At 23.8% G+C, this 62,778-nt stretch overlaps 3 protein-coding genes and 1 non-coding gene across 5 annotated transcripts; 2 read left to right on the top strand and 2 right to left on the bottom strand.

Annotated features, from left to right (window-relative positions):
• Positions 1 to 2,191: 2,191 nt before the first annotated feature.
• Positions 2,192 to 9,661, top strand: LOC145835733 (serine/threonine-protein phosphatase CPPED1-like). 2 transcript variants are annotated; one of them, XM_082943439.1, is made up of 7 exons: positions 2,192 to 2,316; positions 4,314 to 4,406; positions 4,786 to 4,905; positions 6,607 to 6,742; positions 6,938 to 7,087; positions 7,818 to 8,037; positions 9,292 to 9,661. In XM_082943439.1, exons 1-7 carry the CDS (start codon positions 2,262 to 2,264, stop codon positions 9,406 to 9,408), a joined length of 891 nt encoding a protein of 296 aa, XP_082799565.1. In that variant the 5' UTR covers positions 2,192 to 2,261; the 3' UTR covers positions 9,409 to 9,661. The 2 variants fall into 2 exon arrangements, with proteins under 2 accessions (XP_082799565.1, XP_082799566.1); XM_082943440.1 differs by having other exon boundaries at positions 9,317 to 9,382.
• A 1,042-nt stretch (positions 9,662 to 10,703) lies between these two features.
• Positions 10,704 to 10,847, top strand: LOC145837312 (U4 spliceosomal RNA). Its single transcript, XR_014369950.1, has one exon. It is a non-coding gene; the product is annotated as a U4 spliceosomal RNA (small nuclear RNA).
• A 12,565-nt stretch (positions 10,848 to 23,412) lies between these two features.
• On the bottom strand, positions 23,413 to 30,246 carry LOC145836004 (glia maturation factor beta-like). The gene is made up of 5 exons (XM_082943781.1): positions 30,116 to 30,246; positions 26,296 to 26,389; positions 25,085 to 25,187; positions 24,304 to 24,460; positions 23,413 to 23,758 (listed from the first exon to the last, which is right to left on the bottom strand). The coding sequence occupies exons 1-5, from the start codon at positions 30,131 to 30,133 to the stop codon at positions 23,690 to 23,692; spliced, it is 441 nt and encodes a 146-aa protein (XP_082799907.1). The 5' UTR covers positions 30,134 to 30,246; the 3' UTR covers positions 23,413 to 23,689.
• Positions 30,247 to 51,178: 20,932 nt separating this feature from the next.
• LOC145836143 (uncharacterized) lies at positions 51,179 to 55,104 on the bottom strand. Its single transcript, XM_082943955.1, has 6 exons — positions 54,949 to 55,104; positions 54,637 to 54,732; positions 52,930 to 53,097; positions 52,552 to 52,709; positions 52,109 to 52,224; positions 51,179 to 51,942 (listed from the first exon to the last, which is right to left on the bottom strand). The coding sequence occupies exons 1-6, from the start codon at positions 54,994 to 54,996 to the stop codon at positions 51,680 to 51,682; spliced, it is 849 nt and encodes a 282-aa protein (XP_082800081.1). The 5' UTR covers positions 54,997 to 55,104; the 3' UTR covers positions 51,179 to 51,679.
• Between the last annotated feature and the right edge of the window lie 7,674 nt (positions 55,105 to 62,778).

The raw sequence follows: 62,778 nt of genomic DNA, 5'->3' as shown, positions 1-62,778 counted from the left end.
CTGTTAACTTTGGTGATCATTAACTTTAAGAACTACATAGGTGATTAACTTTATAGAGAACTCAAGTCTGAAGATGAGAATATGAAAAAACCAGATTTTGAAAAACAGCAAATAAAAGAAAATGATAATAGTTTGATGCATACTTTAGATTTAAATAAAAGCGTAGATTTAAAGTCACTTGCTAAAATTCAATAGGTGTTAATTCGTAAATTGTCTAGCATACAGAACCTAAAATACCTAAAAATCTAGGAGATACTCCGTGAAATTTTTCAAACAGTCTTAAATTTTACACAAGGTGTTTTAGTACTAATTGCTGCATGTAAAACATTTTCAAGTTTAATATCCAGCTAAAATTGAAAAAGACGCTCTATTACCCACTAAACTTAATTTCTAAGGTTATTTTACTAAACAGCTGATAAAAACATTTAGTCAACTTTTACTAATCCATTATTCTTTTTACCGTAAACCTTGTAAATCTGTTTTGTTCCTTATGTGCTTCGAAATGATTAAACTGGTTATAACTTTACTGGAATATAATTAATAGAAACTAGTTAAATAAGATAAACATGGTCAACTTAATGTTATTTCACTAAGCGGGCTAAAGTACCACAGCACTAAAGCGACCGTTTGTGGGTAAAATTGAAAAAGTTGACACAAATAAATCTCTTTTACAACAAAACTTTTGTATCTTAAATCATAAACTTATGTGAACTTAAATAACATTATTTTATTTATAAAATTTTTAAGAAATAGTGTAGTTTTTATTTATAATACAATGAGTATGCTTCTGTAGTTATATTGCAAGTATTGGAAATAGTTTTTTTTTTTTTTAGTTTTGTGAGTGCTTAAATTTATAAAATAAACTCAAAAGCTTTTAAGTGTTTTAACAATAAAAACATTAGTTTTTCTGTATTAACTTCATTAAAAAAATTATCATATGTTTTATAAGATATGTAGTTAAAAATAAATTTGTTTAAAATTTAAACTTTTTTAGTACATTCACAAAATATAATAAGGATCTTATTTTAATACAATTCGTGGCGTAACATTTGTCGTTGTAAAGTTCGAAACATTTCTGCTGACGAGGGGTTTGTTCAAGTTTGTAAACAGTTAGAGTTTTTTATTATTATACAATGTAAGAAACAGTTTATCATTCACAAAGTTTTTATTTGTTAAGCATATTCGCAATGATAACTTTATTGTACCTAACTACTATTTCATCTCATAGGACTCCAGTCCAGCTTCTATGGCCAACCTAAGCTTAAATAAAAGCTTTAAAAAGTAATAATGTATAAAACTTGGTCGATAAATGTGTTTTTATAATTAAATGCAAAAATTTGTTGCATAAGGCTAGAATTTTTAGCTTTTTTTGTTAACTTACATCTAAATTTATCTCTTAAGATTAATTTACTTTAGCTAATAAGCGACACCGACGTATAAGTATAAAATCTAAGTTGGAAATATTTTAGGTTTAAAAAATGTTATAAGCAAAAACGACATAATTTTAATAGTTGTATATCTAGCTTGTTAGTGGTTTGATTTCTTAAACTTTAACAAACATTCGTCTACAGTTGTCAAATTTAAAGCATGATTTTTGTCTTATAACCGCTAGATTCAAGCAGACTTTTTTTTATAATGACTCTATTTTGAAAACAAACTCGTAGCAATACAGTAGGAATTAAGGTTTTCGACTTGTTTTTCCAACAAAACAACTATGTTAGCTCTTATAAAGAAAACAACTAAAACTGTTTTATTCATAAGTTTATACAAAAAATAATTATAGAGTTTAATTATATTGTGATTCGAAATAAGGTTAAATACGGTTTTTTTATCAGCTATGCTCAAAAAATCATAAGGATCTTATTGCTGATAACATTCCACTAAACCTTAATTTATTTTGTTATTTAACTTGCTACTTAAGTTTATGCCAGATGCTACAAAACAAAACGATTATTTTAGGGGCAGTATTATCTATTAATATTCGAAAAAAAATATAATTAAGTCATTTAGTTTTTGAATTAGTTGTGTTCCGTAACTTTCAACTAATTTTGGGTGACAAAGCCTCTCTGGAAAACCTTGTTATAAACACTCGTTTGAAAACTAACCATAAAGTTTCTAAACAGGTGAATGTTTCTCATGGTTTATTTACAAGCCACAGGGTTCTAGTAAAAGTTTGATAAAGTATATTTTGCTCTCTTAAAAGTTTATATTCTACAGAAGTCAATTCAACTATTAAAATAATTAAAGACTTTTATTGTATCATGTCATCGAGTTTCATAAAAGCAGAAAATAATCAAGTTCAATTTTTTTCTAAAGGTAATAATTTATAAATTTTACCAAAACGTGTAAAAATAATAAAAGAAAATTATTTTGTTCTATGTTGTTCATTTAGGCTTTTAATAATTAAGTTATTTTACTAATCATTTAAAGTAAATGAACTTATGTAACTAAATTAGTGTAAAGCCTTAAATGTATATTTAAACGTGCATGATTATGGACTGTTTGAATTCCAAAAATTCAAATTTTTGGAAAACATTTTGAAAAATCAGATCTCAGAAAATAATATATATTAAAAAATAGTATCTGTAGCTTTCATAGATACCTTCTTACCTTTTTTTTGCAAAACTTAAAATATTTTAGTTAAAGGGTTAGAGTTTGACACTAATGTTTTTACCATAAAAAAATTGACGTATAAGGCTAAATATGCTTTAAATATGACGAGGCTGAAGTTTGATAGAAATTCATATTTACTAAATTCATACACTTTCTAATTTTTTTTAATTATAGACATCCTTTGTTGTCTACGCTATTGAAGTTGCCCTAATTATTATAAACCAATTAAACTCGTTTAAATACGGTATTTTTTCGTAAGTCTCTATTAATAATTTTTTTGAATTATCATGCTCTTATTAAGTAGACCTACAACCACTATTTATTCAATTTCTTCAAATACTGATATCTTTTTTTATTTGTGGTCCTTTAAAAAGTTTGAACTGTCTGAACTTGAATTTTAATGAAACAATTTGTAAAGAACTTTGATTATTTTCTAGATATAATACCTACTAAACTGCTTAAGTAAATTTTAAATTATTCAAAGTTAATTTCTTAAAAGTAAACAAAGTAAATAGAAAATTTAATTTAAAGTTGTATTTAAATTTAAGTTATGAATATAATAAGTTAAAAAATTATTCAAATGGCTACTCAGCAGGATTTCCATAGTGATTTATTTTAGTTACTAAATTAACTTAAATTTATAAAATATATATAAATTTGTTTTACTTTTTTTTTTTTAGATTTTTCTTTCATAGATATTTTAACAAGAACAGAATAGTGTTGTATAGTGACAAAAAATGATCATGCTCATTGTTCTTTTCTAAACATGCATATACACTTTGAACTTGTTTTTATATTTAGAGCTTTTTATCTTTTAACACTTTTAAAAAGATATGTGTAATTGTGTTCTATAAATATTAAGTGTGCAAGCATAATATGTTTTCAGTCAGTTTGAAAAAAAGTCTAATTAAAGTTAGAAGTCTCATGTATATATAAGTTCACAATTAATTTATATTATTTGTTATATTATATATTAATATAAAACTTTCTAGGTGTTTGATAAAATGAGTCAAGAAATGAGTTAGTAGTATTGTAAAAAAGTATTCAAATAGTCAAATTTAAATGTTACTTCAAATGATGACTATTTTAAAACTTAGTTTAAATATATTATTTCTTGTGTTAGTTTTTTGTGAAAATAATTAGTAATCTTCAAGTTTGAAATATTGATAAACAGTTTATAAAACTGTTTAAAATTTAAAAAATAAATATTAGTTAATAACTATATTACTAGATCAAAAATGGTAAGCATTGAAATTCTGACATGTAGTCTGATGGTTTAAAAAAATATATATCTAACAATAGTTCTAAAAGTAGTTAAATTTTTTTCGTAATAAACTGTTGCAAAATGGTTTAAACTTGAAGCTAATTGTTTTTAGTCCAACTTTAAAAGAATAACTTAAATGATTCATTCTAAAAAGCCTTTTTGTAAATTTTGCACCTTAAATTATACAACTAGAAGAAGTATTGTTCCTAAAAAGATGATAAAAGCACAGATCAACAAAATTATCAAAGCTACTGTATTTAAAAGTAATCAGTTATTAATTTTAGAATACTTTATTTTATTATTGTAATACTTGAAAATGGTACTGTAAATATTTAATAATGTAGTTTTTTTTACTAGTGTTTCAAAGACAGTCCAAATGATACACAATTACTTTAGATTATATTTATTGTTTATTTTATTTTAAACGTTAACGCAGGAGAGAACAAAAGATGGTCTGATGGATACAGTTTTATTTTTCTTGCGGATCCACAACCTGGATTGATAGATGTTATTGAAAATGAAGGAAAAGGTACCAAAAAGTATTGCATAATTTTTTTTGAGATTTATATTGATTTTATGATTAATAAAAAATGTAATGTTACAAACATCGATATTAAATTGTAACCACTTTAAAAAATTGTAAGAAATTATTCAGAAATCATTGCACAAATATTTTTATGTACCAAAAAACGAAATGATTGTTTTTATGTTTAAAAGTTATCATAATTTTTGTACCTAAACTAAATTAACAATTTGTTTAGTAATGATAACCAACTTGAACTACTGTATTATTTTAGATAATCACTAGATAGAAAGTTTAATTTTTTTTTACCATCTTATTAAGGTCTAGTTAAAGTAAAGTGTTTCTTCAACTAAAAGAAAGCTTTATTTAGACTTTCAAATTTTAGGTTCAGTTTGGGATAAAGAAATTGAATTAATGAACAAGGTTTGCAATGAAATAAACAAAATTAAACCTCAGCCTGAATTTGTTGTAATTGGAGGAGACATAATAAACGAATCACCAGGAAGTTAGTTTTTTATATTTTAAAAATATTTATACATAATTTTAAATATAACTACTTTTTTTAACAATTATTCAAAATTAAGCTAATACGAAATTTTTTTTTTAGATAAATACTTTTTAAGGTGTTACATTAATGTTTTGCAATTTGGTAACTTGGTGGTAGACAGTTGTAGTTAGTGATTTTTATTGAAGCTTTAAAAATGTAGGTATAATTGTTAACAGTTATGTTTTTTTAGTGTATTCAATAGTATAAATTTATCAAATTTATTTAAAATAAGTTTGTTTTAGAATTATTAAAATAGTATTCAATTCAAAAGTAGAATATTTTGTGAAATTATCTTTTTTCTTTTTAGACATACCATTTCCATAGCTTACTAAACACAAGTTTGTAAATTTATTTTTATTTCAAAAAATGTTCCAATTTATTAAGACCAAAAATGTTTTGTCATAAACTTTGCACATCTATATTATTATAATATTATATTAACTTCCAAGCGTTTGTATTAAACAGTAGCAAATAATTAGTTTTGAAAACATATGGTTTATGGTATATGATCAAAGTGCTTCGAATTAAAAAAAGCTATGTTTATAACCATATAATCTTATTTAGCTATTTATTTAAGATAGCTCTAACATTAGCTTTGTTTTTTCGACATAACATGTCACACATTATACAAAAAAGGGTTGATCATGCCAATTCGATCATCAGACCACAAGTTTCGGTAGACTGAGACCGGTTTCGTCCTTATTAGGACTCATCAGTCAGTCACAACCAAAAAAATTTTTCTGAAACCGAAACCGAAGTTTTTTGGTTGTGACTGACTGATGAGTCCTAATAAGGACGAAACCGGTCTCAGTCTACCGAAACTTGTGGTCTGATGATTGAATTGGCATGATCAACCCTTTTGTTAAATTTGAGCTTGTCTCACGGCAAACGAAAGTCCGGACTTGTTCTGCAGACTTTCACCGATTTTGTTGATCATACAAAAAAGAGTATACTCTAACTTTATTTATTATATACTTTTTTAAAACTTTTGTAATTGCTAAATTTACAAAAAATGTGAGTATTTTGTGAAAATATGGTTTAAAATTGAAAAAATTATATCATTTTTTAATCAAATTATTAAAAAAAAAATTGCTTAAAGTAATTTTTTTTTGATTTTGATAAAATGAATAATAAAAACTAACTCTAGTTTGAACTACAGTTTTACAAATAACATATATAAAAGGTTAAAGTTTGAAAATATTTATTAGATAAAATTCAAATACCAATATTTTAGTTTTTAGATTTTTTTGAAAGTTATTAAATTATTAAGTCACCATAATTATTTAGTGAAAACTTGTGCACTATTTTTAAAGTAATTTTTTAATGCAAGCTAAAGTATTTACTTAATATCATATTTAAGTTCTTTCATCACATATGTACTATTTTGTAGTTTTAATAATTAAAAGTTTAAATTTTGTTTGTAGTGTTAATGGTTTAGAAAAAAGTTAAGTCCCTAATAGCTATAAACAAAAATATGTTTTACAATTGTAAAAAAAGTTTAGTTTTTTGTAAATAATCGTACTATTTCATATGTTGATAAATATTGCCTATTTATTTTTATACTAAAATAATATCAATACAAAAATAAAAACTTTCGTTTGGAATTTTATATACATTTATATCTAATTATATTCTGCTCACGAATTGCTCAATGTACAGACAGAGAAGAAGTGAGGTTGCAGCAAGTTGCAGACGTGAAAGCAGCTTTCTCAAACTTGAAACCAAATATTCCCGTTCTATCAGTCAGTGGCAACCATGATGTGGGTAATACCCCAGATAAAAACTCAATACAGTGGTAATTGCAAGTTGTTTTTTGTTTATTACCTGTCTTAGTAATACACTTCTTAACAATATTACCGGATGTAGCACAACATGCACAAATTTATGACCTTTATTTTTTAAACTTTGTATTAGTTTATCGGAATTTTAAGTTTATCAACAGTTTTAAAACCTCTTATAAACCATTAGACATTGAAATAGTTTCTTTCAGGTTTAAGAATCATTTCGGTGATGATTTTTACAGTTATTGGTACAGAGGGGTGTTTTACATTGTCATAAACAGTCAGCTTGTTTATGATCCTCAATGTTACCCTGAATATTCTACAAAGCAACAAGAGTGGTTGGATGAGCAACTAAAGTAGTTAGTTTGTAAAAAAAGTACATCAGTAAAAATGAGTATAATAGTGTTGTACTATTAATATTAAGTAGTTATATATAATATATTTACTAGTAAACAATCTTTTAATTTAGTACAATGGTGTAAAGTTAAATTAATACTAAGTATAAACTTTTAAATCTGTTTTCTTTTAGTTATCTTATACATTACTTTAATGTATGAAAAAGCTTAATTTATTTAATCTAAGATATTTAAATTAATCAACTAAGAGAAACGAATTTTTGTTTATGTATGTTTTTATTGTCAAGAGTTTAAGACAAAAAGCAATTTTTTATAATTGATAATATTTACATTATTATTGAGTTTAATTTTTACTTGTTGTTTTATATTTTATATAGAATAATTTAAGCAAAATGAATTTTATAAAAAATGTAAAATTTTTTTTTTTAAATAGATTTGAAAAAACCTTATTGAGTTGTTTGCTTGTTTTATTAATGAAGATTTATAAAGTGTTAACTTTATACGTAGGATTATATTACGTGTATACAAGTATTTCTGTTTAAATAAATATGTTTTTCTGTTAAAATAAATTTTGATAAAGATTACCAATTGTTTTTTTTAATGTTTTCATCAAGTAGTTAATATAAATAAAATAAGAGAAAAAAGTTAGGTTTCTCTTTAATTAGTTACAGAAACTTGTTAATATTAAAACATTTGATTTAAACAAAACAGTACATAAGTTTAAAAATAACAGTGCTAAGTCTTCATCAGCCAATCATACTATTCTGTTCATGCACATTCCCATGTTTGTAGAAGATTCTCAAGAACAAGATCAGTACTTCAACATTCCCAAGACGACCAGAGAACAACTTCTGTTGAAATTTTCAGATGCAGGTATTTCCAAAATATTTTGTGGACATTTTCACAGAAACGCAGGGGGATTGTGGACTTCTGAAAAAGATCCTAATAAAAAAGTAAGGTTTTCTTTATTTTGTAAATTAATTTTTTCATAAAGAATAAAATATTGAACAAAGTCTTAGAATTTTTTAAAACAAAAAAAGTTTTGTTTTTTTAATCTCTAAAGACTAGACATGAGCTTTTAATTTGAATAAAGAAAGTTAAGGAGTGTTCGAAAGCTTTTATACGACAATTTAAAGTTCAACTAGTTATAAAAGTTGCAAATTGCCTATTACAAACTAATTTGATCAAATTAATAAAAAAAAGCTTATTGAAGTTATATACTAGATACTTTAGTATATAGTAAACAATTCTAGTATTATACTATGAAGTATTCGAAGTAAGTTGAAATGAAAAATTTAAAAACTTTTATTCAAATGTGAAAAAATATACATGATATAATTTAAATACTAAAGTTATTGGTATATCAACCATTAACTTACACTGATAAATTAAAAGTTAGTAAACTAGGTTAGTTTTTTTTTTCAAGCTGTTACAGTCTAAAATAGTTTTAGTTTGTTCTAAGTACCTAAGTGAGATTAATATTAATTTCTAAGAAAAGTTTTTCTCTATTTTGTATAACAATAAACTTTATGTATAAAAATAACTTACTTTTTTTAATCAGAAGTATTACAATACTAATCACCTTGTCCTCTTATAATGTAATTAATAAACTAATGATTCTAAAATAAAACTTTGTTACGTAAAGTGTTGTTTTCAATTTCAACTTCAAGTATTGTTATGTATTTATTTGTGAATTTTACTAATTTTGCTTTCAAAAAATTATTTAAGCTTTTTTGACTTTTTTAAATAAATATTTCAGTTATTTTTTTACTACATAACAGTTATTTACTAATTTTGTCAAAAAATAGTCTTAGTATGTTTATCTTTAAAATTAGAACTGATAAATTTATTTGTTTATTTAAACTAATTTAGTGTTACAGATAGACTACTGTTATCATTATATTTCTTTCATGTAAATACTTGGTATATTTCAAAATCAAAATGCTAAAATAACTTCCAACATTTCAGAAAATAACTTCTCTAATTTATGCAAAACTTTAGAAAAGAAGTTTCGTATACTAAAATTTTAAACTAATTAATTTTTTACTATAGATTTACTTAAAAATAAAATTTGGCTTTTGTTAATATCTTTCAAATAAGTTTTAAAGCTTTTTAAATGTTTAAATACTTTCATGTTTATTTTTTGGAACAATAGTTATTTAAAAGCATTTAAACTCACACATTTTATTTTTAAACTGTTATCGCAGATTGAAGTAGTTGTATCTTCTGCAGTAGGGTGTCAACTAGGATCTGATAGACCTGGCTATAGAATTGTTAACGTGAAAGATAATAAAATAACTCACCAATATTTTTCTGTCGAATAAATCAATATATCCTTGTTCTATTCACTTAATCTTAATCGTTTTAAAATCTATTTAAGTTTATCTTAAAAATTTTTTCTATAGTCTTTTTCTTTGTCACTTGTGAGTAATTGAATTTATTTATTTTAGTGTTATGCAATATAGAATTTTATGCACTTGTGACACTGTAATTTTGTTAAAGTTTTTTTTTTTTGACACTTAAAAAAAAAGCATAAAGTAATTTTGTGTTTTTTATTCATTAAAATATTATCTAGCTTACATTTATATTGAAAAAGGTTTAGTTTATAATGATTATTATAACTTTCTTGCTTATATAATTTTTGTAAATCATATTTAAAATTTTTTATTTACTATTTGTTCTAAATGGTTTAAAAATAGTTAAATTTTTAACTAGTAGTATTTTTTAAATTTAATTAATACACAAATACGTACGAACATATTTTTGATAAGTTTTATTTGCGACTATAAATTGTTCAAACTAGTGAACAATTACTGAAACGTAATTTATTATTAATTGTCTTAGATATAGTTTGGTTTTCTATATAGATAAGACACGAGTATGTACTATTTTACATATTTTAGAACTTTTTACGCTATTAAATATTTTTTCATTAAATAGTTTGAGTTTAAAAATTGGTAGTAAAACAATGTTAACGATATAATAAAACGTTTTAACATATCTTAAGCATTGCAAAATAATCAATTTCAACTATAGATAAATTTAAAATATGTTCTAAGCTAATATGTTATATACAAAATTTCGTACCTAAGATTTTTTAAAAATAAATAATTATTTTGATAACATTTATTTTAGTATCAAGTCATACTTAGTATGTATGAAAAATGTATTTCAAATTACTATTAAGTTGATGTATATTTATTCTACTTACAATACAATCACATCATTATCTGTGAATTAAACTTAAATCTAATAGCAATAGTAATAATGTAGTGTACTAATATGTATATATATAAATAAACGTAATTTTTTAAGTAACTCACAAAATAGTTCAGTTTTAAGTAAAGTTTTAAAAGTCTTCTTAGACTACTATTTTTTAATTTTCATAAGTTGTTTAACTGTATAATATCTGAAAACAATTAGTGATTTTGTATTTAAAAAATGTGAGCTTTTGTAAAATGATGTATTTTGATTAAAAGTATGCTTTAATTAACTTTGTTTTCAGTTCTCTCGTTTTACTTCGAGTTTTGTTAATTGTCTTCTTTTGTGACGTCATAATCAACACAACAAACGATAGCTTCATTGGATTGTTTATATTCCAACAGCACGTTGAGTGTATAGCTTTGCGCAGCGGCGATAACGTAACCAATGAGGTCTATCCGAGGTGCGTTTATTGCTAGTTGAAAACTATACCCAATACCCCGCCCTTTGTCGATGAAAGACTCGACTCTGAGGCAATTTCTGCAAGATGTCTACCGGACATCTTCATATATATTATCATACTTGATCATAGCTTTGAATGCGTATCGCCATTTATAAACGATTTTAACAAATCAGTGAGTAATAAAACTTGTAAATTGGCACAAAAAGATTCGATTTTAAACTAAATTACTTTTGCACTTATTTTGTCGAAATATAGACTAGCTTTTTTTAATAAAAACTAATTTAAATTTTAATTAGTTATTTTTAGTAATTTTTTTTATACTTTTTTACAATGAAAACATTGCCGTATGTATTTCATTATAATAATAGTTTTACAAAAATGAAATAACTGCACAATACGTTTAGGGTTGGCAAAAAACCTGTAATCCTGGAAAAACCTTTAATTTGAAAATTTAGGCAAAAAAAAACCTGGAATTAGACCTGGAAAAAAACCTGGAATTAGAGAAACTTTAAAAGAAAAAAAAATTGAATACAAATTACTAAAAACCTGAAACTATAATATTTTACATGATAATAAATGAAATGTCGATTCAGTACAAAAATCTATCCTATTTTTTTCATGTCATTTAAAAATATTTTCATCAAAAAACACATTTAAAGTAGCTTTGCAGTATCTTTTCAACATTGCTACAGTTTTTAAGACAGTTTTTGTACCCTAAATTTAATTTTATTGTAAAACTGGACCAATAATTTTGTTCTTTTAACCTGGAAGAAACTCAGAAAGCCTTAAATAAAATTACAAAAACTTTTGGCAACCCTGTACATTGCTGCAGTTTTAAAATTAAATAAAAACATAGTTGCAAAGCTTCGATATTTATATTTTAAGGGTAGCTGTCTAAATTGCACGAGCGTACAAAATTACTAAATTGTACGAGGGGAAAACATTGCACGAGTGCACAAAATTGTACAAAGATACTTTTGCACGAGGGGATAAAATTGCACGGAGATACTTTTGCACGAAGACAATGTTGCACATTATTTTTTTTATTTTACTGTTACCCCTAACACTTACCCTCGGTCGGTAAGGTATTTTATTTTTTTTTATTTTAATTTTTTATTTACTATCACTGTTATCCCTAACCCTTACCCTCGGTCGGTAGCTTTTTTTTAAATAAAGTTTTTAATTTAATTTATTTTTTCTTGTTGTAATTTTTATTTTTATTTTTTTAATTTTTACTATCACTGTTACCTCTAACCCTTACCCTCAGTCAGTAACTCTTTTATTATTATTTTTTTTTTGTTTATTTATTTTTTCTTTATTTTTTTACTCTCGTGCAAAAATATAACTCATTAAAAATTTATTTTGGTGCAAAATCGCCTTTGTGCAATTTTGTGCCCTCGTGCAAATTTGGCTTCGTGCAATTTAGTAACCTCTAGCAATTTTATCTTTGTGCAAATTAGACCCGTTACCATATTTTAAACCCTAACAGTGGGCGGCGTAGTTAATGAGTCAAGAGTTAATCTTCCAGAAGTATCAACTATAAATACTAGGTTTTTTTTATAAGGATAGAAGTTATTGTAGTAAACAACCAAATTAATTAAACTAAAGTGTTTTTAATTTAAAAACAATGTTTTAAAATATCGTCTTTTAGGGTCTACAACTCCCGCATTAAGGAGCTTATATTTAGAAATGAGAGTACCAGAAGTATTTGTAGGGATTGTCATTGACATTAAATTAGATCTAAAGTAACAAAGACGCAATCTTAATTAAAAAAAAATTATATAACTAAAGTCTTGCCAATACTCCTGGATGAAAAATTAAACTGTGTCCTTGGTGTATGATTCGATTACCAAAAGGTTTTTTCGTACACCAGGTTCTTGAACCAAACTTTTTAAGCGTTTTTAATTTTCGTCGTTCAACAAACAGTTATTCTTTTAATCATTCGTTAATATTAATATGTTTTTTGAATTTTATTTGTAGTTTTGTTTCATAATTTTCAGCATTTAAACTATATATTTTTTCACCTCAAACAAGTTCTATTCATTAAAAAATGTTGTTGTTTTCAAACAAAGTCTTAAATTTAAATGTTTCAATCTAGTTTCTCATTTTTACAGCTTGTTTTTTACTTGCAAATATGTGTTTCTAGTAAAAATATTTGATAGAAAACATAATTTTGTATTCATTTTTCAATAAACCTTTATATTTTGCCGACTCTGAAGAACTGATAATATTTTCTGAGCAGCGAAACTACGTAAGTCAATAAAGTATTTGCGTACAAAACAGTTCTTTGATTTTTTAGTTATTAATTTTATATTATAAGTCGAACAAGTATGTACTGTTTTTTAAAAATTAGAATTTGTAATCTTATTAACTATTAGGAAAAGCACTACACTCACTCTATTTTTAAACGTTGTTGCAAGTTATTGTTTGTACCGAACTTTTTAGATACAAGTAAACATAAAATTAGCTTAGTCAGGGTACGGCAGCCTTTAATGAATCGCGTGCCAATTTCCCGAGTAAAAGTCGCTCGGGCCGCACTGCAAAAAAAAAAATCACGGGCCGCAACTATTAAAAAAATTTATGGTGACCGACAAAAATTAAGTTTTTAACAAAATGCAACAATATAAGCAATAATAGCGAAACAGGTAAAAAAATAGTTATCAAAACTACAGCCTAGCTGTAGGTTTTCAGCACTTTTTTTTTGTTTAAAAATTTTTTGTTTTATATGAATGTACCTCGCTGGTCGCAACATAATTACCAGAATTTAATCATCTAAAATCCACACGTATTAAAAATACATGTAAATTGTAAATACAAGTTTGAATTAAAAAATTACGGCAACACTTGGCCGCAGTTTGCTGACCCCTGTTATAGAATATATCAATAAAAAAGTATAATTACATATCAATATGTTACATGTATTCTATACTAGCAAAAGTGCTTTCTAAAAAACAAACTTTTCTCACTACTTATAAGTACTTTTGATTTCTGTTAAAATAGTAAAAAATTAACAAAATCATTTGTATAACTTCACAAACTTTTACAAAAAATCGCAAAACAAAAAAAATCAATTTGAGTTAAATTTTGAAGTTAGTGTATGCTCAAAAGCATGAAAGCTAGGTCTGTTGGACTGTTATTTAAATAGAGCACTAAATTTATGTATAACTTTTGTCGATTTCAATGAAAAGCTTTTAAAAATTACAAAAACACTGTTAAAGAATCAATATCCGGAACAACTTATACGAAGCAGAATAAATGATTTTCTTGAAAATCACAAAGTAAACATCTTAACTTTTTAACGAAAGCAAAACACAGACACAGGTAAAAAATCTGAAATCGATGGAAGTTTGTATTTTACAACTATTTATTTAGAATATTGCTTGTTAAGATTTTAAAAAAGAGTAATAAGTGTTTCCAAAAAGCACGGTATAGAAAAAATATCAACATACACCACAAAGAAATCTTCTGGTTATTTCAACATTAAAAGAAAGTGTTCTGAAATATGTGACGCAAATGTTAAATAAAAGTATACCTGCTCTGTAGAACAAATTTTCTTCTATGTTGGGGAGACCTCGCGTCAAATGTTTAGAAGAGTTGCTGACCACAAAGGAAATGATAAATGCAGTGTTATTTTTGAGCATACTCCAATATCGATAATAATTTCAAAGTCCTTAAAATGTGTGCCCGAGGTGAGCTTTATAGTTTAGAATCAATGTTTATTAAAAAACAAAAACCAAAACTAGATACTTAAATTTCTGGAAAAAGAAGAATAGCCCTACTAACTGTGTAATAATTTAGTTATTGTTTTACTAGCAAGTATTTTCAACTTTGTATAACTACGTCACGATTATATTAAATTTCTACGGTAGGAATTTAATGGGTTCTATTTAATGGAAAAATTGTGCAGCAGCTTCGCAAAATATCTGTTTTTGATTTTGAAGACATCATATTTCTTTTTATTCAAAGGTAGATTTTAGGAATTAAGATTGTATAAATAAACTAAAACAGTGGCTAAGCCTATAATAAATATTATGGAGAGTTTAGTATTTGAAATTTTATAAACAAAAAAAAAAACTTAAATAAACAAAAATCGATTGTTTGGTTTGTAATTAGTATTATTTAATTTTATTTTGCAAACTTACAGAAGTAGTGGTTTGCCTAATATATATATTATGGAGAGTTTTTGTATTTGAGATTTTATAAAAAAACAAACTTGAATAAATATAAACTAATTGTTTGATTTACAAGCAGATTTATGTAATTTTTATATTTTACAAACTTACAGAAGTAGTTTCTAGGCCTTATACATTTATTATGGTTAGTTACTATAAAAGAGTTCTGTGCAAACCAAATTAAATCTAGCTAGACTTATTGAATACTTATATACGACATTCGCGTCAAATGTTTCAAAACACTTGCTTTTAATGTTTAAACATGATTAGTTTAATTTTTATAGAAATCGTTAAAACTCTTAAAATAAAATCTAAAATTCAATTAATTTTTGAAAAAGAATTATGTAGATTCGAAAGGATTTTTTTACAAATTTTTGAAAATGAAAAATATGTTCTTGTTAAGTTGCAAATTGATATTTAAATACAACAAAAGTCCTTCCGACAATAGAACTTTAAAATGATTATTCAAGTAAAACATCAATATTCTAGTAATACTAAGTTCATTAACAGCTAATTTTGCATAAGTTATGTTTTAGTATATTCTAGTATTTTTAAAAACTCATGTGTTTTAGATATATTAATATATATAACAAAACGCAAACAAAGACTATAATTTTAAATGGGAAATACCCTGCAATAACAAAACCGAAAAACAACAACACATGCCATTTATGTAGCCTATAAAAGTACGAAATTAAAAAAATTATAAAAGAGTTATTATATAGTTATTTGCCTTAACTAAAAAAGAATGCTCAATTTACTGGGATGTAAAGAGCTTATGATAGCAAAATTTGATATGATAAAGATAATGACCTTGAAAAGGTCGCAATCTCTTGCCACCGAAACCGGTCGCGAATAAAATATACAATTTCCATAAATCTATTTAAAAGAGTTATTATTGATTAAAAGAAAAGAAAGGCAGCAACCTGTCTTCACAATCGAAATATATACTTTAAAAGAACAAAAAACACTAATCAATAACATAAAATAGCGACAAAACAAAACCAATAACAATAAAAAACAAATAAAATAAATAAGTTACTTGTACATAAATTGCTTTTAAGATAAGCTAACTAAATCATTTAACTTTATACGTCATAATGTGTTTTTTTGTGATTCTTAAAAAATTTTGCTATGTACTTTATATTGTTCTGATGAAACGTGTTAAACGTCTAAACTTAGTAAACAATACGAAAATTAATTGTTTTATTGTATTAAGATTGTATAAATAAACTAAAACAGTGGATAAGCCTATAATAAATATTATGGAGAGTTTTGTATTTGAAATTTTATAAACAAAAAAAAAACTTAAATAAACAAAAATCGATTGTTTGGTTTGTAATTAGTATTATTTAATTTTATTTTGCAAACTTACAGAAGTAGTGGTTTGCCTAATATATATATTATGGAGAGTTTTTGTATTTGAGATTTTATAAAAAAAACAAACTTGAATAAATATAAACTAATTGTTTGAGTTACAAGCAGATTTATGTAGTTTTTATATTTTACAAACTTACAGAAGTAGTTTCTAGGCCTTATACATTTATTATGGTTAGTTACTATAAAAGAGTTCTGTGCAAACCAAATTAAATCTAGCTAGACTTATTGAATACTTATATACGACATTCGCGTCAAATGTTTCAAAACACTTGCTTTTAATGTTTAAACATGATTAGTTTAATTTTTATAGAAATCGTTAAAACTCTTAAAATAAAATCTAAAATTCAATTAATTTTTGAAAAAGAATTATGTAGATTCGAAAGGATTTTTTTACAAATTTTTGAAAATGAAAAATATGTTCTTGTTAAGTTGCAACTTGGTATTTAAATACAACAAAAGTCCTTCCGACAATAGAACTTTAAAATGATTATTCAAGTAAAACATCAATATTCTAGTATTACAATAAATGATTAAACTCAATAAATAATTTGTTTTAATTGTTAACTATTAAAAAAAAGTCTACTACTATTGAAAATATTTAAATCAAAAAGTATTAAAACTGTGTGTTTTTATTGTTTTTGTTTTTATAACTTTACAAAAAAAAACTATGATCAACTTTTAGTACTTCTAATTGTTTGTCATATTGAAAAAGATAAGTAGTTTCAAAAACATTAGAACAATTTGTTTTCTTATAAATTTTTAACAATTTACTTTAATCGAACTAAAGTTTGAATGATTTTTTAATGATTTATTAAAGCTTTAAAACACATAATGAATTTTGATGTAGCAAAGCAGAAATAACACCACATGAATAGATAAATAGTTAGCACTTTATTGACAGTTTTAGAAAATAAACACAGTTGACTAGACGCAAGATAAACAGAATAAATACTGGTTTATAGGTTTTTTATTTAGTCTAAGTCATAAAAATTTGAGTCATCAACGACTTTTTTAAGCCCATTTTTTTATTTCAATAAGATTGAATACAAAACGCTCTTTTTATATTTCTTTAATAAAAAGATTGTATAGCTCAATTAGGGATTATTTAGTTTTATCGTTTTAGATTTAAAAACGTGTAGAGAATAGAATGTTTTTTTATTAGTTTGAAAACAAAATCGAACCTTTAGAATCATATTCAAACTTTGAATTAAAAACAATTTAATTACTTTTTTTGTTTTTAAGAAGATAGAATATAATTATTTAAAAGCTTTATTCACAAAAAATAAAATAAAAGACTTAAAAGAATTGCAATTAAAAATTAATAGCTAGAGATTTGTTTACATAAAATAAACAAATAAAGTTTGAAAAACGTACAATATCAAAATAGTTCAATTACTACATGTATTAAATATGACAAAAATATAAGTTTAAAATAGTTTCCCATCAGTTTAGATAAAATATTTTTGTAGTTTTATTGACCTGTGAGTGATTTAGAGTGAAATTCAGCTTTCGATTTTACATTGAAACCTAAACTGAAAATAACCGTTGACCTAAACTGAAAATAAAGAGCATTAATTATTAACATTCAAGAAACTTTTTGCTAGACCGAAAAAATAATTTCGTTTTACATTATCTGCCTTAAAGTTTAAAAAGTTTTGTTGAGTTAATATTTCAATAAAATTTTGTTTGAAAAATTTATAGCATAATGTTTTTTATAGATTTATAGACATCATTTAGTTTTATACAAAAAAAATCAATGCCCTTTTACAGCTATTTTTCCGACAAAAAATAACTTTTTCTCGTAAAAAAGTTTTAATAAATGTTACTTTCTTGTACACAACTATTTCAAGCAGTTTCTTATTTTTGTAAAGCTGTTCCTTTAGATCAGTGGTCTTCAAGGTAATCAAAATATGTGCACATCAAACAGCAAAAAATTCTTGGCTTTTATAAAAAAGAAAAAAAAGTTAGAAAGAAGTAGTATTACTTTTTAAAATAAATAGCTAGTTGAGTAAAAAAAGTCAAGTTGTAATTGAAAATGCAGCCCGCAAAGAGCTCATTTTTGAAGTTTGGCCCGCGACTACTAAATTCCTGCTCACCTAACGACCCTAAATTAGTTGATTCATTATTGTCAGAAATAATAACTTTTTTTACAAAACTATCAATGTAGTTTAAGTAATATTGCACAAAGTTTACATTAAACCTATTGAAAAAAGTTTGTAAAATAAACTTTTTATGATATAAACCTGAGGCAATAAGATTCAGTTGCTTTTTGTTATGACAAGTTAAGACTACTAATATAACTTTTTTAACTGGTAGTTCAAATAAACTGAACCGAATAAACTTCAGTTTAGTAAAGAACAAAAATCGATTCCTTTGCCAAGGTCAAGATAAAGATCTGGAAAGAAGCTAAACAAAGTAAGTATCTTACTTTATGTAACTAATTGAAATGCTACTGTTTATCTATATTTATTTACACTAAATAAAAGCTATTTATAACGAATAGATTAGATTTTAAACTTAATTTTGTAATTTTTTTTACATCTTATTTTTTGGGCTTAACTGTTCTAAAATGTAGACAGTTTAAGTTTAAAGAAATTATATAATTTAAAGTTTAAATATAATGTATTCTAGTAACCTTTGTTTTAAATAAGTTATAAAAAAAAAAACTAGAGTGTTACATTATAACAGACAAAGTTTTTACGAGATATCGTATATTTAATATTAAACAAATAATTTAATTGTATAAGTTTTTTAATGATCAGCACATCAAAAGCAGTTTACAGAAGACATATTAAACATAACTCAACCAAGAAATATATTACTAAAGATTTAAAAAGACTTTGTGAACTCCTTGTAAATTCTGAAAAATTTAAAGTAGTACAAAAATGTAAATAAAGAATTAAAAAAATATTTTATAATGTAAAAAAAGATAGAATAAACGAAATGCAAAAGTTTGTTGTTTTATTTAAGTATGAAAAGAGATTTAAAAAGTAGGATTGTTGAATAATATGAATTAAAAAATTATTAAGTTTTTGTATGTATGTAAAGTTAATGAGAAATTTTGGTTCATAAGAAATATTGAATTAACTTATATTAAAGATATTTTTAGCAAAATTTTGTACTCTCAAAGATTTTATAAGGTATAGAACTTTATCTTTTATAGAAATAAAAAGAAAATAAAAAACAAAGGATTGTTTACTACTATAAAAAATTAAATAGTAAAATTTATCTTAAATCTATATAAGCAAATCAAAAAAAAAGAAGTCTAAAAAAATTGAACCATAGTTAGTTGCTGTACTTCTTAAGTATGACAGTTTTAAAAGTTTGAAAGCTTCAGATTTTACAATTGAACAGATCCTAGTTAAGAAAAATATGAGAACATTAAATACCGTGAAAATTTTGAATTAAATTTATTTTAAGCTTATTTACGCTAAAAAAATATGCTAATTGAATAAAACTATACAAAAATAAATTGAAAGAAAGTTAGTTATTGTATTACGTATGGAAAAGATTTTTGATAAAATACTTTAAGAATAAAGAGGTTTAGCCGATAACTTATATTTTGTCCATAATTTAAACTTAAGGTGTTTTAACTTTATGAATATTTAGTTTTTCACAACCCTAAATTGTGCTTACCAACTTTAAAATAACTAATACAGATAGCTTTTTTTCCAGTTTGGTGCAGTATTTCAAAATAGAATATAAAAAGACAAAGTTTATAACTAAAAAGTAACAAATAATTAAAAAACAAGCTGAGGTGTAGATTTATATAAAAGATGAAACCTTGCTTCTTTAGAACACAAAAAAAGTTTAGTTAATTTAACATTTTTTTCTTTATTTATATCTAAAACAAGCCATTTTTGCAACCGTTGCAATCATTTTTTAATAAAATTTGTTTTGATTTTGTTACTTTGTATTACGATTTTTAAACCGTTGTTTATATTTAATCAATAATAGTTACCATAAATAGAAAAATATTTAAGACATTTCAATCTAAAAGCTTGACCATGTTATATATTAAAAATACCTTCTATGTCTACCATTATTAATAAAACTTTTAATACAATATTTATATAGTTACTGTACCATAAAATTTATTGTTTTTTTTAGCAGTATGTACTTCAGTAAATAATATTTTTATTAACCTTCCTACAAAGTTATAATTTTAGAAAGAGGCGTAAGTATTTAGAGAGCATTATAAGCTTCTACTTTGTAGCAAGTAGTTAATGAGTAAAAAAAAGTTTACAGAAAATTTCCAAAAAAAATTACGAAGATAAAACTTTATAAAGTTGAAGTGAAACTCTGTTAAGTAATTTTCTAATTCTAGAACTACTACAAAAAGTAAATGATTTAAACTAAAAAAAAATCAGAAACCTAAAGAAAAAAGATAAAAACTAAAGTTATTGTTTCTACTAAAAATAACTCAGATACAGCTTGTTAGAAAGTGTAAACTACGAAAAAGAAAAGATTTTGTGTTGATCAGATCGTATTTAGAGGTTTTTATTCGAACTATCTGGAACATACAGTCGGAGAAAAAAAAAAGAATTTAAAATTTACAAATTACAATTTAATGGATCTTAGTTAAAAGAAAACGAAAACGTTAAGTATTGTAAAACGAAAAAGACAATAAAATAAAAATTTAAAGCCCTTTTACGCAAAATAAAATCAGTTTTTTTGATTGACAAAAATTATACAAAAAATAAACCGAAAAAAAAATTGTCATTGTACTGCATATCGATTTTTTTTGTGGAAATAATTTTAGGTAAAATAGGTAGAGCCGATTACTTATTTTTTATCCACAATTTCTAGTCGAAATCTAAATACTTAGATAAGTTTAAATTATTTTAACTTTATAAATATCTAGTTTTTTAAATATTTAAAATTAAAAGTTAATCGTTTTTTAATAGATATCCTAAGGAAACAAGTTCACTGGAATATATTATAACAAATATACAATACTCTTCTTTATTAAACTAACACATTTTTCTTTGTGTTAACAAGTTTACACACTTCAACTAAGCTATGGAAGTTGAAGAAATACTGTTTATTGTATGAATCTATGAAAGTATTTTTCAAATTTTATAGCTCTGTTGAAGTGTGTTAACTTGTTAACACACAAAAAATGTGTTAATTTATAAATAAAGAGTACTGTTTAAATTTGTTACTATTTAGATTTTTAGCAATTCAAATCACGCTTGTCATTTTGAAGTTATTAAGTTTACAAAATATTTTTCTAATTGCAGTTTCAAAGATAAATTTAAAGATTACAAAAATTGTGCTTATTAGAAATGTAACAAATGATTAAATTAAAACAATGTTAATTTTATTACTTATTATTTTTTAGTTTGTTATGATTTTTTTTAAGTTTCAAACAAGTAACCTTTTATTGTTACGATCATGTTTTTACTTAAAGTTGATTTTGAGACAGTATTTTATCTGCAATTTTTAATCTTTCCTTTCAGATTAAATCTAACTGTCGATTTTATGCATCATAAGTTCAAATTTTTTTTGATCTAAAAGCTTATTCATGTTAAAATTTCGAAAAACCTTCCTTAAATTTATATATACATTTTAAGTTTTACAAACGTTTCAAACTTTTATTGAATCTGAAACAATTACAGACAAAATTTTTCATTTATAAGACATTAAATAGTTTCTAGTCGTACATTAGTTAGTCTATATAAAATATTTTGTATTTGGGGTATTATTTATAATAATACTTATCATTGGTTGGTAATTTTTTCAATAATAATATAAATTTTTACTTCGAGTTCTGTTAATAACGATGTTTTAAAAAGATTTAACTTCGAGGCTCCATGTAATGGTAGAGTTGTTGTTTTAAATTTTTTAATGCGAATTTTGTGCACTCCAAAGTTTTCTGAACCCTAAAGTTATTTTTTTGTACGCTAGTATGAACACAGTCAAGACAATTGCCTTAGATAAACAAATATAAAATGAGCACAATAGTTTTTTTTTAATTCTAAATATTATATAATCAGTCAATACTTAGATACTTTAATAATTAATAGCATCATCATCAAAAAGCAAACCATACATATTTAGTGTCAATAATAAATTCATTTTATTTGCAGCAGCTTCTTGTTTAACGTAATGTAACCCTGTAAAAGCACACAACAAGACTTATATAAAACATTTATCATTCACTCACATAAGATCTTTATCTATGGTCATGTAACATACTTAAAACATTATTTTAAGTAAGTGGTCCTAGTGGTGAGCACATAACATATTTTACTGTGCACAGAAAACTTAGTAAGGTGAAGAAATACTTTTTAAATAGCGTTTTTTAACAACTATACTTTCTATAGACTAAAAACCTTTAAATTTGGAGAGATTTTCAAACTACAAAACGTCGAAGTGTATGTTTTAGAAGCTCATCAAATTCTTTAATTTTCTACGAAATCTCGCGGCATACAAAAAACAGTTACAAATTCTAAAACGTTTACTAATTTTAAAATATGTTTTTGAATAATTTCAAAAAAAAAACTAAGAATTTTAACTTATCAACTATTATTGTTTTGCTCTTTGTATGTCTCATATAATTAAGATATGTTGCGCGTATCAACACATGTTCATATAGTTTAAGAAAACAAGTATATGTGCTGCTGCTTAAACTTTGATATAATTTACAAGCTGCTACTTTGAACGTAAAAATTTCTAGTGTAATACTCAATACTATCTTAGAAAATTTTGGAACTAGAATAATAAAATTAAAAATCTAATTTTTGAATTGAAAAAATTACCTACTTCTGTACAAAAAAAAAGTGTTAAGCAAACAATAAACCTCAGATATAAAAATTTTGAATTACTTAAGCAATATAAAACAAAAAACTTTATTGCAATACATGTAAAATTAAAAGAAAGAAACTTTAAACACGTTCAAATTATACTATACAGTGTTTGTCAAATAATTAATTATATAATTTTTGTAATCTCGTAAAAGTTCATTAGTTAGAAAACTTAATAAGTAACTTAAAAGAATTTACAAGAATTTACCTTAAAAAATAAAAGCTAATCTTTTAAAAATATCTTATATATTAAAAATTTACTGTTTTAGTTATAAACTCAATAAGGTATGATAATTCAAAAGTAAAACATTATTTATTTAATAGCAGTCTCCTTTACTTCTAGAACAGTTTAAACCTTTTAAAATTATAAGTGATCAGAAACTAAATAAATTTGTTAAATAAGCTAAAACGGAAAATAAACTTTTAAAACTTCAAAATAAATTAAGAAAATAAAGGCTTGCTTTAGCATAAAAATATATTAAAGATTTTTTTTTTAATTTTCTTTAAAACTAGTATATATCTAAAATCAGGTGATGATAACAGTTAAAGGCAACAAATATATGGACTGTTGATTTAAGACCTATTTTAGTTTGAGCTTTTCCAACAACCATTCCTCAGTGAAACTTTCTTTATCACCAAGATCGAATGTCTAAAAAAAATCTATTGAATTAACATATATTTATATTAATAAAAAATTATATAAAAAGTAAAACAACAATTAGACCTGATGAAGTTGAACAATGTTACCAAACTAAGAGTTTATTATTGGTCATAATATTCTAGTTAAAATCTTGGTTTTAAAAAAGATAATTCTAAGTTTATGTTTAATATTCTAGTATTCTACACGGAGCCTAAGTTGATTCTATATAAGTCTAAAACAAAATCCTTTAAACACATCATAAAAATTTGTTTAATAAAAAACTGTCTAAGTATTTAAGTACGAAATAAAGTTTGCACTTTAAAAGGTACTAAAATCAACAAATTTTTATGTGTTTTTACAAACTTGTTTCCTTGTAAAACTTTACTAAAATTATAAGTTATAAGTCGAAAAATAATTTTCTGTGTTTTAATTAACGAAGCTTTAATAATTATCTAAGCCTAATGCTAAAATATAACAAACATTGTAACCTTAACTTTTAAAATCCGCCTTAAAACAAAGTATAAGTTTTGAAAAATAATTCATGAACAACTGACCTTGTTGATTTTGGATTGCTCAACGAAATAGTTTCTGCTGCCCGCGTACCTGACCATCTGCTCGGGCTTGCACCCTCCTGGTTTGTAATAAATAAAAACAAGCGGGTAACTCACCCTGTCGTCGTCATGGTGATGCACGTGACTGTACACCAGGTACCTGGCCATTTCAATTGAGTTAAGTAAAGTTACTTGTTTTATAACATCAAAGAAATATTTTTAGTATGTATTTCAACTAGCAGAAAAAAGGACTAATTAACTTTTATTAAACAGTAAACTGTAATTTACAATACATGTTATATCTAAATATTTATACACTGTTATTTATAAACTATTATTTAATAATTAACCTATCTTTTTTCTTGTTTCCTACTTAAAAAAAATTAACTACTCAGATTTTAACTTCCAATATATTTCTTCAATTATTATTTGAGAAAATAAATTTGAAACGGCAAAAAATAATAAAACAGAGTATGTACACTACATACTAATTCTAAAAGAGATATAACTTTATAAAAACACAGTATTTTTTAAGTTGTGACAATTTAAGTTTTATTAAATTTTTTTTAATATTTATCCAGCAAAATAATAATTGTTATTAAACAAATCTTAAACATGTAACTTCAGTAACAAATTTTATCCAAAATAGTTATGTGAAATTAAAACTTAGTTTTTCTTGGCTTATTTTTCCCAAACATTTGTTTATCTGTTTTTAAAGAGTGTTCAAATCCTTAACTTTGAAACAAAACATTTTTGTAAAACATTTAACAGAGAAACAACAGACCTGGGCTGGCATTCCGGCAACTCCTCAGCTAATTCTTCAATTGAATATTCACCATCATACTCTTCTTCTAATTCTATTGTTGAAGTTGCGCTGTTGATCTTCACTGTAAAATTAATACTTGCAAACGAAAAACTAAATAAAAAATTTTCTATCATACTTAAATTACATTATACATTACATATTCATTACATTTTATTATTTCTTGATTAACTATATATATAATGTACTACATTGCTGCTACACTTTTATTTTGTAGTAAAAAACCAACATTTGTGCAATGATTACGCATGAAAAAGCTTTACAAGATTTAAACTTTAAAAGGTTGAAAATACTCATTGTACCTGATAAGGTTGTATAAGCTGTGTTCATACTATAAACCCTTGTGTACTTAATTACTGTTTAAAAAAATTAACATAATTAATTTAATATTTATCTACTATTTAAAGGTTTTTTAGTTGAAAAACTATAATTACAAACTTAATTTTGTAATCGTAATGAAGACTACTCCTATAAAAAATAGATAAGCCTACTTAAAAACTGATTGCTGAAGTTTTCTTGTAGTTTATTAAGTTTTAACATATTAAAAAAAAAATGTTATAATTGAAGTAAGTAGCAGGGAGGAGCTAGCTAAAAAAAAGTTACGAATCTGCAAAGTACGAAAAATAACAGGTTTACGCATGACGACGTAAAAGGGGGAATAGAGCAATTATACTTTATTTATAGTTATAACTACTTTTTTTAAACTGAAACTACTCTGGTCCTGCTCGAGTTTCTTCTGCTTAAGATGCTCTTGCTCGAGTTGTCCCTGCTCGAGCTCAGCTTATCACTACCCGTCTTATTGTTCTCGTGTTGTAGTGAATTTTTTACAACGCATTAATCTTTAACAACAATTTCTAATTCACATTTGAACATTTGTTGCTTTTAAAAATATTTTTTTTATAAAGCATTGCTTTTTGATAATGTGAATCTGAGCTGAGTTTTATGTATAAAAATTTAAATGTACTAAATTTGTCCTTTTTTAAAGACACTACAAGTGCTAAAAATATTTATATTTCAAAATTATCTACTAGAAGGGCAAAAACAAAAAGTACAAAAAAGTGCTAAAAGCTATGAAACCTTTTTAAGCTAAATAATTGAGCAAAAGCGCTTTTTTTTTTCAGAAACCTACCAAGCTACATGCCTAATAAGTAGTATTTAAATACAAAACTTACAAAGTAAAGCAGCAGTTTGTTTTGTTTTGTTGAATCGTATCTGTTTAAGCTTTTTTTGCACCCCTTCTCCTAACACAGCCATCTGATTGGTCTCCTGTAAGAAAAATTAACATTTCTTTTTAACAATTATATAACATTTAAGCAAATCAATAAAAAATTACTAATTGAAAAAAAGTGTTCAAACCATGAAGTAGTTTTAGATTGTAAAATATTTAAATTGTAATTGGAATAAGGCAATACAAAAAATCTAGAAACTAATTGTTATAATAATTTTTTAATTTAGAAAAATGAAACTGTTATGTAGGTATGGTTTGAAGATACATAAGATAATTAAAGAAAACCTTAAAGTAAATAAAGTAATAACAAAAACCATACTTATAATGAAATATCAATTTATGTTTTCTTTAATTATCTTATGTATCTTCAAACCATACCTACCTAACAGTTTTATTTTTCTAAATTAAAAAATCACATATCATAAAATTTGAATAAGTATGAAAATTCAGCTTGTAAAACTTTGCATACATTAGTTTTACTCCAATCCAAGACGGGTCAAATATAAACAAAGAATCTTTTTCATGAAGGGTAATTTTTTGCACAAGAGTAAAAAAAAATAAAACAAAACAAAAATAAATAAAAATATTGACCAAGTGTAAGGGTTAGGAGTGATAGTGATAGTAAAAAAAAAGTTAACAAATTACTTAAGAAAAAAAAGAAGAGAAAAGTTACTGACCAAGAGTAAGGATCAGTGGCATCACGTGTCATTTCTATTAGGGGGTGCTGCAGGTTGACATTGTCAAGTAATAAAAAAGTCCCTTAGTTTGAAACATTTAGATAAAAGTTATAAAGGTAGTAAAACATTAGGCAAATTTTAAAACAAAAAAAAAAAAAAATAACAGTTTAAGTATATCTTACAAGAAATATCAAACAAAAATAGTTTTTGAATTATATCTAATACCTTTATACATCATAACTTTTTCTTAACAACTTTTATTTAATTTGAATCCATAAAAGTTTTTGTATTTGCACGATTATAAACTTACTAATTTAAAATTTACACTTAATTAAGTAATCAATAACAATTTTTAAGTAAAAATAAAAATAAGTACAACAAGTTTTAATATGATAACAAGGTTATTAGATTTAATTATAATAACAAATACTTATCTAAAACATGTACCTTTTTTAGACAAACAAAAAGTAAAGTTCATTCAGACTTAACACAAAAGTTCAACAAACTGCAAGTATAATATCAATAAAAAAAAAAATAAATTGTTTTTTTTAGAAAACATCTAAATACTTAAAAAAAACTATAAAAAAACCAAAAAGCAAAGTTTAGTTAGACTTAGCCTTCAATACATAGAATTAAACAATAAAGCAAAATATATGTTAACGTTCCTTAAATGCAAACCAATAAAACTAATCTATAAACATTAATATAGAACAGGGGTTGGTAAACTGCGGCCCGCGGACCACATTGAAATTTTTATTCAACTAGTTTAGTATACTAATATTTTCGAAAACACAAAAATAAAATTTTAGTGTTTTATTTAAAGAATATTTTATCGCCTATTTTTTTTTGTTCAGAAAGATTGTCTTTAAATATGTTTTTAAAAGCACATAAAAAACGTTCCTTTTTGACCTGCTGACCCCTGATATAGAACAACAAAAATAATGACCTTAAATATCAAACGAACATAGAAAAACTTAGGTATGTGAACGTTATTCAAAACTTATAAAATATTACTACAAAAGCTTTGTTTTACCTATGTTTGTATTAAAAAACTTTTAAATAAATTTTTCTTTTCAAAAACCATTTCATTTGTTTTTCATTAAAACAAAAAATTATAGTTCACTAAGGATTTTAAACAAGATCCAATGTTAAGGCCATAGGAAGGGGGTAAGACACTGTTTATTTTTTTCAAGAGTTTCAACAAGACTACAAGTTGCTTTTAACAATTAAACCTGAAATAAGTTAAACAAAATAAGCTATGGCTGGTCAAATTTGGAGAGTACAAAAGGTTCCTTATAGAAGGTGTTGAACATCAAAAAAAAAACATTATTTTACTTAAATCATATTTTTTCCTTCATTTTTCAGCAACTGTTTACAAAAATTCTAACAAAATATATAATTTTATAAAGATTTATTAGTAAAATATTTTATTTTTTTCAACTAAAAATAGAAAATTTTTTGAACTTTTGCTAAACATTTTTTCTTAATATTTTTAGATTATTGTAATAAAAAATGAATTAATTCTTGCTAGGAATGCTTCTTTAAATTTTTAAGCTACTAGCTTAGATAACAAAATAAGAGATATGTTTTAGTGATTAAAAAAAATTGTTTTGTTTTTACCTCCAATAAAAGACCAATGGTAATCTCTTATTTTGACTGGTTTTATTTAAAAGCTTATTTTGAAATATTTAAATAGTAAAATAATTATGTAGCCTAGTCAAGGATTTACAAAATAACATTAAAAAAAGTTTTTCATCCCCTATAACCTTAATTAATAAAAGGTTTGGATCTTACAATGGCTTTAATTTTTTATTCTTTTTTTTGCATTAAAATTTAAAGTACTAACTTAATGCCAAACTTATTTATTAAAGAGTACTTTACAATTTTGATTTTTTTTTAAATTCAATTTATACTATCAATAGTTATTAATTTTAAAACTTCCATGTAACTTGTTAGTGACATGATTGCTTATTTCATTAGTAAAATTTATCTAAGTAGAAGATTAATTAATCTTTAGAAAAAGTCCAAATAAATTATGTAGATAAGAAAGGTAGCCTATATTTTCTTTAAATTCTCTACTAAAGATATCCTGTAATAAAAATATATTGGTATGTGAAAAACATTATTATCTTCTTTTATGGGTAATTATTTTGAAAATTGTCAATGAAACACATAAAAAACTATTAAATTTGGTATTTTTTAACAATAATACATTTTCAGAACTTGTTATAACTTTTGGCTTTGATAGTTTTTATTTATATTTTTTTGTATATATGTTGACCACTAGGTGTTGATCTTTCAAAGTTCAAATTAGCAAGTAAACTTTACCTTTAGTTTATTCAGCTTGTTTACATTCAGTACATCATTCAATGTAAGTGTTTGAAAACTAATCTTTAAATTCACATGGTGCTGAAGTTCTTGCAACTCAAAAATTAATCTTTTCAACAAATTTTTGTATCGAAAACTGCTGACAGCTGACATAGATTAAGCTTGCTGCTCCAATTTATTGAATATTTGAAGATTGAATGAAATATTAAAAAAATATATATATAAAATAAGCTCAGAGCAAAAAAACCAAAACACTGAATTTAATCATTTTTTTTGAGTAGGTATAACAACAGCTCCAGAGCTCCACTCAACGCGACGCCCCTAATAAGGGTTAGAGGTAACAGTGATAGTAAAATAAAAATAAAAAAATAAAATAAAACATTTCAAGCTGTGCAAAATACTTCCTGAAAGGTGTTAATGTGTACAAAATTGTCTTTGTGCAAAGTGACCTTTTGTTCTAAAGTGTCCCTTTGTGCATATTTTACACCTTCCCAATCCAATCATATAAAAAAATATATTGTAGGAAAACATGTATGAGAACATATAAAATCTTAAGCACATGTTACATAACTTTAAAATAAGAACAACAACATTTCCTTGTGCTAATTTGACATCACAGTTCTCTGCAAATTCAAGCTGGTTGTTACATATTAAAGAAGTGAACCAAAATCAAAAAATGTATTAATGTATACACAAACTATATATAGATAGTATAAATATTTTATATGCTACTTAAAAATTATTTTAAAAATAACTAACCATTGATAAAGCTGCCATATTCCAATTAGTGTAAATAAAAATAAATAGAAATACTGAAAGAAAATAACTTTAGTTCGAACATATTATGCTACAACAAGTTAACAACCATTTCTAATATAAAATATTTAATTTATCAGTATTAATTGTATCTTAACTTCAGCATTTAAATAAATCTCTAACGCTATACAAAAGTAACTTGCTGCAAGTAGTGTTCTACCTGATCCAAACACCTAAGCGGTCTGGATATGGCTCTAGCTTGCAAAGATTTATGTTTATACATATTTTATTATTAAAACTAAATTTTAATTCTGTTCAGACTGGATCTTGATTTGAAAAAAAGGTACCTTTGGTTTGTCTGTGTCCAGCCTTATTTTTAAGTTGTACTTTTTCAGGTTTGAATCTTTAACTTAAATTCAGGTTCAACCAAAATCAGATAGAACATTTTTTTAAAAATCAAGATCAAACCAGGACTCAAATCAAACTTTTTTTAAAATAAAAATATCATTGGATTTAGACCTTTGCAACCTATAGCCAGATCAGATCAAATCTTACATTTGGATCCAAAGAACATAAGCTGTAAAGTTAAAAAATGAAATTTATAATTAAACAAGCATTATGAAAATAGTATTAACAGATAAAAAATAGATTAACTAAAAAAATATTTAAACTTCACCTCATTCAACTCAGTTTTATTAGAATTAGAAAAAAATAGCCTGAGTATAAAAATAATAAACTAATTTTATTTATCCTAAATAATTAAAAAAAACATAAAGTTTGGCTGGGTTTAAACTAATCTGATTTTGGCTGAGTACTTCAAAAAAATATTAAAAAAATAAATAATTGTTAAAATGCTTAAGCTTGATTAACCCTTTAAACACTTTAAAAACAGAAAATAATCTATATGCTAAACATTACAAGTTTAAATTGGTAGTTAAAAATTTTAAACAATTACAAAAATTTTAACTTATTATTTTTTAAATCTTAATAATTTTAATTAATTAAACCCATTAAGTAAAATTATAAGCTTTTAAAAGTATCAGTCAGAAGTAAAAGCGGTAGCATCAAGAGTTTAAAAATAGCTATTAAGCTAACAACATTGACTACTGCTACTAACTTGATTTGATTGTAAAAATATACTACAGTAGACTACCGCTTAAGTACACACTTTTTTTGGTACGCACCTCGCCTTAAGTACGCACTTACCTGGAAAGACAAAAAAAATTCTAAAATAGAAAAAAAAATCTAAAATTTTTTAGACTTAAATTTTTTCTAAAGACTTGTTCCATAGAGTCATTTTTTCCGCTTTCCATCTATTTTTCCGCTTTGTCGCTTTCCATCTATTTTTCTAAATTTCTCTATATTTTTCTAAATTTTTTTTATTCAAAAACTTTCAGAATATCTGCAAAAAAAAGGCTAATTTTAATGTGACATAATACAAAACTAGTTAACCACAAAAAATAGTTACAATTTTTATAAAGTCAAATAAACATATAAAAAGAAGCAACAACAACAAAAATCTAAAGTTAAAAAAAGTTAATAAGAATCTTATCATTGTGCACTTATACTATAAATGTTTCTACTGATATAAACTTTCTTACAAAAACATTTCTGAAACGTTTTTCTTTCAAATAAAAAAAAAAACAAACACTTTTTAGCTAATGGAAAATTATAATAAATGTTCTAACTAAACTTAGCTTGACTAGCATTATGTAGACTTTTTATAGAAAAAATGAATCATTTTAAAATCTATTAAAAATTTTTGCAGAATAGAACTATGTATCAAATGTTATTTAAAATAAAAAGACTTGTTTATTTGGCTTAATTATTTGGTGGCTAGTTGTAAGAAGGAAAGCAAACAATTAAATTTCATATTGTACTATGTCATCAAAAAGTACGCACTTTTTGGTCGGGTTCAATTTGCGTACTTTAGGGTAGTCTACTGTATATAAAAAAACTAAACAATTTTTTTTTAATGACTTATGAAAAACTTTAAATTACTTATTATGACTTATGAAACACTTAATAAATCTGCCCAAATTTGTACCAAATAGTTTAAGTTACAAATGTTTATTTTTATATTAATTCACAATACTAATTGTTATTTTTTAAACAATACTATACTTAAGATAAAACCGCGTTTTTAATTGTTGAAAACTAACATGGTTTTGCTATATAAATAGTATTAAGTTATATTAAATTTATTAATCAACTTTTTAATGTCTTTGTTGTAAGATTCTTTTGAAACCAGATACATTGTAAGTAGGGGTAATACTTGTTTAGATTTTAAGAGAGTTTTAAAATTTTGGCTAAGTTTTTTTTTAACAAAAATATCCCTAGAAGTTTTTCAAAACATACTTTAATTAATACTTATGTAATCACTTGAAAAAAAAAAAATAAACTTAAACATAGAAAAAAATTAAAAGCAATAAAATTTTTTTTTAAACAATTAAATATGTGAAAAGATAGTAAGAATTGATTATTATAAATACAAACTACATAATTAATAATTGATTTCTTTTCAACAAAGCTAATGCATTTAACTGGTTATTGTTAGAGTTTTTTTACAAGAAAAGCTAAAACTCTCTTACAATAAGCAGAGCAATATGTTGGTTTTAATAAAAGTTAAAAAATACTAAGTTTTTTAATGTTCATATTGTGAAAAACTAAAAAGACCTGTTTTGTTTATGAAAATAGGTTAATAAAAAATATACTTATTACAATTTACCAAAATAAATGTATTAGATAGTATACTACTTACATATCTAAATCATAAGTTGATAAAAACAATTTTTGTTCAATAATAATATGTATATATATTTTTTAGTATTTATATTATGCACTACTTTCTATACTTATGTTTCTTAGTTATTATTCTATTACATTGATATTCATAGATAAACCTACTAAAAGTAATACCATGTTATATGATATTTATTTAGATCATGTAAAATTTTCTAATTGAATCAAATAAAATAGCATTTTTTTTAACTTTACAGTATTTTTATTCTAAAACTATTTGTTTATGTTTAAAGATAAGTAATTTTTTAATTAGGTTATGTACTGAATTTTATAGTTCATAACTATTAAAAACAGTTCAAGGCCAAAAAGGTCCAGCATTAATCATTATTAAAACTAACAACGACTCTTAAGTGAAATAATTGAAGTACATCTGGAAGTTAATTTTTAAACATTACAAATATTTTAATTTATTAGAAGTAGCCGTGTTTTATTTTTAATTAATAAAATCTTTAAACAACCTTTTTTAGAGTTAAATTTACTCAAAAAAAAAATTCTTGTTTTTTGTAATCTCAATTTATTAGAAAAGGTTTCATGCAACATTAACAAAAACCTAGAGACAAAAATTTTTTAAAAATAAAATTTTATGATCAAAAAAATATTGTCTATAAAAAATTGCTTTAAATTGAAAAATTCTTAGTATATAGAGATTAAACTAAGAGGTTTAAAAATAACTGCTAAAAGTTATAAGGATAAAAAATAATTTTAGTAAAATATTCTTTTTATCTTTTTAGTTTACCCCTAATATAAGGAACCTATAGAACTCTCAAGCCTGATCCCTTACATTTCACAAGTTAATTACAATCAAAAAAAGCAACTGGTTGTTATGATATTATTATAAATTACGACTTTAAAAAACCTTCAACTTGACCCATACCTTTAATTACTAAATTTAAATAATAATAAAAAATTTATTTATTTTATAGAAAAATTGTTTAAGTTTCAAAACTGTTCATGGTGTTTGTTAAAAATTCTATATTTTTAAACTTTAGCTTGTTCTAAGTTTCATACAAATGCTTTAATATCAAAACTATAATAAGTTTAAAACTAAAAAAAACTTCAAACTAGCATTTTTCAGCCATATTTTAATTTAATTTAGTTAAAAAATTCAAACTTGCTCAAGTTATCTTGAGGGAGTGAAAATTCTGACATAACTTTATATAACCACTCTTTTTTTACACTTTTTTTTAACTATCAGTTTTAAGGTGCAATTAATCAATCCAGCAAGGATATCAAATCCAAATTTAAAAATATATATTTCATTTTTAAATTTGATAAAATTAAACATTGAATTTTATTCTTCTTCTTTAATTTTTGTAGTGGCACTTGTTGAACAAAACTTCAAACTCAAGAAAACTTACAAAAAAAAACAAGAATTGTCTCCATAAAGTTTTCTTTAAATCGTCTCAAGTTGTGTACAACGTGTTTATGTAATAAATGCCACATGTATAAAAAAAATTCAAGCTAAAAACTCTTAGGTCGACCTTTTCAGGTCCTACACAGTTTCCATTTAGTTGTTTAAATGAATCCTGATAAAATGAAAGTTGCTTCAAATAACTTAAAATTTTGTACAGTGTATTTTTGTAGTAATTGCCAAATATAAAAAAAGTTTATCTGAAAATTCAAAAGTGCACCCTGTAATTATTGAGTAAATGCATTTACTTAATAATTTTACAAATTTCTTCCTTTTCGAAAAAGGTGTTGGCTAAAGTTTCTTATCCGGGTATTACCAAGACTTGATAATTGTTGCAACTAAACAATCCAGCAAAGATATCAAATCAAGTTTGAAAATAAATTGTTTTTTGCAGTTTTCTTAATTCCCAAACAAAAACATTAAAGTTTGTTCTTATTCTTTGAAAGCTGAACTTAAATTTTATTTTACTCTTTGATAATAGCTTTTCTCTAAAACAAAAACATTTTAAGTATATAACAAGTTTTTTTTAAGTTTTCTCTTTGAAATTGAAACCCTTTCAGATGAGCTTTATAAGAAAGCAAAAAGTGTTGTTGTCTTAAATACATAAAATGTTGAATTGAATTTGGGAAATTTTTAAAATATGATTAAAATGTTAAGTAGCTGCATAATAATTATTTAGAACTTAATCAAAAAAAATCATACTAAATCTAACATCTTATCTGATAGTTCTCTTATAAAGAATCACAATTCACAACTGATCCAAAAAACAACTTTTTCTCAATCTCTATTTTCTTGAAAATCAGTTTTTGATTTATGTTCAGACGTGTGAAAAAGTTGTTATCGTTCTGAATAATACTTTTTCGGAGAATCCTACTGTGAATAATAATATCTGGTCAAGAGTATATATATATATATATATATTTATTTTTTTATTTAATTATATAAAAACTATAATTTAAACAGCTGTTTCACACATTGAAATGTAAAATTTCATGTGATCGTCAGTAAGTTACAGTTTACTGACGATCACATGAAATTTTACATTTCAATGTGTGAAACAGCTGTTTAATTTATAGTTTGTATATAATTAAATAAATATTAAGCTCCAATTTTATTTGTCGAGCACTATCGATCAGAACTTTGTATAAAACCTTTAATATATATATATATATATATATATATGTGTGTAAATATATAAAAGTTACTTCCTTAGTTTACGTAACTTTAAACATATTATAACTAAATACCAATTCAATGAGAAACACATTCTAAGTTTAAAATTTATTCGCAGACGACGTTTCGACTTTTCATCAGTCATTATCAACAAAATACTGTGCAAAATAACTAAACAAAAAAGTGTACAAAAATTTTAAGTAATACAATATATAAAAATTTATAAATTAAAGTTATAAACTACAATAAAACTATATGTTACATAATTATTTACACATTGTTAAACTAATATATATCAAACTAATCAAAAATTCTTTGTGTATTCATAATACCCGGCTTAGTTAATTGTTTATTTAAAATTGGATTATAACGTTTAATTAGCAGAGCTTCACTTATCAAGGTCTTAAATTTATTTCTACTTTCTTTCAAAATTCCAAAGAAGAAATTTTGCTGTCAATAAAAACCGATCTGAAACTTCAAAATCAATTGATTTTTTTATAATTCAATACAAATTCCCTTAATGCGGATCCAAAATCCAGATTATTTCAACGGCAAGGTAGGGTTTTCTCAGCTTCCTTGCTCATTCGATCAAGCTCAGCTTTATCTTCAGGCAGGACATCCAAAACTATCGGGGGAGGTTGTGTTCCCCAAAAGTGAGGTCCTTTGAAAGTTTCTTCGGGGTGAAAGTTTGCTGAATTTTCTTGTTGCAAAATATTTGCTACAGTTTTAGCGTTTTGCATTTCATCGCTTTCATTCAAATATTTTTTTTGAATTTTTTTTTATAGAAAATATTCATTATGTTGACTGTATGCTCTATACATTTTGATACATTTAGGTTTTTTTAATTTTTAATAACATTTAATGATTGTTTAAATTTAAAGTTTTGGTTGTGAATTATTTTTAAATAAAAATAAACTGAGTGTAAAGTTGTATGAAGATATAAAACAACTTTGCTTCATTTGGTTCTTAAGCGTTATATAATATTATTTAAATTTTTATTAAAAACTTATAACTAATGAGTAAAGTTTTAATCTTTAAACAAATCAAAGTATGTTATGCAATTTACGTTAACACAAGTTATTTGCCTACTTTGTTTTTTTAACTTCAAATACTTTTAAGTTTAATTAACAAAAAGTTTTTTACTAAGTAACTAAATCTTATTATAGAATATATATATACATAAACAAAATTAAAAGTTAAAAAAAAGTAAAGACTACGTTAAACACTAACCCAGCACATTGTTCCAGTTTTTTTTATGAATTTTGTATAGTTTTAAGACAAGAATTAAAATTACAGTAACCTCTCGCATCTTTACGCACTTGTAACGTTACGCACTCTCGTTTAGTTACACATTTCAGAATTCTAAAAAATTCAAAAAATAAAATTTTTAATTTTCTTTAATATTGCACAAATTAGGTTTATTGAACATTTTTAATTTGAAATATGTTTTTAAATGCTAACTCACCTCTCTATATCTTTAGACTTTGTAAACTTATGTTCCTTGACTAGTTGATAAACATTTAGTTATACCTCAGTATATTAGAAACTTAGTTAAAATAAGAGATTAAATTAAAATTTTTAAAGAAATATGAATGTGTTAAATAATGAAAGTATAATTAAATAATGAGAGTTTAAAACACAAATAAATAACACAGCACTCTTGCCTTATTAATAAATTGAATTTGCTAAGTACAATAAAATATAAATGTTAAGTATCAAATAAGTCACATATAAATAAAGATAAAGATAAAATATACTTAATATTAAAATTAGTAAAATTTTTCAATAAGTATTATTATTTTATATAAATTAAAGTTATTTTTTTGATATATGTATAGATTTATATTTTCTTTTCATATTTATAAATAAATTAAACAAACTGTTAAAAGTGAAAATATCCCCAGTATGCTTTTAACTAGAAGCAATATCAAAAAACAGCTATTTTAGTAAGTATGTTTGGTACCTCTCGTATCTTTACGATCTCTCATATCTTTACGCATTTTTTCTGTGGACACAATGTGCGTAAATAAGCGAGAGGTTACTACAAGTGTTTAATAATTTAAACAAAACAACTTTTATTGCTACCTGAATACATTTTAATTTCTTTTACGTAGAAGCATATATAAAAACTTTAACATTCTATATATTTATTAGTTAAAAAAAAGGTTTGGTTTAACACTTTTGAGATCATTTCTTTTTAATTTATTTCACATGTAAACTATTTTACTATTTTTCTAGCTCTGCATAATAAATATAAAGCTTTAAAAATAAAGCCACACAAAGTTTAAATGCTCTACTAACACAAAAAATAAAAAAAAATTAGAAGTATGAACACGAAATTTATTTAAGATATTTTAAATAAAAATGCTTAAAAGCATTATACAAGCCTTGAGTTAGAGTAAGTTTTTAGGTTACGTTTTAGATGTCTCCCAGAAAAGCTTTTATATATAAATATAATCTTTTAATCTGTTCAGGACAAAATCAGAGTTTTTCGTAACATTTTTAAAACTGTCATTAAATAAATAAACAATCTAAGGATTCTTACTTAAAAAATATACAATTTATTTTAGAACATTAAAGTTGATGACATTTTCTAGAATTTAACTCTCATCTTCAATAAACTTTAAATAAACCAAACTCTTAAAACTGAAAAATGTTTTAGCAAGCTTACTTAAATCAAAGGGAAAATATACAATCAAGTAGAATTTAAAATTTGTATAACTAAATAAGTTTAAATAACATAAAAACAAAAACCTATCCAAAGCAAACCTTAAAATAAACTTACTAACAAAGTTTGATGTATACTATCAATCTTAAAGTAAAACCGTTATCGATAAAAAAATAACTTTAAAGAAAAATTTGCTTTAGCAAAAAACTTTTTCTTGTAAATCATTGATTTTTAAGTAATAGTATTTTTGATTGAAAAAAAGTAAAAACTTTTCTGTAACAAAATTTAAAAATAAGAAGTACCTTAATTCAAAACGACTTGATGTAAATTACTTAAACAAAAATTTAAAAAAACTAGAACTAAAAAAAACGGTTCGTTGTATTTTATTGGTATTATAGTTATACTGTTACCGATAAAAAAGAAATAACTTTTGTTTATGTTTGCTTAGAACAAATTAATCTATCTGAATTCTAAAATCCTAGTGAGTATAATTTTTTATTGAGTCTATAAAAATAATTAAATGTAATAAATCGAAGTTTTGTTTGATGTTTGTTATTGGCATAATGTAGCTTAAGTTAAATGCAGCTTGATCGTTTGTTTTGCTGGTGGTCATGTTTTTACAGCTATGCCTGTAAAGCACCACCTTTGGCAAAAAAACGTAATTTTCTGTCCAACATGGTGCTTTTATTGTTCGCTACACTTTGCCGCATAACTTCGAAGTTGTTGCAATTAAATTTTGTGTTTTAATCGCTTTTTGATAAATAACTTGTTTGTTTTTTGACTATTCCACCTTCTATCCATAATAAAAGCTTTCAACCAGGATGTGAACCACCTTTTACAAAACTATTTTCATGGACTATGATCATATAATTAGTTAATAATTCTTAAATTTGTTATGAAAGTAATATATTTGGGTTTAATCGTCATTGTTGCTCTGTTAGTTTTAGAAATTTTGAAAAGTTTGTCGTCAAAACACTTACGTACCTAACACTAGTGCTTCTAGACCTCGGTTTCTCAAACTCTTTTCAAAAACGCCCCTTGTTTTGATAGAATTAAAAATGACTGCCCCCACTCATTACAAACCAAAAAAATATCTAGTGTAAGTTTCGAATTTCTTGTAAAATGTACCTAAGGCCGTGTTTTATTTGCTGTCCATTACAAATCCCAAACTGCTAGTGTAAATGTTGACTTTCTTGTATGTATTTAAAAAATCTTTCTAAGCACCCTCTATGGCCCTTTTACTAGTCTTACGGCCCCCTTTGTATGTTATCGCCGCCTATTTTACTATGATAGCTCCGAAGGGGGCAATACGAATTAATTTGGGGAACCCTGGTCTGTAGGTTTACAATTAATTGTTCTCTGAGTTTTGAAACCTTTTCGTTAAATAATAAAACTTTATTGTTAATCACGTTAAAGTACATATCCAACAAACAATACAAAATACAACCTACTCCTAGCAGACTAATTTTGAGAAAATTTTTTGAGGTTTTTTGATAAATATTGATATAAAAAAAATTAAATTGAAATTATCAGCTTATAGAAAACCAATTGTTAATATTGATTACACAAACACTAACTAAAGTGCAGTTTACTAAAATATTTTATTATTATTTGTTGTCAGGTTTTTTTCTACTGAAACTTGGTAGTGATTAAAATAGCTGTTTTGAGCATATCATTAGATAAGCTCTCGAGTATTTTCTAAAGTCAACTAAAATAATGGTAAACTAAAATAGATATTTTTTATCTATAACTTCTAGAAAAACGTTTTTTACGTAGTTTGTTGCATTAAATTCCTCACAACTCAATCAACTTAGTTTACTTTAGGTTTTTCACTGTTCTAGAGCTCAATAAAACTTATAAAAAATTGAGTGTTTTACAAAAAATGTAGGTTTAATAAATCGTTTTTGTTTTTCGTTTGCAGAAAATAAGTGTTTTATGCATGTAAAAATACTTGTTTTCAGTAAAAAAATACTTAAGTTAATTTTTGCTTATATTGGCATTAATAAACATTAGCTATTTCAAAAACCTTAGTTTATTTGGTTTAAATAGGAAAGTTTTTTTTTAAGTACGAAATGTTGAAGAAGTACAAAACTATACAAATATTGCAAACAGTTTTCAACAAAATTTTTTTTGTCGCAACATCCTTTTAGCTTAAAAATATAACCAACTAAAATTAAAGTTGCTTACAAGTAAATAAAAAAACTAAATTACGGTACATACTACATTCAAAACAGGCAGTTTGCTTTAAATTATTTTAATTGCTGTAAACAATTTAGAACTACAAAAAATGAAATGCTACAGTATTGAATAAAATAATTAAGTATAATGTTTAATTCAATCATTTCTTATCTCAAGTTTTTATAGTTCACATATCTTAGCTTTTTTAAGTAAACAAGAGATTTTAAAAACTATTGCTTTGCATTGTTCACAAATTATTTTTCAGAGGCATTCTTTAATCAAAAAAACTTTAATTATTATCTTAAAAAATTACTCTTAAATCATCTATAGTAATAAAACCTAAGATATCTAAATAAAATCGATAAAAATACTAGCCATCTAGAATATGTGTGCGTTAGTGTGTAACTTATTCAATGTGCCTTATGTAAAATATACAAGTTTTGTTGAAATGATAAACGTTCTTTACTGTTTTCTGTCATTTCTCTGCTAACTAAGCAATTTTGAATTGTTTAATTTTTTAGGCTTTAAAATAGTTTAATGATTAAAAAAACTTAAATTCGTAAAAGTAATACAACAAAAGTATTATATAGAACTTAAATTAATTACACGTGTTTTTTTTGTAAAATATATTCATAATGGTATAAGTCATAATTTTTTTATCACTGTGTAAAGTCTTGTTGTTTCGATGTTTACTTAATTTTCTAACGTTTATTTACTAACAAAAATAAATCAAAAAAAAGTTTTATGAGTCTTCTAACTGTTTTTGCTGTTTCGTAATTTTTATTACCACTTTGGAAAAATAATAGTTTATCATTTAAAAACAAGTCTATTTTTAACCTTTAGATAATTTCTTTCAGATGGGTATAATATGAAATAGCCGTAGTTTATATTATCTTTAATACTGTAAAAAAAGTTTTTGACAGTGTTAAAAACTAAATTTTTAAGCTCAAAGTGTGTTTAGTTTAGATCAGAAGCTACAACTATTTTAATAAAAAAAGCTAGGTATCAAAACTTTCAAGTTTAAAACAAACGCAAGATTTGCAATGATTATTTTTACCAATAAATTAAAAATACAAATAATCCAAAAAATTCGTTTAAAAAAACCTTCAAACAGGTTTCAATTATTCAACCAATTAATATTTGTTATAAGTTTTTTATTTTAATTGTAAATTAAAATAAAGTAAATCAAAATAGACAGTAAAAATTTACCTTCGATTATTTTGAAAACCTTTTACTTTAAAGATAAATTAAATAACAAATAATGTAAAGTATTTAATAGTGTTGAATTTTTTTTCTATGTTATCTAGTTTACATATACAACTAAAAAGTAGTTTTTTTTCACTATACATAATTTGATGTTTTTTGTTTAAAAAACGCTGTTTGTTTTAAACTTAATCTTAGAACTGTTTGATATAAAAATATTTTTTATGCTTTTAAACTCCACTATTTTAATTAGATCACTGCTTTTATCGAATAAAATAAAATTTAACGCAACATTTTGTGAAATCTCTTAAATTATAAATAGTTTCAAAAACATTTAATTCAGTTTTTGTTTTTCATCTACAAATCTTATTATTACTAAAAAAAATTTAAACGCAGCTCAAAAACCATTTTTTTTCTTCAATCAATTTCTTCGACCATATTTGGTGTAAAGTACTTTATGATAAAAGATAAACTTTACAAGTATCTAATAAGAAAACTTTAATAAATTGAAATTTATATTATTTAAAATCCCTTTGCTTGTCCTACTTAAGCATTTTTAAGCGTTTAAATTGTTATGCAAGCACATGTTTGTAATGTAAAATATACACATTAATTAATCTTAATTTTTTTTAAAAAGCATGATTTATTAGTTTTAATGGCCTACAGTTAATTGAAGCAAGAACATTTGTTGCATAATAAATATTCTGAAGAGAATGATATTTCTATTATTTATTGTTTAAAATAACGGATTTAGATTTTAACTTCAATTTTTTTTTCCATTTTTAAACCTCTATAATGACTATAATGCTCAGAACAGTAGTATTTCATAAGTATATAAATTGTATGATCAAAGACAAAATATTTTTGTAAAATTTAAAATAACTTTTCATTAAAGTTTACTTGCAAATTATAAAAAATAATAAAAGGTTTAGATTTTTAGTTGCTTTAACAATTGTTTCTCGTACAAATGGTTTTAATCAGAGTTTTTTTTAATAAAAGTTAAAAACGTTTAAAAATATGCTATTATTTTTTATCTAAAAGCTAACTACGATTACATAGTTTTTTTTTCTTTAAGTTTTTTAATCGTTGTTTATTTTTTTAATTTGATATTTTTAAAATATTTGTATCTTTTAATAAGCTTTGTATTCTTCATAGGCAAATAAAATCACTGAAGTTTTACTATCAATACTTATTTCAAAGCCTTATAAAAAACTGCAGCTTAACATTGAATTTTCAATTTTTCTAAAACAAAATGACACATAGGGTTTATTAAGTTTTTCTCGATGACAGTTAAGTTAGTAGTGCGATAGTTCCAAGAGTTTAAACTATTAGTCCTTCGATTATTTTGAAAACCTTATACTTTAAAGATAAATTAAATAACAAATAATGTAAAGTATTTAATAGTGTTGAATTTTTTTTCTATGTTATCTAGTTTACATATACAACTAAAAAGTAGTTTTTTTTCAGTATACATAATTTGATGTTTTTTGTTTAAAAAGCGCTGTTTGTTTTAAACTTAATCTTAGAACTGTTTGATATAAAAATATTTTTTATGCTTTTAAACTCCACTATTTTAATAAGATCACTGCTTTTATAGAATAAAATAAAATTTAACGCAACATTTTGTGAAATCTCTTAGATTATAAATAGTTTCATAAACATTTAATTCAGTTTTTGTTTTTCATCTACAAATCTTATTATTACTAAAAAAAATTTAAACGCAGCTCAAAAACCATTTTTTTCCTTCAATCAATTTCTTTGACCATATTCGGTGTTAAGTACTTTATGATAAAAGATAAACTTTACAAGTATCTAATAAGAAAACTTTAATAAATTGAAATTTGTATTATTTAAAATCCTTTTGTTTGTCCTACTTAAGCATTTCTAAGCGTTTAAATTGTTATGCAAGCACATGTTACACATTAATATACACATTAATTAATCTTAAAAATTTTAAAAAGCATTTATTTATTACTTGATTTATTAGTTATAATGGCCTACAGTTAATTGAACCAAGAACATTTGTTACATAATAAATATTCTGAAGAGAATGATATTTCTATTATTTATTGTTTAAAATAACGGATTTGGATTTTAACTTGTATTTTTTATTCCATTTTTAAACCTCTATAATGACTATAGTGCTCAGAACAGTAGTATTTCATGAGTATATAAATTGTATGATCAAAGACAAAATATTTTTGTAAAATTTAAAATAACTTTTCATTAAAGTTTACTTGCACATATTAAAAAATAATAAAAGGTTGAGATTTTTAGTTGCTTTAACAATTGTTTCTCGTACAAATGGCTTTAATTAGAGTTTTTTTTTATAAAAGTTAAAAACGTTTAAAAACATACTATTATTTTTTATCTAAAAGCTATTTACGATTACATAGTTTTTTTTTATTTACGTTTTTTCATCGTTGTCTATTTTTTAATTTGATATTTTTAAAATATTTGTATCTTTTAATAAGCTTTGTATTCTTCATAGGCAAATAAAATCACTGAAGTTTTACTATCAATACTTATTTCAAAGCCTTATAAAAAACTGCAGCTTAACATGGTATTTTCAATTTATCTAAAACAAAATGTATACATAGGGTTTATTAAGTTTTTCTCGATGACAGTTAAGTTAGTAGTGCGATAGTTCCAAGAGTTTAAACTAAAACGTGTCTACATAAACAAAAAATATTGTAAATTAATTCAAAAACATCAAAATGATATCTTAGTAACAAATTAACAAATTAATTAAGATAGACGTTCTTTACTGTTTTCTGTCATTTCTCTGCTGACTAAGCAATTTTGAATTATTTATTTTTTTAGGTTTTAAAATAGTTTAATGATTAAAAAACTTAAATTCGTAAAAGTAATACAACAAAAGTATTATCTAGAACTTAAATTAATTACACGTGTTTTTTTTGTAAAATATATTCATAATGGTATAAGTCATAATTTTTTTATCACTGTGTAAAGTCTTGTTGTTTCGATGTTTACTTAAATTTCTAACGTTTATCTACTAATAAAAATTAATCAAAAAAAAAAGTGTTATGAGTCTTCTAACTGTTTTTACTGGTTTGTAATTTTTGTTACCACTTTGGAAAAATAATAGTTTATCATTTAAAAACAAGTTTGATATTGTTAAAAACTGAACCTTTAAGCTCAAAGTGTGTTTAGTTTAGATCAGAAGCTACAACTATTTTAATAAAAAAAGCTAGGTATCAAAACTTTCAAGTTTAAAACAAACGCAAGATTTGCAATGATTATTTTTACCAATAAATTAAAAATACGAACAATCCAAAAAATTCGTTTAAAAAAACCTTCAAACAGGTTTCAATTATTCAACCAATTAATATTTGTTATAAGTTTTTTATTTTAATTGTAAAAAAAAATAGAGTGAATCAAAATAGACAGAAAAAATTATCCTTCGATTATTTTTAAAACTTTATACTTTAAAGATAAATTTAATATAAGATAATGTAAAGTATTTAATAGTGTTGCATTTTTTTCTATGTTATCTAGTTTACATATACAACTAAAAAGTAGTATTTTTAAAGTATACATAATTTGATGTTTTTTTGTTTAAAAAACGCTGTTTGTTTTAAACTTAATCTTAGAACTGTTTAATATAAAAATATTTTTTATGCTTATAAACTCCACTATGTTAATTAGATCACTGCTTTTATCGAATAAAATAAGATTTAACGCAACATTTTGTGAAATCTCTTAGATTATAAATAGTAACAAAAACATTTAATTCAGTTTTTGTTTTTCATCTACAAATCTTATTATTACTAAAAAAATATAAACGCAGCTCAAAAACCACTTTTTTTCTTTATATCAATTTCTTCGACCATATTTGGTGTAAAGTACTTTATGATAATAGATAAACTTTACAAGTATCTAATAAAAATTTTTTAATAAATTGAAATTTGTATTATTTAAAATCCTTTTGTTTGTCCTACTTAAGCATTTCTAAGCGTTTAAATTGTTATGCAAGCACATGTTACACATTAATATACACATTAATTAATCTTAAAAATTTTAAAAAGCATTTATTTATTACTTGATTTATTAGTTATAATGGCCTACAGTTAATTGAACCAAGAACATTTGTTACATAATAAATATTCTGAAGAGAATGATATTTCTATTATTTTTAAGTTTAAAATAACGGATTTAGATTTTAACTTGTATTTTTTATTCCATTTTTAAACCTCTATAATGACTATAGTGCTCAGAACAGTAGTATTTCATGAGTATATAAATTGTATGATCAAAGACAAAATATTTTTGTAAAATTTAAAATAACTTTTCATTAAAGTTTACTTGCACATATTAAAAAATAATAAAAGGTTGAGATTTTTAGTTGCTTTAACAATTGTTTCTCGTACAAATGGCTTTAATCAGAGTTTTTTTTTATAAAATTTAAAAACGTTTAAAAACATACTATTATTTTTTATCTAAAAGCTATTTACGATTACATAGTTTTTTTTAATTTACGTTTTTTCATCGTTGTCTATTTTTTAATTTGATATTTTTAAAATATTTGTATCTTTTAATAAGCTTTGTATTCTTCATAGGCAAATAAAATCACTGAAGTTTTACTATCAATACTTATTTCAAAGCCTTATAAAAAACTGCAGCTTAACATGGTATTTTCAATTTATCTAAAACAAAATGTATACATAGGGTTTATTAAGTTTTTCTCGATGACAGTTAAGTTAGTAGTGCGATAGTTCCAAGAGTTTAAACTAAAACGTGTCTACATAAACAAAAAATATTGTAAATTAATTCAAAAACATCAAAATGATATCTTAGTAACAAATTAACATATTAAGTTTCTTATAATAAATATGCACTTTAAAAAATAATTTTCAGTGAATTAAAAAGTAAAAAGCTTTTATTTTCTCTAATTGTTATAAATTCTATTAAAAACGAAAATTAAACTAAAATAAGTTAAGTAAAATATTAAAGTTTAATAGAGTGTTAAAAAGATAAATTTAATATAAAGTTTTAAGATGGAGAAAAAACAAAAGTAGAGTATTAGTTAAAACCCCTAGAAACTTAAAAAAAGACTAACTCAAGGGAATTTTTTAAATTTCTATTTTAACACCTTAAAAGTGCATTTTAAATCGTTAAATTTTTTGAAGACTTTCCCTTTTATATATAGCTTGCTGAAACGGGTTTATTTTCATTTCAGCACTAAAAATATAAAGATAATTGTTCAAAATACAAGTAGACTTAAAAGTCATTTACGTTTACAATCGGCAAAAAGGCTCGTTTTGAATTATTAGTTGTTGTGAATTTATTATGTTTTAAATTTTATCACATACATCTTTTACAAGGTTTTAATTTTTTCTGTATTAAGCACAATATACTTTATTGAGTTATTTTTACAAATCCATCAAATAAAAAACTGTCAAAAACGTATCACAGACCCTAGTTATAAAAATGTTCTTATTTTATATCATAGCTTAGAAGCATTTTCAATTAAACATGTTAAAACAGAGTAAAGTCTGTTTCAACTTATAAGTATAGCCCTGTAGCTTATGTCAAGTCAAGTTATAAAACTCAAACCTGCACTCTCGTACTTAAAAAATATATTAATTTCTGCCAAAAAAAGGTAATTGAAAAAGAAACTCTTGTAGTATATTAACTACAAAAGCTGTTGAAGTTTTTAGCAAAATGTTTAATTACTGTTTGTTGTTTTTTTGGGCACTTTTATTTGTTAGAACACGTTATTTTTTTTAAATTCTTTATCGTAAAAATCTAGTCATAAAATTTTGAAGGTGATAAAAGTTTTAAAAACTAAAGTTTTCTGCAAAAGTAAAATAACTTTCGCTTAATTTTTCATGATACTCATTGTCTAAATTCTTCATTGATGCTTACATGCACATATCGATTCGTCATCTGAAAATTGTATGTAGATGAGCTTGGAATTTTAAGCTGCCAATTTTCTTTTATATTTAATAAATGACTTTCAAAAACTGTTGCAACTCTTTTGAGAGTATTTTTTGTGGTATGAGTTGTTTAACTTGCAAAGTATTTTTAAAAGTTATCCTACACAACTTGGTAAAAATTAAAAACTAGCTTTTCAAGTCATTACTGTAGTAAATTTTTAGTAAAACATAATTCTAATTCTTTAAATATATTTCAAAGTTTGATAATATAAAATAATTGGAATAATAAATAAAACAATATTACATGTACTCAAAAAATACTCTAAAATTAGTACTTTAAAAATTTGTATTTTAAAAATATGTTTTGAAGTAACCTTTATAAACTCTTGCAAAGTTGACTAAGTTTATTATAAATTAACGTTTTAAATTTCAAATGCAATATTTAAACTTCATGTCTGTAATATCTGCAGAAAATAATTTAAACTTCGACCTTTGAGTTTAAATAAATGCTAGTGCTAAAAATTAAGTTAAGGTTTTTCTCTGTTTCGAGTTCATACTCTGTACAAATTAAACTTTCCATTCAAGTATTCGAAAAAAAAAGCAATAAAAAAACAACTTTAATCAGTATTTTTACTTGAAGCCTTGTGTTAAGCTACGATTTAAAACATGTGATTGTATAGTAATTATGATAAACATATTGTGAAAACTTAAATGGATAAATAACTAACAGTACTAAAAATAAAACTAATAGATCAAATTAATAGCCTTAAATCGTTTTTTTTAAGTTTCTGCCTTATTTCAATAGATATGTGTAATTTATAAATCATTTATAAAATATTTATAATTATTATTTATAATAAGTATTTTTAAAATTATTTAGTCAAAACAACATGTAACTCAAACTGAACGTTAAATAAATTAAAGTGGTCAGCAAGCACAAATATTTTTCTAATAGTGTTACTGCATTGTGTAAAAACTTAAATATTGTAAAGTATTTAGAGACTGGTTGATTTATAAATTATCAAAACTTGAGTTTATTATAAAAATACAGACATGCAGGATAACTCTAATTCTAATTCAATTAAACAATGAAACGACCAGTTTCAATCTAAGAAACCATAAGTTTAATAACAAAATACGTACAATTCATAGAACTTATTAAATTATTCGAAAAAAATCTCATGCTAACTTTAATCAATAAAATTAAGATTTTTTTTATAAAAGTAATAAATTAAATCGTTACGTCAAAAACATTAGTCATAAGGCAAGCGCCAATGCTTAAAACATTACCTTTAATTTAATTATATTGTTTTCTTCATGTGCATAAAAAGTAGATAGCTCTAAGTCTATTGTGATAATCATCACTTATATGATTAAAACCTAAGTTTTTAGAAGGCCTTAAAAAGTAAATGTTTTAAGTTCAATCCAAAATAACAATTTAAAAAATCTGACTTATATAAAAAAAAAACAACTATAACTGCAACTTTTAATGAATTATAATGAAACATCCTACATATAAATTTCTAAATTAAAAAATAGTTTTACTTTGAATTTTAGTGTAGTGTAATTTTTAACCAAGTACAACTTAGAATTTAGAATAGAAAACCTCAAACTTTAGAACATATAGTTAGTATATACGAACTGTTATATTATAAACTTTCTTAAAAGCTTGACCATCTTGATTCTAAATATTTAAATGCTTTCTACAACAGAGTTAAGTCTGTGAAGCATTATATTTTTTATAAGCTTCAAGTTTATTTATGACTTGATATATTCAAAACTACTATTTTCATAATTTAACTAAAAACAACTGAAAAAAATTCAAATGAGGTAAAAACGTATTATTTTCAAGGGCTCTCTAAAAGATTTAGAGAATATTATTGATTGTTCTTATGAAAACAAATAAGCATTTTCGGAAGTAATTTTACGTAGATATTTTACAACCATTCTTTGTTTGAAATTTATTTAATTCGTTGTAAGTACTTTTAAGTAGGTACCGAATAATAAAACATAACAAATTACACTCAATAAAAATACTTTCACTGAGTTATTTAAAAACTAACTTGATTTAATTATAATGTTTAGAAATAATCACGCTTAATTTCATACAAATCTGTTAAGTAAAAATAAACTTGTCGATAGTAATTGCTTCTTTTAAGATATATATTATTTTTCATTTTTTTGTTGATTTTTTTAAGCTGTATTTAAATGCTTAAAAACTTCGTATTGATTAGTCAAAAGACTTCTAAGTGAAATATACGACATTAACAAAAAAGTAAAATTTGTTTTATGTCAAAATACTTTTTTGCAGTCCTAAGAAAGTTAAATACTGCTCTTTGTAAACTAAATGTAAAGGAAGTTATATACACATTTTTTCATTATATCAAATTTATATTAATTCATAATTTATTCAGGTGTATAAATGCTATTCACACCATATAGCCTTTAAATAAAGGGTGTGTTATAATTATAATAATTAGTTTTGATTTACTGAGAGCAACATACATTTTTAATTTAAAAAACTGAAACTAAACTAGTTTCTTCTTTGTAAACTAAATGAAAAGTTATATAAATAAAATTTACGCAACTTCTAAGAATTGTTTATAAACTTAATTTAGATAATAGTTTCTTTACAAAATTTACTTTATTTAAAAGTTTTATTAAAATACTAATAGTACACTATTGAAAATAACTTTAGAAATAAATACACATTATTGTTTAGTAAATTTTTAGTGCAATGTACAAGTATTTTCTCTAATTATTCTTAAAACTAAATATTCAAAGGTAGTTTGTTTAGGACTAGTTTTTTTTTTATGAAAGTTTACAATATTAAATACTTATTATCAAAGAATTTAAAATTATATGGTCTAAAGTTTAGACTCTAAACAATACAAAGCTAAGACATTTTAAACGAAAACACAAAAAAATTTTTATATAGTATCAGTAACAAAGCTAGTTTATCAAAAATCTGTATTTTAAATGAATTCTAATACCAATGTTCGTTAATTCACCATATATTTGTAAAAAAAAACTCTATCTTATTTATATGACTTTAAAGTAAACTTAGTTATAAATTTGAAAAAAAAAACAAAAAAAAAAAGAAGTTTCACCGTTAGTTTACTCTATAGTATCTATATAAAGTATTTTGTTTTTTAAAGTGTAAGTAACTTTTTAAATTGAGAATGATTTCTTATTGTCTTATACAAGTGCTTTTTTTAACAAAAACATTGTTAAACACATTTAGAAGTCACATGTATCATTTAAATGCAGTTTTCAAACAACAAGTAGTAGATATAAAACTTATTTTTACTATTAATAGTACATAAATTCCCTTTTTTTCAAAGTTGATAAAAAGACACTAATCTATGAAAGTATTTTTTATCTATGTAAAATGTATTTAGATTTTCGAAACAAATTTTTTAAATATCTTTTAAAATGACTAATTATCCTATAAATAGTATTAAAACTTATAAAAACTTAAGTATACAGAAAAGTTAAAATTGTTAAAGCATGGCATTTGTTTAATTTATTATTTTTTTACTTTATTAAACAATAAAGCCTAAAGTATAAACTTTTTTCTCAGTGCATTTACAAAAAAAACTAAAACATTTGTATTGTGTTTTATATCAAAAAGCTAAGAGTATAATTAACGCTATTTTAATAAGTAATCTACAACTAAAAGTAAATTACTTTAACCGAGCTCTATTTTTTTAAATTTTATTCAAGTTTATTATCGTAAAAATACAGCATTTAAATATAAAACAAAGTTTTTTTTTTGTTCTTTACAGAAATAGGCAGTAGTAAAAATTAAAAATTTTGTTATAAGTAAAATTAGTTACTAAAGAAAAACAACATATTTATAAACTTCAAAAATAGCAATTATCAAAAACTAAGTTTTTGTTACATTTAATATTTTTATTTTATGGCAATAAATAGTTAAAAAAGACTTTTTTAGCACAAAAAATTTGTTTAATACATTGATTTTTTTAGTTAGTAAAAACGATTTAACAAAGTTTTTTGCATGAAACAAAATATAGCATCATTATTTACCACAAAACAAATGAACAAGGTCAACATTAACTTTTATACAGTATTGCACCTTTTCATAAGCTAAATCAAACAGAAAAGTCAAATTATTTTTGCACATGATCTTAGAAACACAACACAAGCAAACAATAAGAGTTCAAAAGTCAATGATTTTTTTTCTATAAACAGGTAGGCAAATAAAAATGTTAAGAAGACTCTCTAATTCTGTTCCTGGAAACCTGCTTCCTGAGCATGTTCATTGTGATAGTAAACTTCCTTCCAAGGCTGCTTTTCCTCTGCTTTTTCGTCACTTTTTTTGCTTTTATGACCTCACAGTCATTGTTGTTGTTAGAGTTGTTGTTTTGGTTGACTTCTTCGTCCTCTTTTTTGAAGGAGTTCTGTTTGATCCAGTCTGCTAAACTTTTTCTTCTTTGCTCTATCTTTTGCTTTCCGGTGTTGCCTTTGATTTCTGCATATAAATAAATAAATTAATTAATTTCTACCATTTCTAGTTTTTCAATTAGCTTTTTCAACTAAGGCTTACATTTAACGGTTTACATCTACAGTTGTAAGTACTTTGAAGGCACAAACCTTCAAAAACATTAAAAAAATATGTATAAGAGTTCTATACAAACCGATTTTGTTTTGACCGTTCTTTTTGTCCATGTTGTTTAAGATTCGGTCAGCCATTACAGTGGAAGTCGACATGACTGCAACAAATTCCCGCAAACTCACCATACCGTCACCATCCCTTTATTAAAAAACTTTGTTTTTATTAATGCTTATTTAAAAACTTTCTAACAGCTATAACAGTTACATTTTTTTATTGTTCTCTTAAACACGTTGAAAAAAAAATTGTATAAAATAAAAAAAATATTTTTCATACCTTTGAAAACGTTTGTTGTTTCAGTTGAGAATACTTATGTACTACTTAAAAAGCTTACGTAAAAGTACTTATAGAATTTTGCTTTTTTAATACCTGATAAATTTACAAAACCGTTCAGAACAGCTTATTTTATGTTACATAAGAGTTAAAGGTAAACCTTGTTTTCAAATAACTGTTTACCAAACAACCAACCTGTCAGCTTCCTTCATCATGTCTTCAAGCTGCTGGTCAGTGAGGGGAGTCTGGTGCTTGTTGAGGAGATTTCTCAACTCTTTCGGCGAGATAAACCCGTCGCCGTCGGAGTCGAACTCGTTGAATATTAGCATAACTTCTTCCACTGATATCCACTCCTGCATTATCAAAAAAAAAAATTAAACTGTTGTAAATTATATTGCTTTTACGCTTAAACAAGTTTGATTTATTTTTTTAGCTAATTTTGTAGCTTTTCGTAAAAGTATAAGTTGCTATTGTTTTTACAAGAATAAATAAAATGCGAAAATTTATGTTTAAAAACTTTTGAACCCCAACTTTTGTCAATTATGTTTTGTCATGTAAATTATGCTAACTAACTGTAAGTATGACGGCCATTAGTTTGAGAAAAGATGTAAAATTTATCAGGGGGTCGCAGCTGGTTACCATAGAAACACGACGCACCCCAGTGATGACGTCATCAACATAAAGCCGCAGTTCGTCTTCACTTAACTGGACACCAATACTGCACGTCACAATTGACAAATCCTAAAAATTTTATTTTCATGTTAATTTTTTTTTGATTATATTACCCTGCAAAAATTTTAAGTATTTTCAAATAGCAAATATTTCGAATTTATGCATAAGTTTGGAAACTCTGGAGTTTTAAAAAATGATAATATTGTTAGTCTAATCAAAGCCTACGGTTATTTTATACGTATAAAAACTTCAGAGAAAAAACTTGAAGAATTCTAAAAAAAATTTAATCTTTTGCGGCAAAAACTTGTTCTTTAAAAATATTTTTATAATTTTGTCATAAAAGTTATTGTCTATCTCTAAAAATAATGATAGCTTTTTTTGATAGAAGCTTCTATTAAGTCATCTGTTAAATTAGGCGCCTAAAATCTAAACAAGCGTAAAATTTAGGTGAACTTTTGTTCGAAATGTTATTTGACAAAACTTGATTATGATGTCAAGTAGAATTGATTTAGTCGACAACGAGTGAACAGGATTTAGAAATAATCCAAGTTTTATTAACGTCAACCTTTTAGAGTTTTATTTCTAAAATTCGCTTGTTTAATATCTTAATGCTTTGTTAATTTTCCAGTAGGTTTTGTTTTAAGATACAACTAAGATTATTTTATATGTATTTGTTTAAAAAACTATTTTTGTGTCAGACTTAGAATGAAAATTTTTAAGAAATTGAGAATACAGTTAAGATTACTTTAACAGACTGAAGTTGATACCGTTATCATATTTTAAACAAGTTATGTTTGATAATATAATACGAACTTTTGCAATAGCATTATCAAAACCCTAAACACTCCTGACAAAAATTACAAATTACGTTAAAATAAATCAAATTTTCTAATGTCAGACTCGGAAGCAACGGAGGACTAATTAGTTTATTTTTAGTTTGAAAAATCGATTTCAATACGCGCAAATGTGAAATACGCACTTCAGTTTAGCATTGTCTCCTTGTCAAACATCTCGGATCGCCAATATGACGTCACCAATAAATGGCAAGGTCATTGCTAATATGTGTTTTTCGATTAAAAAGTTTATTATTCGCTTTTCTCTGCAGTTAACTATTTTGATTTATTTTTAATCATTGATTTTTTTAAGGTCAGTAATTGCTTGTTGGAAGTGAAAACAAAAACAATTTGTTCTTTTTACAAAAGTGTAAGTAAAAACATATGTTAGTAGTTTGCTAAGTAATTAAGGTAAAATTACTAAACGACAAAAAACCTTTAGTCTTTAAAAATATTCAATTTAAACAAGACAAGTAGTTTTCGTACTATTTATAAAAAAATGTTATATAACAAGCAATTTCGCTTAACAGAACACTTTTTTTAATGATAGATAAAAAACATTAATGAATAACAATTTATTAAAAAATAAAAGCTTTTATGATTAACATTTTTAGTTAAGATTTTACTTTATAAGGAAAAAAAGCTCTAATCAGTTTTCAATATAGTTAAAGTAATGTATCATACTAGTTTGTAGATTCTTACCTAAAAACTTTATTTATAAATGTTATATTACAATACAAAAAAAAGTTATACGATTAAGATCAAATAAACATACTCTTATAGATATTTTTCCAACATTTTTTCTGTCGAGAATTTGAAAAGCTTGTTTGTATTCTTCTAGCAAATCAGTTGGAATTAGCTCTTCCAAAACCTGTAATTGTTTTTTATGTTATTCTCAAATATTAGTAAAAACGTTAAGTTTATTTATTATGACTTAGATAAACTACACATGCTACGTAAATTAGTTGTTTGATAATAAAATGCTTTTTAAATACGTTTTATATGCTAGTGACTTCAAATTTATATTTTATAAGATCAAAATTGTTTTTTACGAATTTTAACTATTACTATTATCTATTAGAAATACCTTCCATTGACCCAAAGAATAAATTCTGCTACTGTAGTCATTTTTCATTTTATTTGTCTTTTAAAAAACTTTTAAGAAGAAACAATACGAAATAAGACTTTTATTCCCTATACACTAACTTATCACCAGTAAAGTCTCTCTTTTTTTCTCAAACAGCATTTTTCTTCTCTTTTTTCATCAAACACGAAGTCACTATCGAATCGATGAGAGCCTAAGGTATCGAAAGAAATTAAATTAAAATTAACAAGCATCCTAAAAACTATTTCAGTTTCACTTTACTTGTAAATTTCAAAAATAAAAACGTATAGTAAAGCCAACATAAAAATTTATGCACAAAAAATTTTTAATCACCAGAAGCACTTCTGACATTAAATTATTTAATTTATATTTAATATTAAAATTTTTTAAGTCGCGCTAAAATAAAAACGATGATCTTATTTAAATTATTCCAGAAAACAATTTAGAGATTATTGTTATCTAAAACTATCCAAAAAACTATTTAAAAACGTAATTTATACGTAGTAAAAAGTAGATTGTTATATTTTGTAGCAAAAATCTATTAAAACAACAAAAATCATAAAGAAGTTAATTTTGTTGCAAATAAAACTGATGTGTTGTTTTTGTGTTTTGAGAAAACTGTTCGGTAAAAAGCAGTGACATTTTAAAATTGACAAAAATAACACTTATAGAAAGAAATATTTTTTGAGAAATTCCCCTGACAGTTTTTGTTGATGCTTTGTTTTAATTTTTTTTGTTCAGTTCAAAAAGTGTTTTGGGTGTCTCAGCAGTTATGAAAGCAATTTCGTGCATTTAAATTCTAATTTAAGCCTACGACTTGTTTTGTGTAAAAATTTCTAAACTACTTTAATTGTTTTTGCATTTAAAAAAATTAAAATTAACATCAAATAAACCTTTTTTTTTTTTTTGATATTTTATTGTCATTTCATTAAATGAGACAAATTATTTTTATTAAACATTTTTTAAATTTGAATAAAGTTTCCTACACTTTATTAGTTTATGTACGTTTTTTAATTCGAAATTCTACGATCAATCAATAAAAATAATAACATTTAACGTATTTATTTTATTTTATGTTTCTAATATTCACAATATTTTACAGTTTGTGTTAAATAAAAATTATTTAAGTACTTTACTGCTTATTGAAAGAAAAAAAGCGCTTAAAAAGTTTGGTCTTGGGGCCTGATGTAAAAAAAAACCTTTTGGTTATCGAGTCATAAGCTCGGATACAGTTTAATGATTTGTCCAGAAATTTAATTGTTTTATAAGCTATTATAAACATTCTAATAAAAAAAAGCATGTAAAGCAGACAGCAACTAATAAAGGGATTAAACATTTTTTTCCGTAATGCTATTTAAAGAATTTAAGAGCTACTTTAATTATTTTAATTTTTAATTTTTTATAAAATGTACAGTGTTCACCATGAACAAGTTATTGGATGAGAGCTGAAAGGCTTGTAGGTAACCTTTATTCTCATTTTTGTAATAAAATCCTTTGAAATAAAATTTAATTACTATTATCTAATTTAAACGAACTTTTATAGAGTATAAAGTTAAATCTTAGTTTAAAATACTTTGAAATCGCTACTATGTTCTTATTAAATAAGATGATTAAGTAAATGTTTTAACTATAAGAAAAAGAAAGCTTTTGATGCTCAAAATTTGACAAAATTATCAATATGTTTAGGAAGATAAACAGTTTTACTACTACAAGATCAAAAAAGTTGTTAAATACATTTTGAATAGTTACTTATAAACATTGCTGTGTTACCTTAAAATAGTGAAAGTAATAAAAACTTAATTCTTTTATCTTTAATATACACATGACATAAGCAAATTCAACCTTTGTTTAACACTTATCATGAATTTACTCAAAAAATAGAATAATGACAACTAACAGATTATTTCTATTTTAGAATAACACTTTAATATAATACATACAAATTATATAACTATAGAGTATAACTTATTAAAACACTAAAACAAAAAAATTTTTTGATGAAATTTTTTATGGCCTTCATATTAATTAGATTACAAAAAATTGCACACGGCTGTGTAACTTAAAGAATTGATATGTTATAATTTTCGTAAGATTTGCATTTTTAATAAATGCTCACTAGTTGTTGATTCTTTTGCAGCACTTACTAATCAGCAAATGATTCTTTTTGCATTGTAGCTTAGTTTAACTATAGATATAAAAAAAAGAGTCATTTTCATCGTCCTAATTCATTTTATTAACTATAAGTGTGTTTCATATTTTCTTGTTTTTGTGTTATTTTAATGCTTTTCGTGTGTATATTTGTTAACTAGTCTGATTTTTTAAAATTCAAGCCATAAGTTATCATATTATTAGTTTACTAGTAAATTCCTATTAAAAGTAATGGAATTTGGATAAAAAACATTAAATAGATTGAAGTTAGCTTGTGCCATGCGTTTATTAAAACTGAAAACAATTCTAACGAATACCTAAGATACTAATATTGGACCTAACTCACTATATATACCTCACTACAAGTTTGTTGATCAGAAAAGGCTTAAATTCTTAAAACAGTTAAAAGTCAGTATGTTGTAACGAATTGAAAACTCAGCTAAAAAAGTTTAATTGTTACTAAAAAGTTTTTGTAAAACAAAGTATTACAAAACATTACTTTAGTTTTTCATTCATATCGTTTACGTTTAACCATTTTTTTTTTGCTGTTTGATTATCAATTCACGTGGTGTACGACTCGATAACCGAAAGGTTCCTTTGTACACCAGGTCCTTAGACCAAACTTTTTTAGCGCTTTTTTTTATCGTTCAATAAACAATATATATATCACAAAGATATCAAAGTAGTTGTAGTAGTTAAGCTACTATGCATATAAACAACTTGAACAAATAAGAAAAAAACATAATTTTGTTTAAGCTATAGATTACACAAAAATTAACATCAACTTATTCTCATTTAAAAATTATATGTATTAGATTATTTAAACATCATACAACGAAAAAAAGATCCTATTTATTATAAAAAAAACTAGAGTTATTGTTATTGAAAACCGCCCATAAGTGATAAAGAAAAAAAAACTTAAATGAACTATGTGCTTAATTTAAAAAGTTTGGTTTAATTGATTTTTCAAATAAAGTTGTTAAAAGCTCAAGTTAAAATCGATTATTTTAAGTGCAATTTTGTCGATATTTTATTAAACAGTTGTGAGAAAACCTTATTGGTTGATTTTTATTATTCCAATTTAAATATTATAAGTCAAAATCATAAGAAAACTTTAGTGATAGTTAGTATTTAAAATTAAACTAATACAATTGTCGGAAATGTTGTTTTTATAAAACAACAAGAAAATAGGTTGACAGATACAAGGGCATTTTTTTACAGTACTATAAAATCGCACGCTACGATAAACGCAGAAGTAAAAATAGTTTTTGAGAATAATTTAAACTAAAGTATTTAAGAAATATAGATATAAAAAAGAGAAAAATATTTTTTTAGAAGTCTGCTAAATAATTTAATTTGAATATGACATGACGATGTAAAAATTACGTCATTATACTTAACTGTTTACACTATTTTGTTTGCCGCTTATCAGTATCTTGTAAGTATGTTTGATTACCTTTACAAGTACCAGAAGGTTTATATTAGAATTTTTATTAGTTTTTAATAATGAATATATTTTTTAAAGTTTGTTTTTCAAATTTTATACTCTTAAACTATTTTGAAACAAAATATAGTATATTTGTTTGTTTGTTTTGTTTAAAAACTTGTTGTTTTTTAATAAAATAATGCTAATAGCATTAAATTTTTAATTTATTGTTAATTCAAATTTGTACATGAAAAAATTTTCAAGGTCTAACTCATATAGCTTTGTTAAGTTAAGTATTTTATTAAAATAATAACATATCTAAAATTTCGATTATAAAAAAGATGCACTTAACCGCCTTAATTTTACAATAAGTATGTTTTAAAATTTTAGTTTATAATTATGTAATAAAGCATTAATAATTTAAGAAATCTAAGAAAACAAGTTAATTACCAAAAATTTTTAAACATATCTTTAAACCTTCTAAATGCTTATTATGGCTCTGAAAAATCAACAATCAACCTTGGTAGAATAACACTATTACCATTTACAAAAAAAATCGAAAAATTGTTTATTTTTATACTAAACGTGTTTGAATTTGAAAGAGCTTAATTAAACAAACTTAATAATAAATTAAAAAAGTATACACTTGCTTGCAACAAGAAATTATGCCCTAAGCAAATTAACGTACATATTTATGTTACTCAATAAACAAAAGTCAGTTTTAGCCATTTCTTAACAAATTCAAATATTTGTAAATTAAAACACAAAGTTAGCCACAACAACATTTTTTTATACAAAAATCATAATTTAAAATCTAGTTAGCAAAACATTCTCTCTTTTGGTGCTCCTACGTAATATACAAACAATTTAGAACCATTGGTCTAGAATAAAAACCAACATACATTTAAGCTTAAAAATTGGTTTGATATGTTTGACACTTTTTTTCTTTAGCTATCTTAACTTTCTGAAATTTAATTTGAGGTAAGTATCAGAGTTATTAACTATAACAGATAAAACTTTTATTATAAAGGTAATTATTTTTTAATAGTTTACTAGTCAGCTTCTTTATACATACTTATATACTAATAAGCTTTCTTTAATACTATTAATAAAACTGTTTATAAACATTACAATTGATAAAAAGTGTAGCAGCTAACTTTATTTTTATAAAATTTATTTTATTCAAAATTGTATATACAAATGTTTTTAACTAAGCACTCAACTAAAACAAAAAATTATTTATGATTTTAAATGCTATTTACAATGATAAAAACGTATTTAAAAATAATGTTTAGATTGTAGCACTTATTACACATAAGTATAGTTAGTTTCAAATTATGCCAATAAGATAATGTTTAAGAACTTGCTGAAGACTAGTAATAATAGTTAAAAGCGACTTTAAACTGGAATCTAGATTGTGTTTTATTTCATTTATTGCAAAATAAATGTTTTCCGTTAACTAAAGTTAGTATATATCTGTATAATAATAATATAAATTTGAAAATTACTTTTCTTTATTCAACAACTAGTTGTTAAAATAATAACAAAGTTCAACGGTGTTCTGTACAAAAATAAGTACTTCAAGAAAATAATAGAACATAAAAAAATATATATTTGTATTTACTAAACTATATGCCATAATTGTCATAAATTAACAAGTAATATTATATGTTATATAATATAATTGTTGTATATTGTTAGTGGAGTAAATCGATAAGCATTAGTTTATGAGTTTAAACTAAGATACTAAAAAGTTATTTAACACAGAGAAACATTTGTAAGTTAAATAAAGAAAGGTACTGTGGAAGTCGTTGTTATTATTTGAACTTGCTTCGTTAGGATCTGCAATAGCAAACTATTAGCTAGTGAATTTTGAGTATTTATATATTTATATATAATTAATGTTTTTTTTTAAATACGCACATACTTAATTACGTAATTTTTTAATGTGTTAATCAAGTTTATCAAAAAAAGAAAGAAAAATGTACAAAAACAAAGGTAAATATTGAGTTCTTACAAAGTAAAACTACTTTTTACCATGTTTAATTAAGAAAATAAGCAGACAACCACAAACATAAGGTAACTTACGCAACAATGTGTTTTAAGATATTTTATTTTGATAAAACTGTTGAGGTGCAGAAAAACACAGAAAATCTAAAAATAAGCATAAGATACATTACAAAAATTAGATATCATATAACTAAGGTAAAGCATCGTATTAAACATTTTAATTACTTTTAAAGCACCTATATGAGCTTAGTACATCTTCTAAATTGTTTATCTGTATCTTATAATTTTGTTGATTACTTCTATAATACTAAAATGAAATATTACGTTCAGCTAAAAAAAATTTTTTTTAAACTTTAGTTAAAACTTATATTTTCAATTAAAAAAAAATATTTTGTCTAGATCTATTTTTGAAAAATAGCCAAGTTTTTTAGTTGTATACAGCGAACATTTATTTTCTTTAAGAAAATCAAAAAAGAAAAGTAATTACAGTTTGTAACCATATTATTATAACGTTTAGAATAGTTTTAAATTTTTAGAAAATCAGATATGCTAGTAGCTATACTTGTCCTTGCAAAATTCTATTTTCAAAAAAACAAGATTGTATAAAAAAAATTAATACGTAGCTATAAAAAGGTAGTAAAATTCATATGTGTAGTACAATTTATATTTCAAATTTATAAACACCTGCAAAAAAAAAGAACTTAAAAAGACTATATGATACACAACTATATATAATGCATAATCATATACAAGTATACCATATGTCCTCGCTTGACATACTGTTTATCAAAACTGTTTACATGATTACATTAATTTACAAAAAAAAAAAAGCTTACGATGTTGTTATAAAGTTGTATTCATTTAGGTAGTTTGTATAGATACTGTTTCAAACATTTTATTCTATTTGATATTTGCTTTAACGCATAATACACTGTGTCAAGAAACAAGCTAAAAGTACTATTGATTATATTTTGGTACCTATTATTATCTCCTACCTGGGTTTAAGCACTTTTGAAAAGTAAAAAATAATATATTTTTCTAATAAAGTTTATGTAAAGCACATGTTTCAAGCACATCTTTTTTATTATTCTGAACTATTTTTAATGTATCAAAATAAATCAGTAAAAGAAAATACTTGTAACAAAAAATAACAATTTTCGCAATATAAATAATAACACACTAAATGCTCTCTAAAAGCCTTAAAAGTTTTGCAAAACTTTTATGTTTAATCTTCGTTAACTTTATTTTAAGTTACTTAAATAAGTTTGCTCTATTAATAGATAATTTAAAGAGCTAGTATACAGAAAAACGATATAGAAACTTTTTCTAGTATATAAACTTTAAAGTAACAACAAAAAGTGGTTTATAAATTTAAAATAATAGCTTTGTAAGCTATTAGAAGTTTAATAAGCAAACAAATTTGCAACTCTGTCTGTATCTAATAGTTAGAAAATAATGTTTAATTTTTTTAATTAAAAATTCAAGCATGGTTTTCATAGATTAAACAGCTTGAAGAACTTTATTTAGAATTTTTTTAAGATAAAATCTTTTAAAGAGAAATGTAGAAATATTTACACTGAGTTTTATGTTGTGCAACAAAATTGATTTTTAGCTCTAAAATTACTCAATGACTCTCACTATTTTTAACCACACAAATTCCACAAGATTTGTTATTCTAGTTATCAAATATTTTCCTACCTAGTTTCAACAGCAAAATAGGTCATAAATCGCTATGCTACCAAGGAAGTAAGTTATGCATAAAGCTACCATAATGTTTAAAAAATATAAGTCATTTTGGAAAGTTGCAGGATGAACTTAAAACTTATCTTTTAAATAGTGATTCTCAAGGTCAATAGTGATCATTCCTACTCGTCTATTTACTTTTGTTTAAGGAGTTTATAATATTTGTCATTTAATACCCTATTTTTATTTATTTTTATTTTTTTTGTTCAAAAGTTGATTTGTTTGGTTACAATAGCAGTAGTTGTAGCATTTTCTATCTAGTTATTCTTAAGATTATTCTTTAAGATTACTATTTTGATTTAATTTCAGAATACTTACACACTTTTTGGTTTTTTTTTGTATGCCAATGTAAAAAAATTAGTAATAGATGTATATATATAAACAGAAAACTAAACTTTTTTTCTATACTTACAAACATTTTTTTACCATGCAAATGTAAAAAAAAAGTTATAGATGTTTATACTTAAGTAGAAAATAAAGTATTT

Source organism: Thalia democratica, chromosome 5 (genome assembly GCF_965202585.1).
Source record: "Thalia democratica chromosome 5, ktThaDemo2.hap1.1, whole genome shotgun sequence".
Taxonomy (NCBI): domain Eukaryota; kingdom Metazoa; phylum Chordata; class Thaliacea; order Salpida; family Salpidae; genus Thalia; species Thalia democratica.
The sequence above is the reverse complement of the archived record's forward strand: the minus strand, read 5'-3'. Positions and strand labels throughout refer to the sequence as shown.

Excerpts from the sequence above, each read along its gene's own strand:
- LOC145835733 (XM_082943439.1), top strand. The coding sequence starts at position 2,262 with ATGTCATCGAGTTTCATAAAAGCAGAAAATAATCAAGTTCAATTTTTT. Across the intron at positions 4,906-6,606 it reads AATAAACGAATCACCAGGAA|ACAGAGAAGAAGTGAGGTTG; the intron begins GTTAGTTTTTTA and ends CTCAATGTACAG. Across the intron at positions 6,743-6,937 it reads GATAAAAACTCAATACAGTG|GTTTAAGAATCATTTCGGTG; the intron begins GTAATTGCAAGT and ends AGTTTCTTTCAG.
- LOC145836004 (XM_082943781.1), bottom strand. Across the intron at positions 25,188-26,295 it reads ACAAACTGCTGCTTTACTTT|TGAAGATCAACAGCGCAACT; the intron begins GTAAGTTTTGTA and ends TTAATTTTACAG. Across the intron at positions 24,461-25,084 it reads TTGCCGGAATGCCAGCCCAG|GTACCTGGTGTACAGTCACG; the intron begins GTCTGTTGTTTC and ends TGAAATGGCCAG.
- LOC145836143 (XM_082943955.1), bottom strand. The coding sequence starts at position 54,996 with ATGAAAAATGACTACAGTAGCAGAATTTATTCTTTGGGTCAATGGAAG. Across the intron at positions 52,225-52,551 it reads ATGATGAAGGAAGCTGACAG|GGATGGTGACGGTATGGTGA; the intron begins GTTGGTTGTTTG and ends TTTTTAATAAAG. Across the intron at positions 51,943-52,108 it reads GAACGGTCAAAACAAAATCG|AAATCAAAGGCAACACCGGA; the intron begins GTTTGTATAGAA and ends ATTTATATGCAG.